This window comes from Chelonia mydas, chromosome 5, assembly GCF_015237465.2.
Source record: "Chelonia mydas isolate rCheMyd1 chromosome 5, rCheMyd1.pri.v2, whole genome shotgun sequence".
In the NCBI taxonomy this organism is placed as follows: Eukaryota; Metazoa; Chordata; order Testudines; family Cheloniidae; genus Chelonia; species Chelonia mydas.
In genome coordinates, this window is record NC_051245.2 from 18,313,959 (window position 1) to 18,366,601 (window position 52,643).

Here is a 52,643-nt window from a genome sequence, read left to right on the forward strand (position 1 = left end):
ATTGCCAATAAATAGAGTTGTATTAGGAAGCACTAGAATGGTATCAACTGGGGCGAATGAGGCAGGAAAGAAATTAAAGCTAAAGCTTTAAAGCTTCTTATGTTCTATACTATTACAATTATTTTGTTTCACTTTCTTGATGGATTAAAAAAAGATATACATTACTTACTTGATCCAGTTGCTTTGAAAGTATTTGTAAAGCAGTGGTAATGTTTATTTAAAAATATAAAAATTTTTTTGAAGGTAGCTGTTAAAGGTGAATTGCAAAGGAAACAAAAAATGTTTGGTTAGCCTTTAAGTATAAAGTAGGCCTCAATTTAAATTTTGTTAAAGTCCTCTATTAAAACAGGAAAACTAGGATTCAATATTTCTAGTACTAAAAAAGCAGAAAATAGCTTTTTGGAAAAACTAACATTGAGGCTGTCTTGTACAGCATAAAGAGCACAATCTGTTTCCTTTGCAATCCATCTTCCATGCATCTGGGAAGCATTGAAAAACAGACTGTGTGGCAGACCTTGGATATACAAAATAAAGATGACTAACAGTTCCCTTTAGAGTGTTTCTTTGAGTCAGTTTTTCTGACACACCCATTTGGGCACATATCAGCTAGGGGGCTAATGAGGGCAAGTAACAGATCCAGCCGGTCCATCTTTGTTGGAACCACTGTTACATAAAAAAAATTAAATAGAAAGTCGATTAAGTAAATAATGTGCACACACAAAAAGCAGGGAACAACTATATTATTTCTGTTTTAGTCCTCATTCCTTTGTGTGGGTGTGGCATTTGGGTGATGGCAACGTAAGGTGTTTTTCACACTGGGTACTTCATTTGATCACTGAATAAGGACACTTTTCAAGCACTATCTCTCACTATGTCTGACATAATAGAGCATGACAGTGGTGTTGTGAAGACCACTGCAGTTAAGGTGCAACACACAGCAAGCATAGCTTCCTTCCCCTCTCCCCCAGTTGCATTTACTAATTATTGATGTTTGCCAGCTGAGTGACTCTTCTACCCTGAAATACTGCCACACCTTATGGTCTTGGACATAAAGGATCAAATCTCAAAGGTGGTTTTAATAAACTTTCCTGTCAAAACATGCATGCTCTATTAGAAATCTGCATTTAGGGCAATTGTTTGCACAATCAGATATCTTTTTGAAATCTAGCCTACAGAATGTAATTGCTAGAAATACATATATTGATAACTGTATTAAGTTTTGTATTGTATCATTTGGGGAAAGAAACATTTCCTTTTTAAAAACTACTTTCAAGTCAACATGACTGACTTGTTTAATCAATAGATTCTTCATTTTTAATTCTGTTTTTTGCTCACTTAGCTGTCACTGTGGGCTATCAAAAATGCCACCCATCTCCATCTTGCATCCGTGGTCATAAAAACCCTTGTGGATGTGTGTATTCACCCCTGCCAGAATAAGTATTAATATCTTATATAAAGCTAGGTCTCTGCAATACAGTAACCTTCTACCTACAAAAATTAAAACTGATCTCATTTTGACTTAGATCTATGAATTTCTGTAGTACTAGTTGTACTCTGGGGACACTTTGGATTTGATTATAGATCCAAACTTTGTGGCTCAGACCTGCCTCTTCTAACATTGTGATTGAGAGCACCATCACATGAGACTTGCATGTGATTACACTGGTTTGCTGAAGCTCATTTTATATGAACTCTGTGTATGCTACATCCCTTCACTTTAATAGAGAGGATATTTCAGCATGTACATTTTGTGGATCATATTCAAAGATTTATTCCTCTCCAGAATTCTCATTGTTGGATAAATACATATTTTATTTTAGCACTTCAGTTCCCTTTCTTACAGGAATCCAGAACCTTCCAAACTAATTGTATTTACCCAGCCAGAACAGGAAGCAATGCTTCTACCTTCAGTGGTGGAGAGAACATTGCTTACTACCCTCATAAATCTAATCACTGAAGCAAGGTCTGGAATAAAGATGCTAAAGAATTATACACCAATGCCAAACATAAGAGGAAAGTTGTATACATATAAATCATATGCAGCTGTCACCTGGGTTCATTTTAAAATTAAAGAATTTGAGATCTTTAATATTTTAAGTGTGGTCTATATGGAGAATGTAGATGTGTAGTTTAATTTCATGTACTTCTGTTAGTAGCAGAAATGATGACTAAGCATAACAGTATATGTTTTGCTATTTTTTTAGGAAAAAGCTTTTTGCTTTTTTTTTTTTTAAAATCAGAACCTGAGTTGCCATCAAAACACATAAAATAGAGTCAGACTTCACTGTAACCTAAAGATAAAGCGATGTGCTCTGTAACACACGTTCACATCATTTACTGTGTAAAGTTGTGAGATTTTTTATGTAGCAATTGTTAATTAGTATGTTCCTCTCAGGAACTAGTCAGTATTTAGGATTTAAGCATAATTTGATTTTGCCCTGGAATTAAAAGCATTGACATTTTAATAGTAAAATATCTCATTAGATTAGTACATCTCAAAGTTATTTTATCTTGAATAAAACAGGCAAGGTATTAACAACTGTAAACGTGTTTATTACAAGTTACTTTGCAACAATAATTAGCTAACATTTAAACAGCAATTTTGTAATCAGTCTTCATTGGCCAAGATTTTTTTAAAATTATATTCCTAAATCAACATTGAGGTAAATCAGCAAAGTAGTTAAGCATGTTCTTAAGTATCTTTCCAAACTGGGACCTCGCCTAATCAATGGCTGGAAATGCTGACAACTGTCTTGGTGGCTATTCCAACTACAAATAGTAAAAGCCTATTTGTGAGTTAGAACTGCCTGTAGATGATGCTCTGTTCACATTACTGATGTGTTATACCTCTAGCAGTTAGTGACTAACTACTAAGAAAGCAGTACTATTTTCTCTATATTCCATTAGTTTCACAAGCCCCACCATTCAAGTCAGTATTTTCTGTATTTTGAGTTTAAAAAATGTTTTAACAGCAAGAACACCCATGCCCTAATGGATGCCATTTGGTTGATACAAGAATAAGTGTAAGTGTTTCAAACTGGTTTGCAATGTTTTAATATGGGTAGTAACAACTGGAGGATTCATCGCATCTAGTGTGCATTTTAGGGGAAGGCAGTCTCCATTGCTGCTCTCTTTGGACTAAATAAAACATTAATCTGCTAGTTTAACACAAGAATACATAGTATTAATCACTTTTAAAAGGAATTATCAATAGTTTTACACTATTAATTGTTGAGGTGGTCTGTTTGTTTCTGTATGCTATTTTGTCACATTACACTTTAAAATAGTACATTTCTTTAATGCATGAATATGATTGTATTACCTCCAAGTGCCAGGGCTTATGGTGTCCTTATTTTTACACCAGTCATCTCTGTATTATGTATATAATAATCACTTTGGTTTAAAATACCTTAATAAACTGTTAGACTGTGGTGAACACATCACATTCTTTTTTCCTTTGTTTGTTTTTAACTTTTCAGAAGGTTTATTCATGTGCATTTTGGAAACAGGTTTTAGATTCTTCCATTCAGCCAGGAGTTCCTTTTGCATTTCTGCAGGTAGTTCAGAAAAAATATTTGGGTCAACATTAGGAGGAAATACAATTCTTCCTTCTCCATATGCTTGCTCTCTCTGACCTTCATCCTGAGAGGCTGCTCCAATGGGCTGCTCTTGTGTGTCTGAACTGTGGGGCTGAAGAAAATGTTGTTGACTTTGCAAGTTCAATACAATTGAATCAGTGTTATTGAAATTCAGTGATTCCTTAGGTACTTGTTCCATACAGTCATCCATTAATGCACTTTCAGGGTACTCAGGAGGATCCTGTAGACTGAGAATACAATTAGGATTAGGCCTGTGTACCATGGCAGTCTCCATCTCACTGGTAGATTGAAAGTGTTCACTGCATACCAAACTGCTGATACTATGATCTGCTCTTCTGGAATTCGGGGTAGTGTGCATTTGTTCTTGTGCAAAAAATGGTGGTGCTCCTTTAGAAAAAGGTAATGGCTGGCTCAAAACATTCTGTGTATGGATCCTTTCCCCAGTTTTGTCAGAAATAATTTCCTCTTTAATATCTTCTGGAAGCTGACTGAAGACCTCCTGGTCAATGCCAGCGGGAAGCAAATGAAGTGGGCAAACAGGAATTTCAGGTTCTTCTGTGCAGCTTTTGGTTTCTAGTGAAGATTCTCTAGTTCTTATATTTTTAATTCTTCCATCTGGTACAAAACTGCAGGAGTTCACTTGGTCTTGTGGAACACCTTCCATTTTCTACAGCATAAAATATATTATTTAGCTACATAATGCATATGAAAAATATTAAATGATTAAAAGGACACCATGTCATAAATACAATTATACTGATAGTGATCCCTTAAATCCTGCTTCCACAAACAAAAATTACCACTGAATCACCCAGCAACAAAGATTTTTCTATTCAACCTAGTACTTAGAGATAGATAATGGACCAGATATTTAAAGAGTTTTGCTGCGGTTGTAAAACAAGTACCGTCTGGCAGCCCAGCTACATCAAAGTCCTTCAATATGTCTAAATACTTATTTACAGACTGTATCATTAAAGTTTGCATCTAAAGAAAATTTAAAAGGACAAAACTTTCAAACCAAATTATGTTGCACCCAGAAAAGAAGAATGAGCCTCTGTGTAAAAGCAATTATCAGAGAAAAAAGAAGATATGAGAGCATGGACACCTGAGAAGTTGGGATAGGGGTAGGGAGTTAACAGAGCTGGATGTCTGCATATAGGTTGTATGACAGATTGTGGAAGGGAAGGTGGTCAGCTAGGGACAAATGTGCAGTGAAAAAAGGAGAGAACCAAGAACAAAAGATATAAACTTTGCACATCTCATCTAACAGAGTAATTGCATACCAAATACTGATCATTATAGACACAAGATCTGTTTGCATGTATAAATGTGTGACTTGAAGTCATGATTACTTGTATGTAACCAAGGACAGAATTTTGATAAATTAACCTCAAGTTTCTAAATACAAAGCAGATCTTAAATGATCAACAGTACAGTGACTCACAAATACTAAGAATTAAAAAATACAGAATCACAGAATATCAGGATTGGAAGGGACCTCAGGAGGTCATCTAGTCCAACTCCCTGCTCAAAGCAGGACCAATCCCCAATTTTTGCCCCAGATCCCTAAATGACCCCTCAAGGATTGAACTCACAACTCTGGGTTTAGCAGGTCAATGCTCAAACCACTGAGCTATGCCTCCCCCCAAAGACATCTGGGGTGAAGTGCTAGCCCCACTGAAATCAATGGGAGTTTTACTGTGTCTTCAATGAGGCCAAGATTTCAACCATGGTCTTTTGTCAACTTCCCTATATTTCCATAAAAAAAAAAAATCTATATTAAAGTAACACATCATAGTTGATTTAAATTATATAAGTGAGATTTGAAGATGAAATCCTACCCTTAATTCCTAGCCTGAACAGGGTGAGTTAAGAGCATATGGAAAGTAAAGCAACCCAGTGTTTGAAGACACCCTTATAGCTAAGTGCAAAAAGGTAAATTAAGGGCACTTTAACACGATTAAATTCAAGCTAAACAGTTAAAGATATTTTATGAGAGAGAGAAATATTTAGGTCACTTCAGTTCCACCATGACCTATAGATCACACATTACAGAAGCACTGAGGTTTTCAAAAATGGATGCTGAAAAATTAGGCTCTTAACTTCATACTTAGGTATCTACTTAAGTAGCCTGATTTTTCAGACGTGCTGAGCAGGCAGAAGAGCTCCCATTAAAGTCAGTGGGAAACCTAAATTTTAGGCATCCACTTCGGAAAACCTTGGCTCCACAAGCTCCTCTCTTTTTCCCACAGTAATAAAGTTTCATTGCCTAGTATTGTCCCATTCAAGACATGGTAATTGAAAACAGATTAATACTACCAAAGAAGGATAGCATAAACTCATCTTGTAAATAGCTTGTACTCAGGAGAGCCCAGAGTCCTTCATTTTTACTACCGAGATGATATTTGGGATTATAAAACTTCTTAAAGTATTAAGGATACTACAGCATATATATAGTCTCAGTCTGAATTTAGTGCACTTGATTTGATTGACAGTTTTTAATAATCTTCAACTTACTTTGCTAGCACTTGAAGAGCGTGACGACCGAGTTACATAAAATCCTATGGATCCTTTGGCGAGGCTAGGCAGAGCTTTAAGATTTGAGAAGCAGACACTCAGAAGGGTAAGATGAAATGGCATCTCCACTTTTATCATCTTTCTAAACAATTTCATAAGGATACCAACCAGTGGGGCTACAACATCATAGGTTCCTGAACATGAAATGTAAACAAACAGCAGAATTAATTTAAATCTTTCTATAAGGGGCTGAATGGAATTAAGGTTTGTGCATGAGATAGTCTGGACTTTTAACACTTTGCACTAATGCAAAATAAGTTAGCATTTACCCTAATTGTTCAATGCACTGAAAAAATCTCAGTTCTTAGGAAATGTGAGGGATTGTAACTACAGTTGTGCCAAGCAAGGCAGCATTTATTTGATCATCTGAAAATAAAGAGACTTAAGTTTACAGTTTTTGACACTTAAAAAGGTTTTCTAAAATAAATTTTATGGTTGCAAGAAGTGCCAGATTGACAACCCTAGGGACATGCCCACGGAATCTCTATAGCATAGACATTAATGATACAAGCTCTCCTGTTCTGCCCTGTCATCTCTGTTGAGAAGTGATGTGATAATTGGAAAAGTGGTCAATTTAAACAAACACAATTAAACTAACATCCTGCAAATGGAAAAAGCCTTTTTATACAACTGAGAGTAGCTCACTCTCCCTTTCTATTAAATCGTCTTCAAACGGATCCAATTAATGACAATGACAATTTGTGTGATATGGCTATCTGACAACAAAGAGCTTATTGACCACTTATTTACTTTCGCAGGAGTGTGTGAACCTATCAGAGGGTAATAAATGTTGGTCTCTTCCAATCTAGATCGGATTCAGAGGTGAAACCCTTTACTAATTCCGGTCTATCATTACAGTATTTTATAAAACTCTCTACTTACTAAGAGAGAAAACATAATGATACTGAATAGTAGTGAAGTGATTGGTCAAATATAGGGAAAAGATAAACTCCATATGAAGTGGCAAATGAAAGACTGTAATCCTTATTTAGGATGGACAAACCCTGGCTTCAGAGGAGGAAGACTGTATACATGTCACACACTGTTGGATAAGGAGTGATTCAGAAAGATCCTGAAATCTTATAGTTAACAGCCACACAAAATTCCTTTCACTCACTCATTCCTTGCATGTAATTTCTCTCTCTTTTCTTTTTGGACAGAGATGAGTTACATTTAATTAATTTTTCAACATCAGGGTAAAAGACAGGCAAGTATATTTTGTGCCTGGGTTAGTAAACTCCCAAAACAATCTTGCAAGGCTGAGTTAACAACTTTGTTACTTATTGAACAAGTTATTCCTGCCAGGAAGTCCTGTTTTTTTAACATTGTTTCACTGAGATACATCTATCACATAAAACCAATGCAATACGCCTCTACCCGGATATAACGTGACCAAATATAACACGGGTTCGCATACAACATGATAAAGCAGGCCTCCCCCACATCCCAGGGTCTGGGAGGCAGGAGCTGTGGGGAGGCATTTTGGGGGGCCCCGCAGGCCCAGAGTGGCCTGGGTGATTAGCCGGGGGCTGGGAGCAGCCCGCTCCGCTTCCCTCACCCTGGCCACAGCTGTGTCGCTAGGGGGAGGGATTCCCCCCCCCGCACTCACCGTCAGCAGCGGAAGCGGAGCAGCCCAGCCCCAGCCCGCTCCACTCCGCCAGTTCCCAGCCGCAGCACTCTGCTTCCCGTCACCGGTGAATGCGGGGGGCGTCCTTTCCCCAACCTCCCCGCACTCACCAGCGGAAGGAAGCAGAGTGCCGCAGCTGGAAGCTGGCAGAGTGGAGCGCGCTAGGGCCACGTCGCTCCACTTCCCACCGCAGGTGAGTGTGGAGGGCATCCTTTCCCCAACCTCCCTGCACTCACCGGCGGCGGGAAGCGGAGTGCCACGGCTGGGAGCTGGCTGAGTGGAGCAGGCTGGGGCCACGTTGCTCCACTTCCCACCACTCCCGGTGAGTGCCTGTCATGGGGCGGGGCAGTCAGGGGGCAGGGAGGTTGGGTAGGGGCGAGGTCCTGGGGGTGATTAGGGACAGGGTGTCTCTGGACGGGGCGGACAGGGGACAAGGAGCAGGGGGGCCAAAGCAAGTTCGATACAATGTGGTTTCACATATAACACGGTAAGATTGTTTGGCTCCCGCGGACAGCGTTATATCAGGGTAGAGGTGTACTTTAAATTAAAAAACAGCATATGAAACATTGTTCAGAAACCTAGATTTAAAGTAACTTAAAGCAAAGCAAAGGTAACGCTTAATACCTGAAACTTTATAGATACTGAAATTAATAGACTGATAAACCTTCCTTCCCAGAAGGAAGTATCATTTCATTGTTCCTATGAATGTGCCAAATACTTGGGCATTTCTCCAGTTAAAGCAACCCTGGTTAAAATTTCAAACAACATATTGTGCACCAAAGGAATCCTTAACCAAACTAACAACTGACCAAATACTTTCTGAAAACAAAACTTCCCAAAAGCTCTTACCTGTCCCAAATTTCTGAACAACATGAGAGGGAATAGGACACTGACGACTCTCCCGACTAAACCATTTATTGGTTGATGAAAATTTACGGATGGTTAATCTTATTGTATGTGGCTTTCTTCCATCTTTGGATATTCTGAAGAAGATAAAGGTGTGCAGAGCAATTAACATTACCACTGCTTTACAAATACTTTCAAAGCAACTGGATAAAGTAAGTAATGTATATCTTTTTTTAATCCATCAAGAAAGTGAAACAAAATAATGGTAATAGTATAGAACATAAGAAACTTTAAAGCTTTAGCTTTAATTTCTTTCCTGCCTCATTCTCCCCAATTGATACCATTCTAGTGCTTCCTAACTCAACTCTATTTACTGGCAATGTCTATTTATTTCTTCACATTTTTTACAAATGGTTTCAATAAATAGTTTTTGTTTAGTATTGCACACAGTTGAAGACTGGTAGAAAAAAACTTACTGTTTTATTCACTTAAGGAAAAAATCTCTACATTAGTAAACAAAGTGGTGGAAGCCCCATTGCTTGAGATTTTTAGACATGGACTGCTGGAAGTACTAGAATATGGTTCTCAACCTAGAGATAAAACCATCTTGTCCATCCCATATTGCTAAGTGGTAGTAAGGTCCCAGTATTAAAAGGCAGTCCTGGTATGTAAAAGGTTGAGAATGACTGTACTAGAAAATATGTTGAAGGGAACAATTCTGCCCTGACAGAGTGGAAGGCTAACACCCTCCACCCCTGTGGTGTCCTGGAACCCTGGATCCAAGCCCTGGGTTAGCACAATTTGTGTGTAAATGGAAGGGGAGTTAGGCCTGAGCCTGAATTTGAACCCTCAGCTTACACTGAAGTGTCAACATACTTGTGGTGGCTACATAATCAAGACAGGAGATAAGGGGAATGAATTAATTCTTCCTGTCTGTACTAAAATAAATGGAAGTATCTTGATGATGATGTGGGAGAAGCAGAATTTGGATACTGCCTGGATGTGAGCGGTAATGGAAAGCGAGGAGTTGAAGATGACCCCAAGGTTGTAAGCCTGAGTAACAGGAACAATGATGGTGTTGTCTGCAGTTGTGCAGAACAGTAGAAGGCAAGATAAGGAGTTCAGTTTTGGCCACATTAAGCTTAAGTTGATGGCACAACATTAAAGAGATGTCAGAGAAACCAGCTGAGATGCAAGGTCTAACCAAGGGAAGCAGTCAGAAGTGGAGAAGATGCGAGACAGCAGCATAACAATAGTAACTGAAACCATGCAAGTGGATAAGATTACCCAGGGACAGGGTAGAGAGAAAAAAGTTTCAGTGGAGTAGAGAGGGTGAAAGCCAGACTGGGGGAGAGGAGCAGGATGGAGTTGCAGGAGGGGAATTTGAGGCCACAGTTGCAGAGGACACATTTCACAAGTTCAGAGATAAAGGTAATGAGGAAGTAGTTAGAGAGGCAGGTGGGGTTGAGGGGCAGCACTCTGAAGATAGGAGAGACCACAGTATGCTCTGCAAAATATAAGACAAACCTTACATATGCCCAGTGTTCTTTCAGGTCACAAACTCAGTCAGCAATAAGAATAAATGAAGACAGTCACCTGTCTAAAAGGTTAGCAAGTAGTTCTTCCATTTTCTTTTTAACTTCCACTTCTGATGAACATTTTTTAAAAGAATCTTCATCACTAAGGGACTGTAAGAAATGCAATAGTCCTTTTAATTTTGTGTATTATCAAGTGACCAAGCAAATTCAAAAGGTATGAAAGGGAATAGCTTTTCCACATAATTCACATATTAACCTCTGGAACTCATTGCCACAAAATACCATTAAACCTAGAGCTCAGTAGGATTCAAAAAAAGATCAGACATTAGTAGAGGTAACAAGAATATCCTGAGTTATAATAGTAAATATAAATAAAATTAAAAGAATTTTGGAAGAGATATGAACTGCCATGTCCTCTAACTATGGGGAGTTGGGAAAAACTTTCCTGAGTGGCAGGATATCTCGTAATTGTAGGATTTCTTGTAACTTACTCTGAAGCAGACAGTACTGACCATTGTCAGAGACAGGATCCCAGAATAGATGGACTACTGGTCTGATCCAGTATGACAATTCCTGTGTTCATTATGACTGGATGTCAGCAAGCTCAGCAAAACTGTACTCAAAGAGTGCAATCTTTCTCATTCTGAAAAACTGTATTTTCATATGTCATTTGTACCTGAGGAGGTCCTGAGGAGGCCACAGGGGAGTCATCCTCTCCATAGCTGAGCTTTTGAATGTGCTGAGCAACTGAAACTCCTAGTTCCTTTTCTAGTATTACAGGTGAAAAGGTCTGGAGATCACGCACACTGCTGAGACCCAGCAACTCTAGGCGCTTGGTAGTTTTATAGCCAATCCCTAGATGAAAAAAGTGTGTGATAACTTGAGTAAAATCTCTTTACAAAATAATACAGTACACAGGAAAGTCATTTAAAAGATTAAGATATGCTTAGCAAGTTGTATTTATAATTTATATATTATATAAAATACTAAAAACTAATTTATTATTTGGTTAATAAACTAAAATACCTTTTCCCTATAAATATAATTTATAAAGTTTTGCCATATAAAACTAGCCATTATCAAACAATTATTTTAATTATAGAACTGGAAGTTCTTTGAAGCAACATTTTCAAGTAATTGAGACCCACACTTTAGGATTGAGCAAATTTTTTTTTCAAAAGTTATATAAGTACTGATATCAATATCAGTGTTTGGGTGTCAATGAAAACAGTCTGAGATTTATACATTCTTTTTAGGTATTTGCAACCCAAATGCTGCAGCACTTGTGTTAGTGCAGAACCAAAAAGTGACATGAACTAGAGAACAGAAGTACAACAAACTAGTACAGTTTCACTGACTAGTTTGAATAAAATGCAAAAAGTAAATATAAATATGAAAAAACAGATTTTAAAATTCTTTCAGTTTTAAAAGCATAGTGTGTATATTAAAATTATGAATTCTCACAATGTCTAAATGAAAGATTGTGGCACCAATATCTTACCAGGCACTTTTCTGATGTGATCGAGGCTGCCTACTAGGTCCTGACAGCTTTCAGGTAGAAGAACTGTTTGTTGATTTGGTTTGAAGGTACCAGATACTAGTTTAGATAGTAATTTGTTAGAGGCCACTCCTGCACAGCCTGTAAGACCCAGTCTATTGTACATGGCTTCCCTCATCTCTGCTGCAATCTGAGATCCAATGACAAGTCTTATATGCATCACATCATGTAAACTGACAGCTGTGAAGACAAAAAGGAGGTGGTCACTTCTCAGCATACAATGACCACTCAAATCACTACAGGTCCATTCGCTAATAAGAAGATTCATGTGCTTATAACCTATTAAAAACTTTATGGGAAAGAGTGTGGTCTACTGGGTAGATCAAGGGGCTGAATGTAAGGACTATTGGGTTCTCTGCCATAGAGTAAATATTTAACCTCAGACAAGTGATTTAACCTCTTTGTACCTCAGTTACCTCCTCTCTAAAATTAAAAGGGTAACACTCTAGCATCACAGAATTATTGTGAAAATTACTTAATGTTTGGAAAGTACTTTAAGGATAAATACACTCTATAAATGTTTAATAGATATCAAAGAAAAATATTTAAATATCATCATGTAACAGACTCTTGCCTCCATATAACCAAATGGAAAAATTAATGAATTAGAGATTTAGGAGTACAACATTTGTTTAATTAAGATAACTGGAAGGTGTCCATCTCTGTTACTCAAGGGTGAACACTAATGAAATGAGACCTTATTAAGGCAGTTCTTTCTCGGAACTGTATTAAAAATTATAGCAACAGTTGATATTAACATCTGGTCTGATAAAAATCAACTGCTCTTTTCCTTCATTTATGAAATGAATATAAATCTTGCTATGCCAACTGTGTGCACTTGTGAGCTAGAAGGATCCTAGTGGAGAATATGAATCAGTCCAATTTCTACAGTCAGCCCCCAGTGACTTCAGTACAAGTCCCATGCAGTCACCCTGTACAGCAAAACTTTTTGCTCTGTTTTTTGGTATACATTAAGGATATGTTTGATGAAAATTTCAATTAGCTGACACACACTAACTAAACACTTAAAACTAAATTTTCATGAACTAACATGAAAGCTGTTACTTTAAGCTCAATCAAACTAGATATTTAATTCTACATTTAACTGTCTTTTTTGAAGACCACATAAACAAAAGAATCTATTCTCTCAACTCACTGTGCATGCCCAACTTCCACTGACATTAATATACGAAGGTACACATGCCACTCAAAATGAGATTCTCAGATATGAAATTATGGTATATTGCAAGTCGTTTCCTGGCAGTATAACCATAGGGAAAATAAAAGTTTTCCAGACAATACTGTATTGAATAGGAAATGTGTTATCATGCAGTTTTGAAAGTTTAATAAACTTAGTTATCAAGATACTTTTTGTACTAAATTCTACTAATATTTAATAAAATATTTTAGCAAAATAGGGAACCACCACTCACTTTGATTATTATACACATGACCAGACACAGACACTTTGGAACAGCCATCTCTCTGCAGCTGTGCTAGTCTCTTCTCTACCAACTCTGTGATATCCACAAAATTTTCATCAAATCCAAGTCTTTCTACCAGTGGACTAAATTCTTCCAGTAGCTCTATGGAAAAAAGCAAAGTATGTAACTGGGACAGGTATGACAAACACAGGGATATCTTTAAACTACTGTATCCACTTTATAAATGTTAACTGTATCTCTCATTGTTGCAAGCAGTGTTGCTGTAGCCGTGTTGGTCCCAGGACATTAGGGAGACAAGGTGACCTAAAGAAAAGCTGTGTAAACTTGAAAGCTTGTCTCTCTCACTACCAGAAACTGGTTTAGTAAGAGATATTACGTCACCCACCTTCTCAGCTGTATCTCAGTGAGCCAGGAACTGTATGCAGGCTGGTGGGGAAGATTACCAAGCTCCATCTAGGACCTAAAATTGCTGGGGGGCATAATTACTACAGACCCTGGGACAGAAACTCTTACAGAAAGGTACCAACCCCACGATTAACTGCATATACTGGTTCAAACCAAGCCCTAGTTTTGATCCAACAAATTGACAAGACTCTTTAACCAAGATGGACACCCTCCTTAAGTGTTTGAAAGAGTGGAACCCAACAGGGTCTGTGACTGAATGCACCCATGTATTCACAACCTATACACCACTGTAATAATCTTTCTACAAAATATGCCTTGTGAGGTATCACTTGAAAACTAATAACTTGTTGGTCAATAATATCATGGTGAAAAATGTGTAGCAACATTATACGTAAAGTTATGAACATAAGCTGAAGTTTTGACTGAAATGTGTTTAGCAGACAAGTCTGTGGAGTGGGTAAACCAGCTGAACGACAAACTGACACTTCTAGCCCTGTGTCATTGAAGTCGATTGGCAATCCCTGGTCAAATGGCCATTCTTTGGCAGCAGAAACAGATGGATTTGTACTTTAACAAACATGGAACCTCTTTCACCACAAGACCCCATGTCTCCATCCTCAGAGCTGGAAGGAACTTCATCTAGGTGTAACCCTCAGGAAAATGCATTTCAGAGGGTGACTGGACAATAAAAGGGAGGTACAAAAACACCCCAGGTACCCTGGATCCTTCTCTCTCCCCAAAGGAACCAGCCTTTGGACTTTGGGAGGGGTTCGGACCTGAGAATTTGGTCAGTCCTGTTGCTGGGAACATGTGGTAAGGATTTCACCTTAAACTATGTCTCGTTTGTTAAGTTTTACTTATTAGAAAGCATTTAATCTTTATTTCTCTTGTAACCATTTTTGATTTCAATACCTTATACTTGTACTCACTTAAAACCTCTCTCTTTGAAATTAAATAAACTTGTTTTATTATTTAAGCAAAACTAATCCAGTGACATCTTTAAACTGAATTGTTCAGAAACTCCAATTAAAGTACCACACTGTTATACATTGATCCCTTACAGGGGCAACATATCTCGAATATCTGAACTGTCCAGGAGAGGGCTGGGCATTGCAGAACACAAGTTTCTGGGGAAAATTCGGGTCTGGAAGTGTATTGGTGTCACTCTGTAAGTAGTAACAAAGGCTGCTGGAAGCTAGTGTGTGGCTGGGGTGTTGCTGACAGGCTGTTGGAGTCAGAGTTGCTGAACCAGGACTGCAGCTATAGACACGAAGGGTGTAACCTACATGCTAGAAGGCTGTTTGTGGGACCTACAACAGCAAAACATTGTGAAGCACCCAAGGTTGCAGGGCAGGAGGTGACAACCCCTCACTAGTCTGGATTGGACTCTGGAATGTTATTGGGTCTCCATAAGGAAAATGGGGAGAATCTCTAGTAAGCTAAAGCATGTGTTTAGACTTGTTATTGTTTTATTATGTTTTCTCTGTAATATTTTTGTCCTAAAATAAATGTACTGTGCTCTGCATACGGCTGTTTGGTCTCTGGTAAATCACGGTCTTAGCCCTTGAGAGAAAGTTGAACTAGGGCAGACCTGCGGGAATAATCACAATGAATTGCAGGACGCTGCAGCCTACATGTCAGGTCTGGATGGAGAGGGACGCAGGTCCCTGTCTGGAAAGAGCTGATGGCTAGATCCCTTGACACTTAAGAGAACATCCCTTGAGCAAACTACACAGGAAGTCAGAGGTGCAGTTGCTCTGAAATTGTGACAATAACCACATAGCGTAATAATGTAAACTTGGGACTTCATATTCTCTACAATACACAGTGGATTTCCCACTGATCTAAGTGCGAAATTTGCACAGAACTCAAGGGGAGAACATAGCTGCAAGGTAATACTATTGAATACCTTATTGTCTCTTCAGCACTCAATGAGAAAATCTGCTTCCCTTTAGGCCACTGCTATTTTGCCCTTTACTTCCTTTCTCTGCTCCTTTCCCTTTTCTCTTTGAGAGTCTTCAAGGTTTTAACTTCTGTAATTCTTTCCCTGCAGCAACTCCAAATTCCCAATCCTGTGGACTTCATTATCAACCCCTTGAAGAAGATTAACAAGGGACAGGGGAGTTCATACTTCTGAGTCTCTGACTCAAGCTATCTGCAGTCTCAGGCAAATGTCATGACATCAGTTTCCCCTCAGTTCATTTTTGGAAGGTTCTCTCTGCAGCCATGAGGGCTTGAAACTTACCTTTCATTTGAAAAATATTAACATTAAAGATTCTGCAGAATCCTAGTATGTCATGTAGGCCATTTAAATACACCCAGCTGTCTGAATCCAGCATGCACCTCTAATCTAGATAATGACTGAGCCCAACTGCTTAGTTTGTGAAATCTGATGGAATCAGAGATTGAGATGGCATCCCTACAAGCCTTATGACAATTTTCTAAAGCTCACATAAAATCAGAAATGTTTATGGAGGAAATTTTTTTTACCATAATAAGTATATGTACAGTACTTATTTCCCACTATTAAAAAATTGTTAACCTGTACCTGTAACCTTGTATGACATTTCTCTGTATTGTGTCAGGTCCTCTCCATTAACTAGCACTAGCTCTGGGCATTTTTCTTTAGCATCTCTGACAGACATAAGTTTCTGAATTCCAAGTTTCCTGGCTTCATAGTTACAGGTAACTACCAAGTATTTCTGCTGAACACCTGGAAACAAAGGTAAAAAATCCTAACACTTTACATTTACATAACATTTTAATGAGTCATTTGTTTATTACAGTACTTCTATGCCAATGGTTTACACTTTGCTATCAAAGCCTGTAATGCAAATCCCTCAATCAGTAAAAATTTAATACCGTTTTTAAGAAGAAATACACCCTAATTTTATTGTGTAAGACTGACGGAAGCAGGACCCTTGCTCATAGTCTTAGAACATTTTATGGTAATAAAATATTTTTTCTTAAATGCCATATTAATTTTTCATTTATTAAAAAGGTATTCTCACTATTTTTGGCCCTTATCATGCAACCTGATATATACATGGGCACATCTGCATTAGTATAAAATTAATTTAAAAATATTTACTTCACTCTTTTCTTCCACTGATTAGTTAATTCACATGCAATAGTAACAACAGTTTTAAGCTCAATTGACCCTTACAACCCAGTGGAGTACGTTATGAAAGACAGAGCACAAGTAAAAAAGTATCTTTGTCTTTCTCAACCACATAAACATAAACCAAACAGCAATAAACAGCAACATATAAATTTACCTAAAGGTCTGTCTCTTAATTCAGGATTACGGATCATTTCTACTTGTGCATAAAAGCAGTCCAGGTCAGTGTGCACAATTACCCTGTGTGCTGTACTTCCTGATGGTACAGTCTTGCCATTACCTGCTGCAATGAAAATGCACAACCAAGTTTAAAGATAACATCCTTCTTACCCTTGTCAATAATGCAGCAAACAATCTCACACATGAAAACTATGCTTGGAAATCAAGCACTGTGTGGCAAAGCAGAGAGAGTTTATAAATTATACATTAATTCGGTCAGAAGCCAATTGGCACAGTGGTTTGGTATCAGTAAAAGATACTGCTGTCTACACCCTGAAGACCTCTTGTAGATGGCCAGTGCCACCTCGATTCTTTTTTACTGAATAATTTTATAAAGTTGTATTTCTGATACAGCACCCTTTACATTGTATGCCTTGGTTTATTTTAATTATTGCTAGAAAATATATAAGGATTTTCCTACTCTGTTTAGAAGCATCCAGTGGGTGGGCACAAAAGTGACAACACCAAATATACTTCCCACCTCTTTATCTCTGAGAACACACCTGCCTAGTATCTCTACAATTTCAGCTTCTCTACTGCTGCAGGTTTAAATAAACAACCTGTCTATGAAAGAATATGCACATGAACTCCACCTACTAGCAGCCCACGAGTGATGCAACCGATCATCAACCAGAAAGCCAAAATGCTGTCAAGTGCAAAGAGCAAACTTTACAGAAATATATTTTTAAATTATATAGTAAGGCCCATACTATATAATTTCAAAAAAATATATTTCTTAAAGTTTAAATCTGTTATGCTGGTTCTTGACCCAAAGATGAAAATTTTCTTAGGAAAGTTTGAGAAAAAATGTACTAAGCTACATTTTAATACTTAAGTACAGATTTAATGATTTTAAAAATATCAGATTTTCCCCCTTCTGGGGACTTGTTTTTTTTAGATGAAAGGGAATGCACTTTAAGTTATATGAAAATGTGCTGAAATGTGCAACATTTAACTGTTTCAATCCAAGGTTTCTAATTCCATTGAATTGGTGTTTTGCATGTTCCTAATGTGAAAAAGGACTGAGCACTTGGAGCAGCACCATTTTCTAGATATTATTATTTATATGGCACTTCAACCAGATGTGGTGTTTTACAAGCAAATATGAGGCCTTGGTTCAGCTACACTGTTACCATTTAAATAGGTTGGAAGCATTAAATTTGTGTTGGTAAATACTGATTTCCCTATACACACACAAACCAACAACAAAAATATTTCCACTGATAATAACTGAAATGTACAGACAGGCAAAGTAACTAAATTTCTGTTTGAGAACTTATTAGTGTGCGATTTGAGAATATTTACTTTATATATTTTGACAGGTGATGTTGACAATTTGTGTTTTAACCGTTATAAAGCCTTAACTTTTTTAATCTCACTCAGTCTATTGTCATTAAATTATTGTCTGCCACCGCCCGATTGACCCCCCCCCAAAAAGTGAAAAATTAAAAACTGCTAAAACCCGGGGGAAATGCTTAAAAATAAGCATGGCTATTAGCCATCAAAATGATAAAAAATTAATCGAATTCTGACAAGCTCCACATCTGAACCAGTCCCAACACCGATGGGGCTGTGCAGAGACCAGGGCAATGGGGGACAGTGAGGGGGAAACAGGGAGGCGAGGGAATGGGGAGACGCTGGGGGGAGCAAGCTGGGCGCTGGGGGCAGGACAGATCCCTGGGGGAGTCGCTCAGCTCCGGGCGGGACAAACACTCGTGTCTCAGGGGCCCTAGCTCTCGACGTCTGCCTGACTACATCGCCCGGCGGGCTCCAGATTCTCCCCGCCGGCAACAGCTCCAGCCCCCGCCACCCCGTTCTCGGGGCGATGGGGCCCGTATTTACACTGTGCTCCGAGAGTGGCGGAGGAGCCTCTCGCGGGCGCCGCATGGCTCCAAGGCCCGCCAGGCTCCGGGCAAAGCCAGTCCGGTTCCTCCTCCTCCTCTTCCTCCTCCGGGAGCTCCATGCGGCCGCCGCCGCAGCGCAGGAACACACTGAGGTGAACGGCTCCCGCCCCGTCCCCGAGCGAGCGGCCGGCCGGCCGGGCCCGCACGCGGCGTTCAGCCCAGCGACGCCGACCGGGGGCTGGGCACCGCAAGCGCTTCGCTCGGAATCCACCCGCCCGCTTTCCGTAGCCACGCCCACTGGGCTAGGGCCACAGCCTGGGGTCAGCCGGCACCCTCCGGCCGCGCAGGGGGTGGGTCCGGGCCGCGGCCCTACAGCGCCCTCGAATTCGGCCCGGTACTCAAACCGCTGCAGGCGGGAGACCAGGGAGCTCAGCCTCACCCACAGCATCAGGCTGTGTCGGACGTAACACCGCCACTTACCCACACCCAGCCCTGGCCTGGCGGGCAGGGTCCGCTCCTCAGACGAGCGCAAGCGGGGTATAGGAAAGTCTTGGCTCGGCAGCACCCTTCACGCCCCTGGCAGGCGTCCTCGGGTGGTACTGCAATCAGTAGCACTGCGAGAGGGGCCACAGACGGCCCTGGAGAGATAGGCAGATAATCTGCACAGACAGCAACAGGGACATGGAGGCGGGATGAAGAAAGAGGAGGGTTACTGCAGTACGAGTGGGGTGAGATAGGCACATTTGAGTGGCTCAGTTTGATAGATAACATATTATTGGGTCCTCTATTGTAAACATAATTGAGGACGTAAATTTTCGGGAAGGACTTAAGCGAGGAGTGGATACTTTCCCGGGCACACAGGCTCCAGCTCAGCTCTCTGAATCACAGCACCGCGTGTCTGCGGCGGCGATGAGAAGCAAACGGCCCGCGGGGCATTCTGGGAGTTGTAGTCCCCGGCTCGCTCCGGCGGAGGAGGTAAACTACAACTCCCAGAAAGGAGCGCGACCGTGTGCTCCTGCGCAGTGAGTAGCCCAGCGCCATTTTGAAAGAAGTGTCGTTGTACTTTAAACTGGCGGGCGGCAACGGCGGATTACGGGTGCTGAGGGGAGCGGAGGTTGTTGCTGACTGTCCCGGCTGGGTATGCGTGCCTTAGAGCCCCCGCGGGGTGTCCGAGCCCCCCACTGGGCTCAGCATTGTAGTCTCCCCGGCCGGAGCGGGCAGTGGGGCGGAAGGTCTCCGCGGGGGGCGGGCGTTGGGGGTCGGAGCTTGGTAACAGCCCTGCCCTCCTGTGGGGTGACCAGGTTGGCTGAGGCTGTGATCTTCAACAAGGCTTACGGAAGCTAGGTGCCTATTTTCATGGGATTTAATTCCTTTCGGCTTCTTTGAAAATCCCAGCGTCAGCCTTTAGTACTAGTCTAGGTTTATGACCCTTCAGTAAATGTCAACCCATGGGATTGTTATAACCAAGCCAGTTTAAAGGGGCTTTCTTGTAATTGCATAGACAGGAAAAGCTCTTCCAATGGCTGTCCAATGTCACCCACACCTGTAGTTGGCAGGGTTCTTTAATACACCGTTCCCAGTACTGTTGCATCTAAACTGTTCTTGACTTCCTGCAATGATAGTGCTTTTATCACTTTGATCAACTGAACCACTTGCTTATACTGTTAAAACTATTTTTACTAATCTCTTCAATTTTGTTCTGTTATTTTTTGGGGTTTTCTGTGCTAGCTGTGATGTCATAGACTGACATTTTGGGATGTTCCAGCTGAAGGCAGTGATCTGGCAGACTTTAATCTCTTCATGTGCTAAATGCCCCTCTTGCTAAACCGGGGTTAGTCGGGATCTTTCAGTACCAAATGTTGTTTGGAAAAAGCTAGTTTAACAGTGTGGTGTCCGCACAGCATATGAGGTGCGTTTTGCATATGAACACTCAGATTTGTTCACTTTTCTCTGTCCAGATGCAGACTTATTTTTGTTCTGTGCTTTGAATGCCTTTGTTTTTCTGTTATTGCCTACTCATACATGCATAAATCATAAACATTTTTTTTTATTTTTGTAAAGCTATGAGGTCAGTAGCTAGATTGAATATCTGGCTTAGAGCTGAATGGAATTTGTTAGCTTTTAAATAGTGCAGCTATCAAAATTGGTGAAACTCTTACTGGAAATTAATAAACATACAGATGCTTGATTTGGAAGTACAGTGTATGAGAGGACATCATGAGAGGTGATTGATTATATTTTTATTTCTTTACTCAGACTCTTCAGAAAGATGAGAAGAGGTTCCATTAGACATTTGGATAAAAGCCATGGCATGCTCGTTTGAAAAAGACAGCATTTACTTGCCTGAATCTACTGTGTCTTCTCTCCTAGCAAGCTGCAGCCTTAACAGTAGTAACTCCTACTCAAACGGCTCAATTCAATACAAAGACAAGGTATACAACTCTGCATCTCAGGCTTTAGAGGCCTATATTGAAGATTTTGATCAAAGTCTTATGTCTTCAGAAGTAAGCACTGGAAAAATCTGCATAGGTCAGAGTACTCCTAAAGATAAGTCAGCAGAGTATGGTTCTGTACAAAAATACGGTATGTTTCCTGCAAATGAAGCTTAAATTGTGGTTTTGTTTAATATTTTGATATCTCTCTTAAAGAGAACATCTCATGAACTGGTTCTGTCATCTTTTACATTTTCAGTCTATTCTTGTTTGTTATGTATGGCTATAGATACTCTTATTGAAACTTTTTTAAATTCCTTTTTGGAATTTGAATCTGTCAAAAAGTCTTAACACTGATCAGTTATCTATTTGATTTAATGAATATTTGCTACATAAATTCTAAGCACATATTGTGTAATAAATGGTGCTTAGGTAGTAATACTTCTCATTCTCTGTAATAGTCTTCAGTAAAAATGAATTTTTACATCTTTTTAAAAAATAAAACCATGTAAATTTGAAATTAGAGATGTATGGTGGAAGTGGAAGAAGTCTACTACACTTCCTCAGTTTCATCTCCTGTCTGTACAAGTTTTTAGGTATATAAAGGAACTGGATCTCCTGGACTGCAAACTTGGCTGGCGTGAAACTGCACTTTCATACTGTGCTGTTTACTACTTACTTCTTTACTTCATATTAAAGATTAAATGAAACTTTTGTAAATAATAACTTAAGATTTGAAATCATAAGTAAATATAAGTAAAAGGTGGAATACCGCTGGAGTGGTGTATTACAAAGAGGCTACAGAATTTTGGTCTAATTTTATTTGTTAGGTTTAGTGTGTTTGTGGCCTGTAATATATACAGGCACTAACTACGTGATCTAGTGGTCCATTTTGGCCTTAAACTCTGGCTGAGTTTGGAATAGCTGTTATTGGCAAATACATAAATATAGTGCAGGTCTTACCACGGGAGTGAATAAAACCACTGTTTGTTCTATATATGCCACACATTATATATGAAAGCACTGTTTTAGATCCCAATCCTGCATCACTTACTTACCTGCTTAAAACTGAGAATGTGAGTAATACCACTCACATTACTAATGCTTAAAGTGAAGATGTGCATGTTTGCAGGATTGAAGCTCTCACTTTTTAAAAAATGAAGTTTTATTGGGTCTACTTTTGTGTATCTGTTGATCTGTAGTGCTTTTAGTTACTATCAGTCCAACAGTGGTAAGCTTAGTGGAAATCAAATTTCAAATAGCTTTCTGGACACCCCCCCTCCCCTGCAAAAAAAAGTGTTTTTTAGATCTGAGATTGAGCTCTTAGCCAAAAGCTAGTGTTAAGGATACTTTCCAGCTTTTCAACAAAACTCATCAGATTGCATATGTCACTGTGACACAATGGACTTAAAGCTATTTTAAAAATAGAAAACATGTCTGTGATACCACATTGAATATTGCATGTCCTGGATCTTAAGCAGGTGTCATTTTATGGAAAATTCTACATTTTGGGGGGAAAAGAGGAAAAAATTTTGGTGGAATGACTAAATGAGTAACTGATGTTTGGAACTAATCAGAGGCTAAGAATGTTAGAATACATCACTGTGGGGAAATAGATTTGTGGTCTGATGACACAGTCATAGGTACAGGAATAAACTTACTGCTCTGCAGCTGATTAAATATAAATCATCTCCACAATATATGATGTGCATGTATAGAACATAATATTGTAAATCAGTGCCTAAACTTGGATCTTGACAAGGATTCAATTTCTGTTCCTAGAGTAACATCAGAATTATATAAAACTAATTTGCTTGAGCACCTCTTAGGTGCTGATGGTATTATCAGTTCAGATGGTTGGGGTCACTTGTTACTTTATCTGAACTAGAGTTTTTTGTCTGAACCATAGGCTGCACCATGACTGGGAACAAATGTTTGTAAAGGTGTTGCATTAGCCTTTACAGCTGTGTTAGTTAACACAAGTTTATTGGCTATCAACTAACTTTAACCACCACCAAAAACTCTAGTCAGAAACATCTGGAGATGTGTGGGTGTGAGAGAAACCATTTTAGTAGCATGCAGTTTGTTTATGGTTAGGTAAGGCTGATATTTTTGTTTAATAGCTTTGTGATTCTAGTGCTTGCTTAAAAACAACTTTTTCTATTTTAAAAAAATATTTTCTCTTTCCTTTATATATTGAAAGCACTTTACAAACTGAGCCTGCAATCCTGCACTGAGCCTCATTGATGCTTTACTGAGCATGTCTGCACGTTATACATTTGCAAGACTGGATGTGTTTAACACAGTAGATTAATATATTACGCAGCTGAAATTGGTGGAAGATTTTGGGTAGTAAAAATACCTAAAATGGAATTTGGCTAGGAAAGTAAAATACATTTTAATGATGCCATCAGAATCTCAGTTTTAGAAATCTCTTCAAAAAGACAGAATTCTGACCCTGCATATCTTGTGAGTTCTAGTACGATCACAGGCTCAGGTTCTGTAGCTGCAGGCTATTGTCTTGTCCTTTCAATTCTACTTTTCTCTTCTAATATACTTGCTGCACTTTGGGATAGACAGGGAATCAGCTTTAATATTTGTGTATAGGTGACAGTCAGTACTCTGCCTGAAATATTACAGATGTATTAGAAAAATGTCTAACCTTGAAGGCATGCCCTAAAATTGGACAAGTCTGTTTCTTTTGCTGACACTAGATCCTCCAGTATTCATGTTGTAAGATTTTTGGGGGGCCAGGGACTGTCTTATGTCTGTGAGACTCCATGTGCACTTGTGGTGCTACATAATGTGATAACAGCTACAATTTACATGTGATAGCAATTTGGGCACTCTCTGTAGGGGTTCAACATTTGTACATCAAAAAGTAGTTAGCTGTATTCCAGTGAATGCATCTGATGAAGTGAGCTGTAGCTCATGAAAGCTTATGCTCAAATAAATTGGTTAGTCTCTAAGGTGCCACTAGTACTCCTTTTCTTTTAGCTGTATTGTGTGTCCCAATAAAACTTTAAAATTAAAAAGCTAATTGCTGAAAAGGTTTCAGCATCTTGTGAGTTCTGTGCCTCCTGTAAATTGTCATTTGAAATGTATTATGGGCAAAATGGTCAGCTGTACACATGCATTACACAGATTTTTAGGTACACAAATGTTTATATACGAAAGCAATTCTTTGAAAATACAGCACTCAGCCCTGGTCTATAGTACAAACTTACGTTGGTATCTAAGTTCCCTGTAAGTTGTGCAGCCGCCTTCTTAGCGCTGCATGGATGCTTAGGGAACCCACCCGGGGAACCTGCTGGGGGAGGGCACCCGGCCCCAGACCGGCCAAGACTGGGGCGCCCCTCCCCCAGCCCCAACTCTGCTGCGCTCGGACTGGCCAAAGCGTCCCTCCCCTGACCTGAATCCAGCCCTGGCCTGGACCAGCCCAGGGAGGGGTGTCTATCCTGTGGCCCTAGCCCTGGAGCTTCTGCAGCAGGGAGGGGGCATCTTTTTCCTCCCACTCCCCGCCTCAGGTGCTGCTGTGGGGAGAGAGGGCTGTGGGAGTCCTCTGTCCCCACTGGAGCCCCCTCCTGCACCCCCGGTCAGAGCATCAAACGAAATGGCTAGATCAATAATGCCTCCAATCCAGGTGATGTCTGAAATATGCTGCCATTTATAGTCCTGCACTGAAGTCAAAATACTTCTCTGGTGCACCGTTTTGGTTTTATGAATCAGATAAACAGCAGAAAGAAGATGCTAGATTTCCCACAAAACCACCCCCCTCTAGAGTTCCACAGGCATAACATGAGTATCTTGACTCATGGGGAGTAAGACAAAAGTTTTAAATACTTTATTTTGTTCATTTTTGCCACCAATATTTTGAGAGAAGTGGAGTCAGAATTGATCGACTATGATGCTTTGAAACATCAGTCCACAATATTCACATTGTAATTTAGTAAAAGAACTGTAATGTAAAAATGTATTTATCACAGGTTTTTCAAGTACATGGTTTTAATTTTTTTAAATTTAGGAAAATATATAAAAACGGTTTCTCTGTTTTTCAGCTTTGGAGGACTTTAACCAGCAAGTAAAACTCAACTCCATTGCCTCACCTTTTATAAGACAAACTGTTTGTGACCCAGACTTGATTAGTCTCACCACAGATGATCTACTAGCATTTCCAGCAGATGGATCACTGCCTTTTATCCACAGGATACCTTCTGGGTCAGGGCTTCAAAGCGGGAAGTGGATTAGGAAGTCACTGAAAAAATCTCCCTTCTATGCTTATCAAACTTCCTCATTTGATGTTGAAAAAGACTTTGGTTTCCAAGACAATGGCAATGCTGTGGATAATCGAAATCACTACAGAGACATTGACAAAGAGAAACACAATGTGTATAAATCTCACAAATATAATTCTGTATTTTCTAAAGAAAATACAGAGGATTGCCTTTTTCAACAACACTCTAAGTCCATTTCTGTCAAGAATTATCCAAGGTGGCTTACTAGCCATAAGTCTGACTTGAATGTGTCGGGGATAAGTAGTATTCCTGATTTCAAGTACCCAATCTGGCTAAAGAGTCATAACCTTTTATCTGATTCAGCTAATCAAAGTTTTATTCAGACATTTAACATACAAGATGAATTTTCCTCTTCACAAATGTGTGAGAATCTGAAAAAATGCCACATTGTGGATAAATTGGACTGCAATTCTTTTGAACAAAATAGTTATCTGGATCCAACAGGTGACAGTAAAGTAACAGGAAATTGCCGATATGTCAGACCAAGTGCAGACTTCCAACCTGGCAATGATCTCTCAAGACAGTCCAAACAGCCATTCAGAGGTAACTGCATTACACATGATTTGTTTTGAATGTTTCTTGAGAATGTTAAATGCAAAGTGTTACTCTTTTAGTCACACATGGCAGAACATACTCCTCTTATATTGCGCAGTGTGAACCACTGCACAGTAAGACTATTCACACCTATCCTACGTGGGGGAGTGGTGAAAAATCTACGCTCCTGAGCAATATAGTTATACCTATGTAACTCCCCGTATGTCAACAGGATTCAGAGTAACAGCCGTGTTAGTCTGTATTCGCAAAAAGAAAAGGAGTACTTGTGGCACCTTAGAGACTAACCAATTTATTTGAGCATAAGCTTTCGTGAGCTACAGCTCACTTCATCAGATGCAGTGAGTTGTAGCTCACGAAAGCTTATGCTCAAATAAATTGGTTAGTCTCTAAGGTGCCACAAGTACTCCTTTTCTTTATGTCAACAGGAGAGCTTCTGCCCTCAACATAGCTACTGCCTCTCGGGGAGGTGGATTAACTACAATGAGAGGTCTTCACTACATCGCTACAGCTGCACCAGTGTAGTGTTCATGAAGACAAGCCCTCAGTAAAGTTAAGGTAAATCAACTAAAGTTCTGAAGTCAATATGTATAAATTAGTACGTATTTAACCTCACCCACCCATCCAATGAGTGCTGTCATTCAGGAGTAAAGTGGGCTTAGTACACTGTAAGTTAATCTGGGAGGGTTAAGGTCTGGTCTACATCCAAAATTTAGGTTGACCTAGATACGTCAGTCCACTGAGTGTGAGAAATTCATGTCTCTGAGAGACATAGTTAAGTTGACCTAAGTCCTGGTATAGACACAACTAGATCAAAAGAAGAATTCTTCAGTCAACCTAGCTACCGCCTCTTGAGGGGGTGGATTTACTACAGAGACAGGAAAAACCTCATGGTCTAGAAAGCGTCTACTCTATGGTGCTACTGTAGCACAGCTGCAGCGCTATAGCTGTACCACTGTAGAGTCCATAATACTAACATCCCCCTAAGTTAGAGTGAACAAAGGGCACTTTACTCCTAAATGAGAGTATCCATACAGGGTTTACACTGTTTTAACTTATGCATGTTGACTTCACACTTCTAGCTGGTTTGCCTTTGTGACCAGCTTCTGCCAGTTTCTCCCAAACAGCAGAAGCAGATACTGCACTGAGAATACCTGTGACCAGCTGTAGTAGGAGAGAATGGAGGGAGCTGGACATTACTGTGCCCATTTGCAGAGTCGGGGGGAAAGGATTCAGTGCCCTATCCCTGCAGGGGGCATAACATGGGGCAGTAGCTCCCTCAACTCTTTAGGGGATGAGAAAGCCGAGCTCACCCCATAACGAGTTTGTTCCCAGTTTCCGATCCTCCCTGGGAGCACCATGTGGAACAGGAGCTCTTTCAATTCCCAGGGTGGGGGGCAGCTTGCTGAGCTAGACTCTATTAAAAAATCTCCCAGCATGTGGTGCCAGTAGCCCACCCCCAACAGCTTTTTCCTGTTGCTAGCTAATGTGGTTAGTCAGGTAGCTCAAGGGGTAGAAGTCTGCGTTGCAGTGTTGAGGATTCAGCATTCACATTGCTGGTAATGTATGGTTGGGATTAGATTTATTTAAAAAAAAAAAAAACCTTGGAAATTCTATAAAATCTAATTAAAACCATTATTTTAGTTGGCAAAGTCAAGCACTCAGAAGTTAGGAAATGTCAGATTTACAGATGCCTGCATAACTTTAGTTTTCACCCCTTTGCGTATACGTATTATAATGCAGTTTTTAATTAGATGATCACATACCTTTTTTTTTTTCCCCCACAGGATCCCTACCTCACTCAGTCCAGAGGCTGGTTGGACAGGTAGTTGAATTAGGGTTGCACATGAAAACGTAAATCTGCCGCTTCCTAATTTTTGAGTGCTTGACTTTGCAATCTAACTAATGCAGGTTTTGTATGTAATTACATATGGTGTGTGTATGTGCAAGCAGAACTTCTTGAAGTGCCTATTATGTAACACTATGAAGACCTATTTGCCAGCCACTTAAGAATCCTGAATATTGACATATATTTGATTAAATGAAAATCTTAATATCAGAGGGCTTTATAAAGTTAAGGAATCTTAAATGCTGTATTCTATAAATGAGTTATGGAAGGAAACATCCTACTGCATGGAAAGGCTGTGGCTATGTTAATTTTTCCTTCAATTCACATCTGACGCGGATGGTGCAATTGAACAATAATATACCCTACAGCAGGGATCGGCAACCTTTGGCACGTGGCCCGCCAGGGTAAGCCCCCTGGCGGGCCTGGCTGGTTTGTTTACCTGCCACTTCCACAGGTTTGGCCAATCGCGGCTCCCACTGGCTGCGATTCACTGTCCCAGGCCAATGGGGGCTGTGGGAAGCAGTGGCCAGCACATCACTTGGCCCGCACCACTTCCCGCAGCCCCCATTGGCCTGGGACGGCGAACCGTGGCCAGTGGGAGCCGCAATCGGCCGAACCTGTGGATGTGGCAGGTAAACAAACCAGCCCGGCCCGCCAGGGGCCGGAGGCCAAAGGTTGCCGATCCCTGCCCTACAGCCACAATAAAGATCAGCAGAGGCACTGATGCTGTCCCCTACTATAAAGAGGAGACAGCTGTTAGCGGGGCGTTCTTTGAGAGGGATACTCAACTTTTGGAATTCTCTCTTCCCACTCCACCAGATCTGTTAATCTTCAGGGTATAATACAAGATAATCTTTTCCCTATGTGTTGAGGTGGGTTGAAGGCTAGAGGGTTTTTGTTTATTGTAGAGGTTATTTTATCTTCTGGGATGTATTTTATGTTGGGAAGAGCGGTATTTGATTCCTTTCTGGGAACTTACAGCTTGGAATAGAGGACTATTTGTTCTATAAAATCATATGGCAAGATTTTTAAAAATAGGTACCTAGAGTTAGCCTCATAGTTCCATATTAAGAGGCTTAATTTCCTATTTAAGCAAAATTTAGGCACCACATTTTGAAAATTTTGGCAATAATGTCTGTGAAAGAGGACAGACTATTTCCAGCGTCTTACAAATCATTTAGACTAAGTCTGAACAGTATCACGTAATAATGAAAGTGAAATTGCTGACTTGAAGAATCGTAGTGAATAGTAACTGGTGATGATGCTGTGTTGTGTTTTTAGATGACCAGATTGAGTTGCTTATCTTGAAGGCAAAGAGAACTCTAGAGTCTTCTGTTGAGAATTTATCAAGTGCTCTGAAAAATGATGGCAGCCCTTGTACAGTAGATATACTGGAAGCAGAAAGATCATGGGAAAATGTGCCAGTTGCTTTGTGAGTAAACTAAACAAAAATAACCATTAAAACAATTTGTTCTTGAAAGTGTATCATTGCCTAAGTATATGTGTTGTGTATACTATAGATAAGTGTTTCTCAACCTATTTACCATCGTGAGCTGCATATGCAGCTCTCTGTGTTATGTGGGCCACACACACACACACACACACCCCCACACCTGTATGGCCCTGAGGATGTCACATGGACTGCAGCTGTGTGCTGATTGGACTGCAAGCAGCCCACAGGTTGAGAACCATTGCTATAGAATATTTTAGATAAGCATGATTTTCTCACATAAAAATGCTAAGGAAGGAGAAGGGAGTGTTTTTAGAAGATGCAGCTTGAATTGCTAAGATTTGGATATTTTATAATATGAGGTGGTACACTACTGTCTCCTGTTCAATCATTTTATCAATTATTAGGTTTCTACTTTAACTAAACCCACAGTGATCTATTTCTGGATCCCTAGTTTTGTAAATTTTGTTAGTGCAGGAAAAGTTTTGATGTAAGGCAACACACTGACATTTGTTTAAGGAGGGAACAGTTGATAGCTGTGAAGGCTCCTGGACAGCTTCAAATATGTGTCTAGATTCTTGGGCTGGGTGTTTGGAGTAGTCCTGGATGTAAAAAAAGGATTGTCTTCTACAGGACCAAATAATTTGACCTACACTGTAGGGGAAAGTAAACTTAAATGTTTTGATGTGAAAATGAAGTCGGGGAGGATTAGCTAACCCAGGAAATGAGGTCTGTAATATAAATAGGATGTTTTGATGAGTTGTTTGAAGGAGGAAAGTGAAGATTTTTGGTGCATTGGTAATTGGGTATTGTTCCAAATATAGGGAGCAGAATGAATTCGGTATAGTGGAAAGCTATAGTAAAAAATGTTAATATCTTATCTTCCTTCCCATTACACCCCCTCCTTTTTTAAAATGACTATGAAGGTCTTGTCTACACAGGAAAAAGTGGAACTTAATCATCAATGGTGGAAAGAGGTGAACCCTGTCTGCACCAATCAGTACCAGTGGTGGAATTGAACTTGTGTTGAATCACATTTTGGCTAGGGTAGGCATGGAATCCTAGGCATGAAATGTAGGGCTGGAAGGGACCTGACGAGGTCCTCTACTCCATCCCTGCACGCTGAGGCAGGGTTAAGTATACCTAGACCATTCCTGAGGGTTTGTCTAACTAGTTTTTAAAAACCTCCAATGATGGGGATTCCATACCTCCTTAAGTAACTTATTCCCTTGCTTAACTGGTTAGAAAGATTTTTCCTAATATCTAACCTAACTCTCCCATGCTGCAAACTAAGCCAATTACTTCTTGTCCTACCCTCGGTGGACGTGGAGAACAATTGATCATGGTCATCTTTTAAAACAACTTTTTATATATTTGAAAACTTACGTTCCCTTCCCCAGCCTCTTCTCCTCTAGACTAAACATGCCCAGTTCTTTCAACCTTTCCTCCTAGATCATGTCTTTGAAACATATTATCACTTTTGTTATTCTCCTCTCTATCTCCAGTTCTTTGTTTTTTTAAGTGTGGTGCCCAAAACTGGACATAGTACTCCAGCTGAAGGTCTCACCTATGCCAAGTAGAGCGGAACGGTTATCTTCCGTGTCTTATGTATGATACCTCTTATTACACCCCAGCATCTTTTTCACCACAGCATCACGCTGTTGACTAAACTTCAAATTGTGACCCACTATAACCCACAAATTCTTTTCTGCAGTGCTGCTACCTAGCCAGTTATTTCCCACTTCATATTGTGAATTTGATTTTTTTTTTCTTAAGTTCCGTACTTTGCATTTGTCTTTATTTAATTTCATCTTGTTGGTTTCAGAGCAATTCTACAATTTATCAGGATCATTCTAATCCTATCCTCTACAACCTCTCCCAGCCTATTATCTGCATATTTTATAAGCATATGAAACATTAGTCCCAATGACATGTGAATGTATCTTATAGCAATTTGAGTTTGTAAAGCTGTTTCATACTTTCAATTGCATGTTTAACTTTTTGTTTAGCAAACCTCCAGTACCTGTACACTGTGAGGAAGATGAGAACGCCCTACAATCCCCCAAGGCTAACATGGTTAATGAATTCCTTGAAGACTGTTTAAATAATGACAATCAGGTAGGTTAAGCTGAATTATATCTATCTTGTAATATTTCTTGCTTATAGTAGTAGCTTAAAGGAAATCATAAGACTTTACAGTTCTGTAAGTTGATTCTAGTGCATGTGCTAACATGGGCATCAAAAGTACATAAGACCAATAAATAGTAGCATGAGGAACACTTGTAATTGGTTTCTGTTCTAGCTTTAATAATGAGTTAACAGCAAAAGGAAAAATTGTAATGGCTTTAAATAGTCACATAATTCTAATGATTAAACCCTACATTCTGACCTTTCCATGATCAAGGATTGCAAATAAATAGCGGCTGGTCTTAACCTATTTTGATAATAGTAATTGTTTCATTACTTGCTTGAATTTTCTATCCTACATTTTAATGTTTTTCCTATCTGAAGTGACTAAATGGTGGAGGTATCATTATCCGTATAAATATCTGATCCTACTAATCTCTTAGCTTCAGTAATAGCTTTTGTCAATCAGTTGAGTTCCACAGCTGTTATAAAACTAGGAAAATATCTAGATGAGTTGATGTACCCCCTGGAAGACTTCCATGTACCCCCATGGGTGCACATACCCCCTGATTGAGAACCACTGCTCTAGATCATTATTTTGTATAGTTTCCCTTCATATTCATCTCTTCACTAAAGAAAACATTCCTGTTGTTTTCAGTCTCACTTTTGTTAACTGAACCCTTTCTGTTTTTTGTTTCCTAACGCAGTGTTAATAAATGTTCTGTATATAAATAAGTTCTTGTATTAGTAATCAAGTTAGCGAGATCATTATATTCCATGTTGGTATATACAGCATTTTGCCATTTACAAAACAGTTTATGGATTCCAAGGTCAGAAGTGGGACCTTTGTGATCTCCTGTATAATACAGTCCAGAGAACTTCTCCAAAATAATTCCCAGAGCATATCTTTTAGAAAAACATCCAATCTTAATTTAAAAATGGTCAGTGATGAAGAATCCATGCTGACCCCTGGGAAGCTATTCCAATGGTTAATTAGCCTGACTATCAAAAATTTATGCATTGTTTCCAATTTGAATTTGTCTGGCTTCAGCCATTGAATCGTGTTATAGTGATATTAGGAATTTACATTAGAAACTATACTAACATATATTTGCATTTCACTTGTGTGCTTGCATTTAAGAAATAAAGGTTTTCTACAAAACATTCCCAACTACACATGTTTTTCGCTGACGTTTTAAGGACACATGTAGAGCTTTTCTTTTGCGGGGGGGAGGTTATGTTCTAGCTTTTGTGACTTTAACAAATCCCAACATTCCTTTTTGGAATCTCTGAAAAAAGAACATCTTCATGTTGTTTTATATGATGACCAGGTCTTTCCTAAATCGTTTTCTTTACAAAGTTTGATGTAAGGATTATATCTATTACTCTTGGGGGAATTCTGCTCCCAAAAATTTAAAATTCTGCATATTTTAGTTGTCAAAATAACACTCAATAATAATGCCAGTTTCAATTATTTTGGTAATTTATTTCAAAATACCTATCCGCAACTATGACTGTAACAGTACAGACACAAAAAAAATAGAGTTGAGGAAACCCCTACAACAACTCAGTTCTTGTTTCTCTTCCCCCTCCCCCCAGAGCCCAGTAGGGGGGCCAGGCACCCACACCCCTGCCCCCCCCCCCCCAGCCCAGCTTCAGGATGGCCCCCAGCCCAGACACTCACATGCACCCCCTGTGCCCCACCCCTCAGAGTTCAGCTGTGGCCAGACAGCCCCGCCAGTCCAGACATACCTACCCATCTCCCCCAGAGCCCAGGGATCCAGAGAGAGAAATAGCCTGATGCTGGGTCCTGGGTTTGTGTGGAGTTTCCTACATGCTGCTTCCTTCCTTCAGGGCATGTTGAGAATTGCAGTTGCCTGGATCCCTCCAGTGCCCTCCCCGCAGCAGTGTCTTCTACTTGCAAGCTGTGCTGTGGTGGGTTCAGTAACCCCTAGTGGTAGCCAGCAGCTCTGCAGCCTATTTCTGTTGTGGAAAAGGAAATTCTGCACAAAACACATTAATTTCTGCACAAATTGTGCATGCTCAGTGGCACAGAATTCCCCCACAAGTAAGTATCTGTACTAAACTGGTACCTTACACAAGAGGAAGGTGCCGTGGTCTTTGAGAAGACCATCTTCCTGGTTTGCTAGTTTCTTTAGACCCAACACTCCCTAACATGGAAAGAATTGGTTAAGATTAGGTTAAATCTTTAAATATATCAAATCTTTATATATCCTAGGTGACTCCTAAAGATCTATAATTTGCTTTGATCCTAGGTTAAGTAGTACCCAGTGATAACTTACACTATGGGCTTATATGCACATGCTATTACCAGCTACACAAACATATCCACTTCGAAAAAAGCTAGGACAGTTTTTTCCTAGCAGGTGTCCCTGTTCTGGTGTTCAAATGTCCTGTTAAGGAGACAAAAAGAATAAAATTTCTTAGAAAAAGTGTCTGCTCTTTAGTTTGCTTGTCTGTAAAGCTTCAGAGTCAGTTAGCAACTGTAGTTTGGGGAGCCAGGCAATGTCTTCTGGCTCGGGTACTGACGTTCTCAGGCTGCAATGTCTCCATCTACTTTCTTTGGAAGGGGAAGTAGAAGTTGTGATGGATATTGCAATCCCATGCAGTATCTTTGGGGGCTATTGTATCAAATTTATGAATGGCTTATGTACGATTGTGTTCTACTCCATAGGGCAGGGTTACCACAAAAAGGTTTTACTACCTAAAAGCAGTGTGGGGTGTTTTACCCTGAAGATTGTTAAATAACTCCGGAGAAGCACCACCTGGTGTTTGCGTATACTGATTCAAAGTTGGCTTTCCAGAGTCTCAAACAAAGAAAGGGCTTTTGGTATAAAAAGTTGAGCTTGAATTGATATGGGGCCTTCTTTCTGCAAGCAAATGGATAGGACCTTCTGTTCAAGGGGAGCCCTAACCCTTCCAGAAGCATTGGAAAGACTGTGGCCTACTAGGCTGCCAGAAGACTAATGGGTAGCTCCTGGTGTGTTTAAATCTGTTTATTTTTAATATTTTCTCAGTAATACTTTATCTTAAGAATAAATGTGCTTGCCTAGAAAGAGCTGTGTGGTAACTTGTAACTCCTGGCAATATGCTGTTCATAGTTCTCAGAGAGAGAGCAACACGCAGACATTCGCTGTTAGACTGGTTTGCTGGGTATATCCAACTGTAAGGCAGGGATCTATGAAGCCTTAAAACCCTTGGTCAGAAAGTAATGGGGCAGGGATTCCTGATCAGAGATAAGTGGATCAGAGATAAGTGATAGCTGGAGACCTAGCACCTAACTTGACACTCCTGGATTGGACTACGGAGGGAGGGGATGCAGGTGCAGTTACTCTGAAACTGTGCAATAGGACTATCCGCCTTCGAGTTGTCATTGTGGTGAACTTCTTCCTCATTTATCTGGTCTTTTATGAGTGAAACTTGGGCTGGTATTATCCCATAGGCCCTTGCCTGTAATTATCTGATCGGATCAGAGGATCACAAGATTGTCACCCCAACAGCATTGCCCAATCATGAGTAAGTGATATCAGTCTGACTCTGGGTCCACTTTTGCGATTCTCCTTTTAGGGCACTGTTTCTTAGTCACACCCATGAGTCTGTTTTTCCCAAATAAGTAACATTGAGGAAATAACTGGAGATGTTCTCAACCCCCTGAAGAGTCTCAGCTGTTCACCTGAAACACTGGAGTCTGTTCCTGGTCATAATTTATTACCAGCTGTCCTATGACTTACAAAAGTGCACAAATACAAAAGTAGTTCCTTCCCCATTTACATGCTTCTACTTCCCCAAGGCGGACAAGGCCTTATAAATACAATAATTTGCAGAACTGTCACCCTTTGGGGAACTGAGTAAAAGTTTATTTCACTCTTATTACTTATTAAATTCATTAACAAACTTATTAAAAATACTGGAGGTCTACATTATTATATGCCTGTGTGTGCTAAATTTTTGCTTTCCTGCCCCCCTCCACCCTGGAAACACAAAATCTGGAGTGAGGAGGCCTTTTTTTAAGGAATTCTCATGCTATCAGAGAATTCTAATGTCATTTGAAATACTGATATATTGTACTTAAAGTTTATAGCGCACGATTAATCATTCTTAAACAATTAGTCTAACATATAAACTTATTTGTAACAATTACACAATTTCAGCAAAATAATTATTTTTCTGCATAGCCTCATCTGTCTAAGTCTTCTGCCACTAGTATTGGCAGAGGTCTTACAATTCTTTGAGCAAAATTTGAGTGTGTGGATGAAGAGACAGAGCTTCTACTGTAACATCGCACCTCACAGTTCTTAGGAGTAACATCATATGAAGCGGGGGGGGGGAAGTGAGTTCACAGGATGTAGGGCCAGCCTTAGGGATAGGAGTATATAAACTGGACTCCGAATATGTATGTCTTATTGCTGGAATATAAAATCTGAAGTGTCATGGATTACCATTTCCTCCTCCTTGTCTTTTTTGTCTAGCAGAGTCGCAAAATTAGAATCCCTGGGGAAGAAAGTTCCTCTAAAAGCATTAATCATCTCAACATTTGACTCGTAGCTTGGGAGTGTTAGACCCGCAATTGAGGTCTCCCTATGGGCTGGGGAGCAAGCAGACACCGGACACGGTGTTGGTATATAATACTCTAAATGCTCTTTATTGATTACAAAACAAACCTTATTCGCTCCACCTTCACACCCCAAACATAGTATACCAGAGTCCAAAGGTCAGAATGGTCCTGATGGCCAGTCAAGGTTCCTTCCATCAGGATAAGATCAGAAGATGCGGGGAGCCGATGAAAACCACACCTATATCCAAACGGATCTCTGGATCAATAAGTCATTCTGATTTGCAGAAATCATAGGCATCCATTTATAGTCCATTCCCTTGTGTCATGAGTTCTTTGCCTTTGGAATTTTGTGCAGGTAGAAGGCCTAGTAAACAAAGAGACAATCTTGGGTGTGCCACCGTGATCCGAGTCATGCAATTTCCTACAATTCTTATACAATTTAATAATCAGTCCAGCTGGTGTTATTTCCTTTTCTGATGATTTTCCATATTTTTCTTGAAACATAAGATTGTTTTTGCAGAAAGAGATCTAATAGTCCTTAACCTTAAGTCCTTGCTTCGATTGCTAACTTGAAACGCACGCATTCATGTCTGGCACGCATCATTCATACCAGGCCTCCATGACCTATAGATATTACATGGATATATGAATCACAGTGTGTGTGTGTGTGTATATACATATCTCCCAACATTCCCCCCTCTTGATACAATAATTAATTGCATTAATCATGTATCACTTTATAATTTTGCAAGCAATTCAATTTTATTGATCACTTGCCCTAAAAGTTCTTGTCGCTTTCTTATTCCGTTTTCCACTCTCTTAAGTTATGTTAGTAACTCCCTTACCCACTGGGTAACTGATACCTCCTCTTCTGGGTACAATAAAGGACTCCACAATCTCCTAGCCAGTACCCAATTGATCGCTAGTTCGGATTGCCATCAACACCATTGGCAATTTATCGACCCAGTCTTTGCCAGTTTCTTGTACTACTTTACATAGAGCTTATTTAATAGTTTGATTCATCCTTTCTTCTCTCCCTGACGATTGAGGATGACAGGGAATATGTAGTTGTTGCTTTATTCCTAAGGCTTTTAATAAACTTTTAATTATTCCTCTTACAAAATGTGGCCTATTATCTGAATCAATTTGTCAAGGTTCCTCCCCCACTCTGAACTCTAGGGTACAGATGTGGGGACCTGCATGAAAACCTCCTAAGCTTACTTTTACCAGCTTAGGTTAAAACTTCCCCAAGGTGCAAATTAATTTTATCCTTTGTCCTTGGAATATCCACTGCCACCACCAAACTCTTACTGGGAAACGTAGTTTGGACACATCTTTCCCCCCAAAATCCTCCCAACCCTTGCACCCCACTTCCTGGGAAAGGTTTGGTAAAAATCCTCACCAATTTGCATAGGTGACCACAGACCCAAACCCTTGGATCTGAGAACAATGAAAAAGCATTCAGTTTTCTTATAAGAAGACTTTTAATAGAACTAGAAGTAAATAGAAGTAAAGGAATCACCTCTGTAAAATCAGGATAGTAGATACCTTACAGGGTAATTAGATTCAAAACATAGAGAATCCCTCTAGGCAAAACCTTAAGTTACAAAAAAGACACACAGACAGAAATAGTCATTCTATTCAGCACAATTCTTTTCTCAGCCATTTAAAGAAATCATAATCTAACACATACCTAGCTAGATTATTTGCTAAAGTTCTAAGACTCCATTCCTGGTCTATCCCCGGCAAAAGCAGCATACCGACAGACACAGACCCTTTGTTTCTCTCCCTCCTCCCAGCTTTTGAAAGTATCTTGTCTCCTCATTGGTCATTTTGGTCAGGTGCCAGCGAGGTTACCTTTAGCTTCTTAACCCTTTACAGGTGAGAGGAGTTTTCCTCTGGCCAGGAGGGATTTTAAAGGGGTTTACCCTTCCCTTTATATTTATGACACAGTTACTTTTGGAATTCCATATCTACTAAACACTACTTGCACAACTTTTTGGCAGTGGTTTCTGCAGTATGTTTTCTGGTGGGAATTGCCTCCACCCATCCAGAAAAGGAATCTACTATCACTAACAAATATTGATTTCCCTTCTTGTGTCTTAGGCAGTTTATCAGTATAATCAACCTGTATTCTACTCCATGGCCCCACAATTCTTTGGTGTAACAAGGGTCCCGAATTCGGTGGTCTATTTCTGTCTGTTGCACACCTTATGCAATTTTTAACAACGTTTTCTACATGCTTTCACACCATAGGCCATATTCCAATTTGTTTTATTTTAAAGAGAGTATCCTTGGTGGGCCATACAGTGACACAGGTTTTTAATCTCTTCTCTTTGAAGTTTGTCAGGTACCCACTTTACCTCTGTTTTCTTATTCACCACATATCACCTTGTATATTCCAGTTTCCCCATCTTTCCTCAGGTTTAACCTCCTGTTTTATGGCTTGACTACTAACTACCATAACTCCCAAAGGTTCCTTTACTGCTAATTTAGTTAAAGCATCTGCTTTATCATTCCAATATTTTTCATTCCCTTCTGGCTTTTGATGACCTTTAATATGTCTTGCTCTTAATTTTCCTGGGTTTTCAACCAATTATAGGTAGATATTCCAATCCTCTTTTTGGACCAAATGTTTCCCCTCAGCTGTTTCCCAATGATCTTTTTCCAAATCCCAATCCAGTATAACAGTCCTTGTACCACAAAGTCTGAATCCAAATACACATAAAGACAGTCTGCAACATTATTTTTCTGTGTAATCAGATCATTAAGAGCTCTGACCTCTGCTCCCTGAGCTGAGGTCACACTCCTAGAACCAGAAATAGTTTCCCCATCAATTTGTACAGCTGTATAGTCCATATATTTCTTAGTGTTCTCATGGTATGAACTACCATCTGTAAACCAAACCTCTTTTTCTCCAAGGTTTAACACTTCATCTGCCAGGGGTGCTTCTTCAGCTAACTTTGGTTCAGTTTCTGGAAGTGGGCATTCATGCTCCTCTCCTTTCATAAGGAGAGCATATGGTAACATCATTGCTTGTTTGTTGTTCTCATATGTAACATCTCTGCTAGTTAACATCAAGGTCCACTGGGCCATCATGGTATGTGATACTCCTTTTCCCTGCAGTTTTCCTGATTAAAATATACTTCAGGGGAGAGTCAGGTGTTGGTATTATAACAGGGACTGTGCCAGTCGTCAAAGCAAAAGCTTCAATGGCCCTGTAGCGAAGTGACTCCTCACCGGTGCGGTGCCTCCTGCTGGTCATCTGGGAATTAGCTCTTTTCCAGTGTATAGAGTGCCCTTCTGCAGGCCGGTGTCTCGCCTGCCGCTGGCCCCGTGTCCCCCCAGACTCGGGTTCCCTTTACCTCAGGGTTCTGCCCCAGCAGTACCCCCACACTCTGGGTCTCCCCTCCCAGGGGAACCCCCAACCCCCTAAGCCCACCTCACCTCAGTGGCTACTGTCAGTCATCTAGCCCCCTTTCACTGGGGCAGACTGCAGTCTGTAATGGCCATTTATCATTGGCAAAGGGGTTAGGACCAGCTGCCTCTGCCTATTCCCAGGCTGCACTTGTGTAGCCTCAGTACCTTTATAGGCCTTCACCAAGGCCTGCAGCCTGGGGGTTTAGCAGGCTGGAGTTCCCTAGCTCCCTTGCTCTATTCCCCAGCACTGCTCTGCTTCAGGTACCTTCCTCTCAGGTAGCTAGCCCTTCCCACTCCAGGGCTAGAGTGAGACTCCTCCAGCTTCTGGCCCACAGCCCTCTTGTCAGGGCCAGCTGGGCCCTAATTGAGCTGGCCACAGCTGTGGTCAACTACTCCCTCAACTGTTTTCACTCTCTGTCCCAGCCACAGCCCTCTCCAGGGCTGCTTCTATCCCGTTCTGCAGGAATGGGGCAGCTGCCCCACTACAGGCCCACACAGCAGCTAAACATTCTCTTTCACAGATCCCAAACTGCTGCTCCGTAGGGGTTAATTTTCTAGGCTCATGTGCTACCGGTATTAACTTTCTGTCAGTTTCTTGCATCAGTACCGCTGCTAGACTTCGTTGGCTTGCTGCCAACTTAATCACAAATGGCTTGTTTATTTCTGGGAATTTCAATGCTGGAGCTTGCATCAAGGCTTGTTTTAAATTACAGAAAGCTTTTTCTTGTTCAGGCCCCTGCTCCCATTCTATTTTATTTTTTAGTAAACGCCACAAGGGTCCAGTTATAGTGGCAAAATTCCAGCTGTTTCCTTAAATAGTTAAACCCTCCTAATATCACCCTCAACGTATGAGAATCCTCTGGCCTTGGTAAATTCATTAATGATTTCACCTTTTGTTGATCTACCTGAATTCCTTGTTCCCCTAGGGTCACCCCCAAATAATTCACTCTCCTTTGCACTAGTTGGGCTTTCTCTTTATTAGTCTTGAAACCCATTTCCTGGATGAGTTTCAACACTTTCAGTCTGCTCAGTCACCTCCTCTTCTACTTATGAGGTGACACCTCCTCATCTTCACCGCCTCCCCATCTACATATGAGGTGACATTCTCCCGGTCCTCTTTGGATAATTGATCCAGTGTTCACACCTCCCCTCAATTTCAAATACCTCCAGGTGATATTCCGAATCACATCTACTCCTTTCTTCTGCTTTTTACTCCTCACCTCCTCTTGCTGAATTTCAAAGGGCAAAATGGATGGAGTTGATTAATGTATACTCATCTGCGTTGTTCATCCAAAGGAGTAGCAGCACAGGAACCAGCAAACAATGGTGAAAACAGGAGTTTGAGTGGAGATCTGTTGTTGGAAAAAGGAGACAGGCCTCAGTTTCTTGGGGGCAGTGAATGAGTTCTTGAGAGTATGTCTTTGCTCGGTGGTTTGTTTTCAGTTTGTAAAGTTTGGTAGGGGGCAGGGTGTTGAGACAAGCTGAGCATTAGATGATAGCTAGGCAAGCCCTACCCCCAGTCAAGGTTTAGCTGTGATCTAATGCTCTGCTTCTCTCAACACACACACGCAAACATGGTTCTCTCAACAAACATATAAAGGCAGCCAACTGGCTAACCAGAGGCAGAGGAGCCATCAAACGGAGCTGTGAAAACTGGAGAGTTATAGTGGGAGTTTGGGGGAGGGCGTGTCTAGTGTGTGTGTGTGTGCGTGGTTTTTTGTTCTGCTTGTTGTTTATGGGAGCTTAGGAGGCTGTGACAGCTACAAAGACCTAAAGAATGGAAGAAACAATGAAGACAACTTGCTGTGGAAGCTGCAGGATGTACATCATTCTGGAGAGGGTACCTGAAAGGTGCTTCGTTTGTATGAAGTGCCGCTTGATAGATCTGATGGAAGTGAGGATCTGAGGTTTGGTGGTGCAGCTAGAAATAATGGTTGAGTTTAGAAGGGGATTTGAGCAGATGATGAAGGGAAGGAGAGAGGAGGCTGAAGGGAAAACTGAAGACTTGAAGATGCATGCTGGACAAAAATACTGAGAGGATAAACTTCTGGATGAAGAAAGTGGCCTGTCGAAGCATGTGACTTTGAGAACAAGGCAGCAGAAAAGACTGGCTAGCGAAGAAAATAGAGCTGAGGAACAGGTTCACTGCGTTTGGAAATGAAGGTGAGAGGCAAGCAGTAATAAAAGATGGAAGAGCAAGGGAGAAGAGAGGCTAGTCCTACAAAAAGAGGGGAAAGCTAGAATTTGGAGCCCCAGGAAGATAGAGAATGACTCTCAGAAGATTGCAAATAAGAACAAAGGACAAGAAGATTTGTAGCCAGAAAGAACAGAGGGGGAAGGCCGGAGAATTGCACCAACACCAGGAAGAGGCAGGTCTACGTAATTGGGGACTCCCTGCTAAGAAGAATAGACAGGCCTGTCACCAGAGCTGATCCAGAGAACAGAAGGGTGTGTTGTATCTTAGCTCCCGGCAGATAGGATGTGGATCTGAGACTGAAGAGGGTCCTTATGGCAGTGGTAAAGAATCCACAGATTCATTCATTTGGGAACAAATGATATTGCTAGAGTCTTGCTGGAAAACTACCCCAGGCTGGAGAGGGCGCGTAAATGAAGGCTCAGGTTATGTTCAGTGGGATTGTACCTGTCCCTAGAGGAGGAGAGCAAAGGCAAAGCAAGATTATGATGATCAACAGTTGATTAGGCAATGGTGCTATAAGGAGGGCTTTGGAATGTTCGACCACTAGAAGACATTCCCTGACAGAAGACTGTTCTCATGGGATGGACTCCACCTAAATAGGGAGGGAAATAGAATTCTCAGCTGAAGTCTGGCACAACTGATTAAAAGAGCTTTAAATAAGGAATTTAGGGGAGATGTTTGGGAGATGCTCATGTAATATCCACACTTGAGCCGAATGTAGATCAGGAGGAAAATCAAGTAAAAGATGATAGAGCAATGGAGAAAGGAACAACAGAGGGTGGGAGAATGGACAACAAGAGGAAATTTTAATGCCAGTACCAATGATAGGGCGATACTGGCAGTAAAATGACTGTACCTAATCTGGTGAGGAATCTGGGTAAGGTCAAACAGAAACAACTAAGATGCCATAAGAACAGCCATACCAGATCAGACCAATGGTCCATCTACCCCAGCATCCTGTCTTCCAACAATGGCCAATTTTTTAAAAATTGGCATCACGTTAGCTATTCTCCAGTCATCCCAAACGCAAGCCGCAAGGCCAGTTAGACAGAAAGAATTGCAGGGTCTCAATGTGTGGATAAGATGATGTGTTGGGAAAAAGAATTTAGGTTTATTAGGAGCTAAGGAACCTTTTGGAAAGGAGGAGCTTATACACAAAGGATAGGCTCCACTTAAACCAAATTGGAACCAGATTGCTAGCATGTAAAATTAAAAAGTTCATAGAGAAGGTTTTAAACTAAAGGCTGGGGGAAAGCTGACAGGTGCAGAAGAGCGTACAGATCGGACAGAGAAAGCTGTTGAGGTTGGATTTATTAAAGGGGATACTTTATATGCCAGTAAAGAGGAAAGGAGTTGATAAAGGACATGTAGAAACTGAAGAGAAACAGTCAAACGAAAGAGTCCCATTCAATTACATCACACAAAGGCAGACAACTAAATATAGACAAATATTATAAGTGCTTGTTTACAAATGCTAGAAGTCTAAATACTAAGCTGGGTGAATTTGAGTGCCAGCTTTGCGTTTGGCAGGCTTCCTACTTCTGATGGACTTACACGTTTTTTTTGCTATTACTTTTTGTGTCTTTTTGCTAGTAGCTCTTCAAATTTTTTTGGCCTGCCTAATTATACTTTTGCATTTGACTTGCTAGAGTTTATGCTCCTTTCTATTTTCCTCAGTAGTATTTGACTTCCAGTTTTTAAAAGGATGCCTTTTTGCCTCACCATATCTTTTACTCTGCTGTTTAGCCACAGTGGCTTTTTTTTTTTTTTTTTTTTTTGGTCCTCCTCCTGCTGTTTATTTGGGGCACACATTTAATGTGAGCCTCTATTATGATTATTTTTAAATCGTTTCCATGGAGCTTACAGGCATGTCGTTCTTGCAACTGTTCGTTTGACTAGCTTCCCCATTTTTGTGCAGTTCCTCTTTTTGAATTTAAATGCTACTGTGGGGGTTTCTCGTCCCCACAAGGATGTGAAATTTAATTGTTATGGTAGTGATTTCTGAGCGGTTCAGCTATATTCACCTCATGGACCAGATCCTGTGCTCCATTTAGGACTAAATCAAGAATTGCCTGTTCCTTTGTAGGTTCCAGGATAAGGTGCTCCCAGAAGCAGTCATTTATGGTGCCTACAGATTTTATCTCAGCATCCCATCCTGAGGTGACATGTACTCAGTGAAAATGGGGATAGTTGAAATCCCTCATTATGATTGGGTTTTCTGTTTTTTGTAGCCTCTCCAATCTCCCTGAGCATTTCAGTCACTGTCACCATCCTAGTCAGATGGTCCGTAGATATTCCTACTGCTAAACTTCTATTACTCACGCAAGGAATTTCTTCCCATAGAGATTCTATGATACAGTTTGATTCATTTAAGATTTTTACTATATTTGACTCTATGCTTCCTTTCACATGTTTTGCCACTCCCAGGCCAGCTGCAACCTACTCTGTCATTCCTATATATTTTGTGTTTTTATCGCATCTATAGTGTGGGAAAAAATCCGTGCAAAGATAACTCTGTAGTTAGTTTCATAGCTTTTCCTTATAAATCACAATTTAAAAAAAATTCCTCTCATCTTTCAACTATAGTAATCTGAAGTGTTACTTGTTAACAAAAGTAGGCAAATAATTTTCAAACAGAGGTGATATTTGTTCTTAAGCTACTGATGTCCATTCTAAAAGTAAACATTCAAAATTAGAAAATGTGGAAATTCACAGTTCAGGTTCTAAACAACTCTTTTCCAAGGTGTTTGCTTTCCAAGTGTTGGGGAACATATGGTGTGCGTGTTATGGGTGAATGTGGGATTGAGTTTGGCTCTGGATTTATCGTATTTTTTATTAAAATTGATATTTGGAGTTGTCAGCTAAGAATTTTTGTGTGTGCCCAGCTATGTTCATTATTAGTGTAACATCTATCAAATAAAATCAAGACCTACTAAAAGCATGATCTCTCTACCAACTTGCTGTCAGACAAATTCCTATATTCCTTTATCATTTCTAGACCTGATTCCACCTCGTGGGAATGTGTACACTGCAATTACACACCCGTGGTTGGCCCATGTCAGTAGGCTCGTACTATGGGGCTCTTTAATCGTAGTGTAAATGTTCAGGCTCCGGCTGGTGCTTGGACTGTGGTACCCCACAAGTTGGGAGGGTCCCAGAGCCTGGGTTCCAGCCCAAATCCAAATACCTACACCACAATTAAACAGCCCCTTTGCCAACCCCTGCAAACCCGGACCAGCTGTGAGTGTTTAACTGCAGTGTAGACATACCCTCTGTTACTCAAGATCTACTGCACTGTATCTACGTTGGTTCCATGGGCTACAGTGCCATACAATTGATGTAGTGGGGAATGAGGCCCTCCATATGCTATTTCTATAGACTGATAAAAAAGTAGTGGAAAATCCACATAGGTCACAATTATCAAATTGTCCTAAAGAAAAATTAAAAGTAGCAAGTCTGATTTTTAAAATATTATAGCTCTTGTTTTATTGCGAGATCAAAAATCTTTCTGCTTTTTGGTTTTAGGAAAATACCTTTTCTGGCGGTAACCACCATGGGCCAGTTGAAGCTTTAAAGCTAATGTTGTTCAACCTACAAGCAGTTCATGAAAGCTTTAACCAGAATAAAACTGCTGAACAAAATGATGAATTTAAAAAAGTAAGCAATCAGTTTCTTTTTTACATTGGGTCTTATTGATATTAATATCCTGTCTAATTTTTCTGTGGGACAGTACTTGTAAAGGCTAGAATTCCAGCCAGCCTACAAAAATGTGACCACAGTTACCCATATTCATTCAAGGTGGAGATAAAGACCTATTTTGTCTTCTAGTCCATATACTTGACAATGTAGTATTGTTCCCTAAGTAGCTTTTCTACTGTTCTATCCAGTCTACTGTAACGCTGTCGCAAGTGGTGCAACTCATACCAGTTCTGTTGAGAAAACCTAATGGAGCTCCATGTTAGGAAGTTTTTTCCTGATACTCAGTATTCAGCCTACAATTCCCCCTTAATTTCTAACCACTTCTCATAGTTCCTTGGACCATCCTAAATCGTTTTCTCTCTCTCTCTCTCCTTCCCCCCCTCCCCCTTGGTGTTAACAGGGTACAAATATCTGAAGAGTGTAAACATGCCCTTCCTTTGTTATAAGTTAGGCATGTTGTACATACTATTTCAGTGGTTTTCGACCTGTGTTCTGCAGACCCCTGGGGAAACTTAAGATTTCCAAAGGGGTCCACGCTTCAATTCAAAAATGTGTAGTGGTCTGCTTTTAATCTTTTCCCATAAAGGCCGCAGTTCAGGAAAGCACTTAAACACATTTAAACCTATTGAAATCAAAGGGACCTTAAGCATGTATTTAACACTAAGCACATGCCTAAGTGCCTTATTGAATTAGGATGTACATAAGCATGATCTTAAGCATGTTCCTGAATTGGGGCTGAGTCAGTTTCTCTGCCCCCCCCACTTTTTTTTTAACCTCTTTAGTGAACTTTGGTTTATCAAAATATCTTTATAAAGAGATGTTCAGAAATTAATATTTCAAATGTGGTCACCCCCCAAACCATATGGACAAAAACTGTCATGTTTTTGATGTGATTCTTTACATGCAGTCCCTAATTTTCTTACTGACTCTTTCTGCCACATCACACTGCAAGGTTATGTCCAACTTCTTGTCCCACTCTCATCTTTTGGTTTCTTTCATATTAGATTGGATAGATGGTATACTGTATTTAAGAGAACAGGGCAAGGTATCAGGAGATATTTTATTCTATCCTTTATCTAGCTCTAAATTTGTTTCTTTTTTATAAACTTTTACTCATCTATTGATCTATTCAGACATTTAATTGGTTCTAGAATTCAAATGTCTGCTATAGATCTAGAATGTTTAATATCTTTGTATATTAATATTTTATAAGTGTTCTTCAGTGTTTCAGTTTACACACAACTGGTTGCGAACCATCTGTGTATCCTTCCCTGCTTCAGACTCTTTGTCAGACCTTTAGTAGTTTGAGAGTTCTCTATTCCTCAGTTATATGAAACCAGAATACTTCCTCTCACCAGTTGTCTTTGAAACTTCATGCTAGCTACTGTAGTGCCTCTGAAGAGGCTCTCCATCATGTTTAGTGCAAGGATAGTAATTTGATCTGTTTAACTCAAACACACTGATGTGTAGACTGAGCACGTAAGCCAACATGAGGTGTCTTTTGCCACTTTGGTATACAGCAGTAAAATTTTACCCTATACAGTATCTTCTTAGGCACAGGAAGAAAAGAAGGATTTACATGAGAAACATGGCATTTCAGAGTAAAGGGATACATTGCCTAGTATTTGGATTTGCTTTTTTATAATCGCTTCAGAAAGGTGGAAAGCCTCTAAGCATATATTTAGATGAAGAAAAATGCATTTAATTGTCCTATATTACAGAAACAAAATGTTTTTAATAAAATCTCTTTAGACGTTCTTTATCTACTTGTTATTTATCATGTGCCTGTCACATTATGCTGTATCCTGTCCTATCTCCCAAAGCTGTGTTGGAGCAGGTCAGTAATTGGATGGAAGACCTCAAAGAACATGTGCTACAAGTAATGTTTAATTCAGAAGATGAATTAAAACACTTCTCCAATGAGACCATCATTGTGAGAATGTACTATGCTGCTAGAGATGCTGTCTTTCATGCATAATGTGTTCTAACAAAAATATCTTGACCACTCCTTAACAGACATGGCAATTTTCACCAGGGCAAGGAATTTTAGCCATACTAAACTTACCCTGGTTTGAATTAGGCAATTGCATTTTGCTACCTTAATTTTTCTGCAGTTTCAAGTGGATTTGATGCAAATTAGGAACAGGTATTGAAGACTCTGTTATGTTGCAATGTGTTAAATTCTTCTACTTCACCCACAAAGCTCGATTCAGTGGCGAACAAGCTGATCCTTATAGTATGTGTATACTTTGTAAAGTTGTCAGAGATCCTGTGGGGTGAAAGATGCTATATAAATGTAAACTGTTCTCATCTATCCTGTTAGTCATTTGTTTATATTTGACAGATTTCTTTTTTAAGCTTTCAGAAGAAGCAGTTTCTGAATTAAAGCTGTGTGATAATGATGTGATCCCTATTACCAAGTCCCTTCGAAGGTAAGTGTACTAATTCTCTGTCTCCGCACAATTAAACATTCCTCCTGTCTCAGTCTTGCTTGGAAAAATAATTTAAATTAGGTTGGATATGAGAATTATCACTTGGATTGGAAACTAGCTGAAGTGTAAACAAAAGTTAGTTGTGAATAATCAAAATACATAGCAATTTATGGATCGAAGGAGTATCTAGTGAGCTGATGTAGGGTTTTATCTTAATATTTACATTATATCTTTTGGAAATCTTAAAATTTGCAGGTGAAAACTGAAGTAATAAAAGAACTTGGAGAAGTTAGAAATATGGGACAAGGAATTTTTAAAAAGTAATTCCACCTAGAAAACAGTTTTTTAAAAAGCAGAATAACCATGTTACATTATAACTTTAGATGGGTGGAAGAAAGAAACTTGTAGGGAATAGCAGGCAGAAAAATTAGATATGTACTTGTAATGCAGTGCGGTTGCAAAAGTAGTCAATGTAATTCGATGGGGGTGGGAGGATGTAAGTAAAAGCATACTGTTGCATCAAGAGTAACCATAGAGTTGATCCTTCCAGAAAACAATTTACTGTGTGGGAAATCTTCATTGCTGTTGTCCTTTAGTTCTTTATAACTTCAGGGAAGCATCATAATGAATAGCATACTTGAGAAAACATTTTCCATACATGAAATAAACATGAGTCCCATTTAAATAAATGCTCATAAATTGGTAGGAAACCTCTTGAACACCAAAAGGCAGATTGGAAAAAACAGACTTCATAATAGAATCATTTTAAATTAATAACTGCTAGAGTATAATTCTGTTTCAACAAACTGTCCATCTTCACAACATACTACACTTTTGTATTATAATGTTAAATAAAAGTAAAATGTAAAAAGTGAAAATAATATAACTCTTAGGTACAGAAACAATTTCCTAACATAGTGTGGTGCACTACTTTAGCATCCTAATTTGACTTTTAGACCAAAGCCTGGTCTATACTACAAAGTTAGAGCAATGTAAGCCTCCTTGCATGCACCTAGTTCTGCATTTGTGCACGCTTAAATTTGTCTCCCACTGATGTAAACCCTCCATTACGCTGGCATAGTAACGCCACCTCCCCAAGTGGTAACTGAGCTATGGTCAATGTACTGAGATTGACACAGCCTGAATATAGACACTGCATTACCAATGTTGACCCTAACAGTCCTCCAGCAGCTGTCCCACAATGCCTGACACTGACCACTCCAGTCACAATTGTGAACTCCACCCCCCAGGGGTCACCGTGACTGGAAGGCACCCTGCTCCCCTGCCTTTGAAGCCCTGCAAATTTTTGAAATGCCTTTTCCTAATTGTCCAGCTTGGCACACCTGGCAGCTCGCCATTGCTGTGTGCGACTGACCAGCTGGCTACATGCTCCAACTTGGAGTAGACCGAATCTCCTGGGCCTGTGGGGAGAAGAGGCTGTGCAGGACTATAATGTGGACATCTACTAGCAGATTGCACAGAAAATGCAGGAGAAAGGGTACAACAGGGATCAGCAGCAATGCTATGAGAAAGCAAAGAAACAGCAGCAGATGGGTCACAAGGCCAGAGAGGCCAACAATCAGTAGGGTGCCAAGCCACAGATCTGTCACTTTTACAAAGAGTTGCATGCCATACTTGGTGGAGACCCCCACCACCACCACGCACATCACCCTGCAGTTCTTTTTTTTATAAACCTATCTCATTCTCTTAAATAAGTAATAAAAAGAAAGGACCAGTCCTCTCCATTAAAACTCATTGACTAAAATGGAAATAAGATCAAGCCAGAAGTTGGCAATTCAGATTTATAAAATTTAAAGTATTAAGTGTGGTGTTAGGCAAAATCATTGACCCTAGAAGAAGCTGAGGTTTTTTTATATAACACAGACTAAAATGTCATCCTTACTTGCTTTTAACCGTTCTAAATAGGGAAACTATACATCTGTAGCAAGAATAAAGAAATGCAGTGTCACGAAAGTAATTGTGTACAGTTGAATTGTCCCTTTAAATCAACATTTAACAAAACGTTTAATTTGTTTTCACAGTTTTACATGTCTATGTATTAATTTGAAGAGATGCCTCAAAGCTGATTAAGTGGTGTTAAGGAAATACTGCCATTTCTGTTAAATATATGTAACGTCAATCGTAAGATACGCTTGTTGATAAGGGTTTTGTTTTTTTAAATGTAGGGCTTTACACCATTTGTCCCGGCTCAAAGGCCTAGTTGAAGATACCAGTGGCAAACAAGATCAGAAAGATGATCATCAAGAAGATGGAAAGGAAAAAACAATCTACAAATAAGAAATATTTTGTTGGAAACTGAGCAGTCTATATAATTAAAATATTAGTACCTGTATAATAACCATTAACTTTCCTTTGAGAGCAGTTTCATAGGTCAAATATATTTTTATTTTTTTAAAATTTGAGAGAAGTATGTATTATTTTAAAAGTACCATGCAGGATTTCTATACTTTTTTAGCATTGAGGTGAAAATTTCAAAATGTATGAGTAATAAATATAAAATCTAGTAAAATCTAATATTATTTGGCAAGATCCATACTATAAAGAATATTTATTTTATTAAAATAACTTGAGCAATCAAGGAAAAGGCTCTGTGGTCTAAAAATAATTCAGACACTCAAAATGCTACACCACATTCAGTGACCCATTACATCCCCCACACTCTGCTACAAAATTGATAGAAATAAGGAAACTGAAGAGTGAGGTATAAACTTAGGCAAATAGAAAGGCTTTGCAACAATATTACATAAAAGCTCTAGGATCATTGCTTTCTGATAGAACTTTATTTTGACATGATTATAGTCAGGGGAGCAAAGCCTAGAGACTATTGAATTTGCTAAATCTAGAAACCCTTCTCTGGCATTTCTCAAATACAAGTTATGTAATCCCCTTTCAACCACTATTTCTAGTTACAGTAAGACAATATCACGACAGATATATGGGATGAAACACCAAAGCTCCTCAAGAGGCCAAATGAGTCTAGCTGTGCTCTATTTCTTTGGACAGAAGTGCCATAAAATAATATCACCTAACTTTGAAAAGTAGACCTATTTAAGCATGCATTCGCATAGCTGTGCATTTTCCTCCATGCACTTTGTCAGTTGAGAGATTAATAGCTAAAGGTCAGTTCACCTTTTTGTACTAATACAGTTGTATAAAATCCCCTCAAACCAAGTTGTCAGTAAAGAAGTTTGAAAAGAACCAAAAGAATGCATTTAAAAGTTCCAAAATGCTGCATCAATTCTACAGGCTAGAGCAGTGTTAAATAGATCGTTCAAGGAAAAGTTAGTCACTTGAAGCCTGGTGCAATTATGTTTAAAATTAAAAATAAAACAAGACATTTTTCAAGTGCCAGGATGCAGGAATTCTGTATTTTAATTATGCCTGTTGCATACTTCCTAGAAAATAGCTGATTTGGTCTCTAAAGATATACGTTGGTAAATATATATATATTTAATGAATTAGATAGGGGCTCATTATGTCTCTTCACCACTATGTACATGCTTGTGGCTAAGTGTTAACAAATACTGTTTTACTTCTACAGCTCACATGAAAACATTGTTTGGTATTTGTCATTTGCAGTATTTTGATTAAAAAATATTGTCAGCAGTTATGATTCACTATATATACACTTCATTAATATCAATGTGCATACTTTTTGTCCAGGTTTTCTCAGTTAGTATGTAAATTCTAAACCAAATGGGTAAAGAAAGATGTCTGATTATTAGGTAAAGTGCAGTATCTGTGAGTGGAAGTAAAGAATAGGCCACTTAGCATATGAGATAAAGCATAGTTTTTACACATTTTAATTGGCACACAATACATATAAATGTCTGTGGTTCCAACAAGTTCCTTCTGGTGCCAGCCTTCATGGTTCTGCTTTTTATACTAGTCCTGCATAATTGAAATAGCTGGTTGGAAAGTGGGGGGACAGGCTGACTTAGTGTATTGGTGGTACAAGTACAAGAAGGCCCTGATTCCTAAGTCCAGCCAAGCTCTGCTTGGCACAGGACCCAAGAAAGGGTATGCCATTCTTGTAGTTCCCTGATCTAGGAATCTCAGTGTTGCTGCATCTTACAACCCAGCTCCTTATGGCCCTAATGGGCCCTTCCATTAGAGAACAGAAGTATAGAGATACGCTAGCCCAGCTTTCTAGTTTGCTTGCTTTATAGCCCTTTCAAACTGGTAGAGCAGCACAAAAGGATATGTACCAGGCTCATGAATTGGGCCCAAACCCTTTGACCTGCATCTGTTTGCTTATATCTGTCCCAGGGTAGTAATGCTGTCTGTCAATGGTCAGTGCAAAAGTTGGTGTCAGTCAAGTTGTGTGTGAACTTGCGTCCACATTAAAAAAAATCACATTTATTATTGAGAAGACAAGAATTGGATGGGAATGAAATCTGAGCAATCACCACACCCCTATATGGTCCCTCAAGGTCTGGGTTGAGGTATATTGACAAGACATTTATAGGAAGCCTTTACAGCAGCTCTATAAGCTATACCTGTTCTGTAACTAGTCCAGTTTCCTAGGATGTCAAGCCAACGTTGTATCATTACTAAATCCACTGTAAATAAAACACCAGATAAAACATACGTATCTGTAAATGAAAACAAATGATTTTCTAGAAAGCCACTGTCACATGTACATATGAGACCTCACTGTACAACAGATTTGTGATAAACTCAGAGCTGCCAATTTGAAGAACTGAAGGATACCAAAAGAAAAAAACAGGATGATTAGTAATAGGAGAGAGAATAATTTCCCCCTCTTGGCTCCCTGCAAGTTAAGAATGAGTGAGTAGATGGGGAACACCTAT

General features: G+C 39.8%; 2 protein-coding genes across 13 annotated transcripts; one reads left to right on the forward strand and one right to left on the reverse strand.

The window, feature by feature from the left end:
* Positions 1-2,532: 2,532 nt before the first annotated feature.
* POLI (DNA polymerase iota) lies at positions 2,533-19,393 on the reverse strand. 6 transcript variants are annotated; one of them, XM_037902535.2, is made up of 11 exons: positions 18,778-19,052; positions 16,874-16,999; positions 16,144-16,308; positions 13,179-13,331; positions 11,689-11,925; positions 10,864-11,042; positions 10,246-10,337; positions 8,653-8,786; positions 6,117-6,310; positions 3,907-4,266; positions 2,533-3,826 (listed from the first exon to the last, which is right to left on the reverse strand). In XM_037902535.2, exons 1-11 carry the CDS (start codon positions 18,896-18,898, stop codon positions 3,809-3,811), a joined length of 1,779 nt encoding a protein of 592 aa, XP_037758463.1. In that variant the 5' UTR covers positions 18,899-19,052; the 3' UTR covers positions 2,533-3,808. The 6 variants fall into 6 exon arrangements, with proteins under 6 accessions (XP_037758463.1, XP_027673549.2, XP_037758460.1 ...); XM_027817748.3 differs by lacking the exon at positions 18,778-19,052 and adding an exon at positions 19,260-19,393 and having other exon boundaries at positions 2,533-4,266; XM_037902532.2 differs by having other exon boundaries at positions 2,533-4,266; positions 18,778-19,095.
* A 206-nt stretch (positions 19,394-19,599) lies between these two features.
* Positions 19,600-51,435, forward strand: C5H18orf54 (chromosome 5 C18orf54 homolog). 7 transcript variants are annotated; one of them, XM_027817739.3, is made up of 8 exons: positions 19,600-19,801; positions 21,036-21,362; positions 25,270-26,049; positions 29,189-29,339; positions 31,367-31,475; positions 45,203-45,334; positions 47,735-47,808; positions 49,995-51,435. In XM_027817739.3, exons 2-8 carry the CDS (start codon positions 21,086-21,088, stop codon positions 50,104-50,106), a joined length of 1,635 nt encoding a protein of 544 aa, XP_027673540.2. In that variant the 5' UTR covers positions 19,600-19,801; positions 21,036-21,085; the 3' UTR covers positions 50,107-51,435. The 7 variants fall into 7 exon arrangements, with proteins under 7 accessions (XP_027673540.2, XP_043402481.1, XP_027673539.2 ...); XM_027817738.3 differs by having other exon boundaries at positions 19,786-19,893; XM_007055327.4 differs by having other exon boundaries at positions 19,789-19,917.
* Positions 51,436-52,643: the final 1,208 nt, after the last annotated feature.

Bases quoted from the DNA above. Each gene is read 5' to 3' on its own strand.
- POLI (XM_037902532.2), bottom strand. From the start codon at position 18,898: ATGGAGCTCCCGGAGGAGGAAGAGGAGGAGGAGGAACCGGACTGGCTT. The intron at 17,000-18,777 runs GTAAATACGGGC...TTTTCATTGCAG, and splicing joins CGCCACTCTCGGAGCACAGT to CAGGTAATGGCAAGACTGTA. The intron at 6,311-8,652 runs GTAAGAGCTTTT...TTTCATGTTCAG, and splicing joins TGTTCAGAAATTTGGGACAG to GAACCTATGATGTTGTAGCC.
- C5H18orf54 (XM_027817739.3), top strand. From the start codon at position 21,086: ATGGCATGCTCGTTTGAAAAAGACAGCATTTACTTGCCTGAATCTACT. The intron at 21,363-25,269 runs GTATGTTTCCTG...TCTGTTTTTCAG, and splicing joins TGGTTCTGTACAAAAATACG to CTTTGGAGGACTTTAACCAG. The intron at 45,335-47,734 runs GTAAGCAATCAG...TTCTTTTTTAAG, and splicing joins AAAATGATGAATTTAAAAAA to CTTTCAGAAGAAGCAGTTTC.